Source organism: Dermacentor variabilis, chromosome 7 (assembly GCF_050947875.1).
Source record: "Dermacentor variabilis isolate Ectoservices chromosome 7, ASM5094787v1, whole genome shotgun sequence".
Lineage (NCBI taxonomy): Eukaryota > Metazoa > Arthropoda > Arachnida > Ixodida > Ixodidae > Dermacentor > Dermacentor variabilis.
Genome location: NC_134574.1, coordinates 94,403,791 through 94,475,879, shown reverse-complemented (window position 1 = coordinate 94,475,879; position 72,089 = coordinate 94,403,791).

Sequence of the window (72,089 nt, the reverse complement as noted above, 5' to 3'; positions counted from 1 at the left end):
TACAATTTAAGGACCAATAGGGAAACGCGCTGTTCTGTGGCGGTAACTTTTCAGGTCTTATGCGTGGACAAGGTAGCTGAGGTTATCATCGACATTTCTACCTATTCATCACCAGCGTTCTCGGAATGGCGTTGAATCAAGGTAGAAACCCTGCTTATATTCCTGCCGGGGTTCTAAATCTGTAATAAGAGAGTATCTTAGAATTGTTCAAGATTAGTATGACGAGAAAAGTGGAAGTGTGGATATCATTATAGAATACTGTGCGTGATCACTAGTATTCATATTTCTAACAACCAAACGTAAAAACAAAGAAAGGCGAAAGAACTGGGAAACGAACGACGCCGGCTAAAACAGCAAAAATACCGCAGTACAGCAGAAAATGAAGCACAATATGCACGACTGCTGTCATTGCGGAAGGCATCATATATATATATATATAAATATATATATATATATATATATATATATATATATATATATATATATATATAAACCGAGTGCTTAACGCACTCGGTTTCTGAGCATGGCGTGTAGGTTCGGAACACTACAGCGAGCTATTTTCCTTTAGAGGTTATTCCGTTTTTTGCACGATAATATTTCTAGAGCGATCGCCCCGGGGAAGGTATACGGCAGGAAAAGCTTGCGCAATACAAAAAAAGACAGCGCGGATAACATTGGCTTTCGAGAGCGGAAGCGAGGGTGACATGGCGTCACAGCGATGGACTGTCCCCTCATGCCACCGAGGCAGATTGTTTTACTTTTAGCCCACTCTGATGTGTCGAGGTGCGCAAGGGACGTGAGGTCACAGCCAGTGGGAAATTAGGGGCCGTTGGACTCGAACAGACGGCACCCTTTCTGACGAATGGGCCATTTCATCCTTTGTCATCAATAGGCACCTCAAACCTCTAGATAATATTTCAGGTAGCTTTCGTGATTATTTTGCACTGAGAAACGACAGTACCGTACCTTTCTCACTAAAAACTGCAGAAAAGGGAGCTACAGGAAAGGTGTTTAATGAATAACAAACAAATTCTCCATTCTAAAATCCGCTCCAAAGGGTATGCTACTGGCATTCACATTAGCACTGTATAATGTTCTATTTTAAAGTTATGTGCGTGATTATTTTAGTCTTTCGGCAACAAAACTCCAAAAAATATGAAGGCGCCCTTCCTGGCTGAAGGAAATGTAGATAATTTTGCCTAGATGAAAGTTACAATTATAAAGAAGAACAATAGCACTGGAAGGATCCGTCGCCATCGCCTGTCGAGCGGCCAGTTCGCCCATCTAGGTAAGCTGTTGTTACTGTTGCTATGTTTCTGGCTGCCGCTGGACGAGTCCAATAAATTTTGTCGGATCTAGTGGAAGTTTGGGGTATGCCTTGCCACCAGGACCTTCGAAACAGGCATCTGCCATCAGTCCTGTAATGCCGGAAGACCGGTCACCACGTTGAACGCTCACGATGCCTGCCGTGGCCTACTCTGGTGCATTGGGTCAGCGCCAAATACAGAATTCCATTTTCGCGGGCTCGGAAAATATGACGTAGAAGACTGGCTGACCTCCTATTAAAAGGTGAGAAGCCACAACAAGTGGCACGATGCGACGAAACTGAACAACGCCATATTCATCTGAGCGACATTGCGAACTTGGGGCACCGCAAACATGAACCAGATTTATCGACGTGGGTGCCCTTCAAGAATAATATCACCCAGCTGATTGGGCCGCCAGCTGCCCGGTAGGTTCGTGCCAAGCAACTTTAGCAACAGCAAACGCAACAAAGTGGTGGGAAATTCACCACAGACAGCCCAGGAATTCCTGTATCTCTGCGAGCGCTTCCACGCGACAATGGTGGAAAGCGACATTATAAATATCTTACAGGGAGTAGACTACCGTGCCTTTTAGATGCTATTGGAAAAGAACACGAGCACTGTTTTTGACGTACGGGCACTCAATTAGAGCTAGATTAGTTGCCGAAGCAGCGGCTCGCCACGCGCAATTCCTTTGAAGGCTCTCACTCTGTCTAGACGGTTGCCTCCGATGACTCTTCACTGATGGGGCAAATTAAACTGTTTCTCCGCTAAGAGGTCGTCCAACACATCGGTACGTCTGACATCAGTACGTCTGACACAAGACACGTCCTTCTCTTCTTAGATGCCCAGGATGCAGCACGTTATTGAGGATCATGTGACTGACTGCACTTTCTTGCTTTTTTGAACAATCTGGATGCTGTGCCAATCAGCTATTCGCAGGTCACCGCGACGCCCGCAACGCCGACCCATGCCACGTTTTCTGCACCCATTTGGACATCACCGACTCCCGCCCTGTCAGTGTTACAGGATCCCCTTCTGCAGAATTCACGGCGAACGGCAGACAACTGGCCGATTCTCTACTCCTTCGGGATTGGTGCCACGCGGCACGTTTCCGCCGGCACCGGATGTCGGCTCGCTTCTGGCAACCAAATTTCAAATGCCCGTCAAGCGAATTTTAGTGAGTTGCCCAGGGGATCTGCCTTTCGATACTATGAGCTCGTCAAACGAATCAGGTTTCGCCAGTCGTGGACCGCCTTCCACTCGCCGCCGCTGCCTTTAGGCTTATTTTTAACATATACGCTAGAACCCAGTCCGTCACCAAACAAAGAATTAGAGCTTGCCTCATGACTGTCAAGCAAAAAATTCAGCCTAACCGGCTGACATTATTTTTTCACGTATTAAGCGGAGACTATAAAGTAGACTTAGAAAAACACACCACATTAGAGAGACGTGCTAACTTTAGAACAAAGCATCCAAAACGTATTAAACCACTTAATTTTAGAACTCAACCATACAAAAAATCATTCCTGTTTGGAAGCATAGACGATTGGAACAACTTGCCACATGATATATTAGAATGTACTGATTTGCAATCTTTTGTAAAGGCTGTTACCAATTACTTGTAAACGGTTGAGAATTCGTTTTATTGTTAGCTGTTTGCCGGTTGCAGTTGTTTCGGCGTATTACTTTTTCATTAGACCCATATAGTGCTATATCTTATTCATTGTAAGTGATTGATGTTTGATGTTTAATGTCGCAAGGGCCAGGAATGGCCAAAGAGCGCAGTGCTAGTGTTACAGAGTTCGTAGTGGTCTGATGGGTTCTGTGAATTTTATGTGGCGTGACTGTAAAGGGGTCTAAAGGAGTTGGAGTAAATTGCATGAAATCTACCCTAATTGACGTGTAATATGACCACTAAAATGCATTGGGAAAAGAATGGTACAATATACAAAATATGTGAGATGCTAAAATTTCCTAGAGCACTTCTGCCTCACCAGAGCCCTTGAAAGCCAATGACCTAGAGGCATGTGCTATATAAAGAAAACTATCGTAGAGGTATCCTCTGGAAAGAGGATGCACTACGCCATTAATGGGCTTGTAACGAGTAGCACAACATCTTTCAAGAAAGTGAGGACTGCTTTCGTCTTAAAAAGCGGTTCTACACCAAGAAACATGACCGGATGGAGAGGGACGCGATGGCTATATGTAAAAGGGAAATGTTTCCTCCTGTCTCTTTCGGCTTCCCCGCACTCCACGAAGACGTGGAGGACAGAAAGCCTGCCGCCGCATCTACCACATGTTGGATGCTCGTTACCTGTCAGGAAAAAGTTATGAGTGCCGAATGCATGTCCTATTCTTAGTCTAGTGAACAGGACGTCTGTTCCTCGTGTTTTCGTTGTTGGGTGCCAGTAATCTAACTTAGGCTTAATTAGGTGAAGCTTATTACTCGTTTCTGCTTCCCACAAGCGTTGCCAGTGGCATCGCAGTTTGTTTCTGAGGGAAGGTTTCATGTCTCTGGCAGGGACTGCAACAAAACGATACCATTGATTTGGCCATCTCGTCAGCAAGCACATTTCCCTGGATTCCTGTATGGCCAGGAACCCAGCATATTACCACATGTCTATGTGATAAGTAGATGTTACATAAGTGTAAGTAGAGTTCATTGAAGACAGGATTCGTATACTTTTGCAAAGAAGTGAGTGCTTTTACAACATTTAACGAGGCTATGAATAAGATTTGTTTGTAATATTAATATAATATTTGGGGTTTTACGTGCCAAAACCACTTTCTGATTATGAGGCACGCCGTAATGGAGGACTCCGGAAATTTTGACCACCTGGGGTTCTTTAACGTGCACCTAAATCTAAACACACGGGTGTTTTCGCATTTTGCCCCCATCGAAATGCGGCCGCCGTGACCGGGATTTGATCCCGCGACCTCGTGCTCAGCAACGCAGCACCATAGCCACTGAGCGAACACGGCGGGTGTTTTGTTTGTCAATTTTCAGTTGGTTTATCTGTTTTACTGCAGACAGTACTGCATAGACTTCTGCATTGAACATACTTGTTAGGGGGTTCAACAGGTCACATTGAGTAAAATAGGGACCAACAGCAGCGTAGGATACGCCAGCATGTGATTTTGACGCGTCTGTGTAAAATTCGGAGCAGGAGTACTTATATTGAAGCTCACGGAAATGCATAGCAATTTCAAGCTCAGGAACGTGCTTCGAGACCTCTACAAAGGATACGTCACATTCCATCATCTGCCACTTCCAGGGCGGTAATAGATTAGCTGAGGCCATTAGGCGATGTTCGAGTATGGGGACATCCATTTCTTCACTAAGTTATCTTACACGCAGCGAAAAGGAAGTCTCATAGAGTGTCTGTTACGGAAAAGTGTTTCGCACGTCAACTCGTCTTCTGTCGTGAAACACCGATGTTCCTTATTAGAGCGCACTTTAAGAAAGTAGGTGAAGCTGATCTATGTTCTCTGAAAATGGAGTTACCACTCATGTGACTCTACGTATAGGCTTTCCACAGGGCTTGTTCTAAAGGCGCCAATGGCCAGGCGGATACTCAGCTGGTGGACGGGGTCTAACATCTTTAGCGCACTCGGGGCGGCAGAGTGATAAACCACGGCACCAAAGTCCAGTCGTGATCGAACTAGGCTCCTGTAAAGATTCAATAGGCACTTTATGTCACTACCCCATGTTGTGTGGGATACGATTTTAAGTAGGTTCATTGTTTTAAGACATTTTGCTTTAAGATATTTTATGTGTGGGATGAATGTAAGCCTGGAGTCATGTATAACACCTAGGGATTTGTCTTCCTTGTTTACGGTTATCCGTTGCCCATATATTTCAACAGTGGGATCTGCAGAAAGCCCTTTTTTCTGGTGAAAAGAACGCGAGAAGTTTTGTTGGGGTTCACTTTGAAACCGTTTTCGTCTGCCCACTTGGAAACTCTGTTCAAGCTCTGTTGTACTTGTCTCTCACAGACTGTTAGGTTGCAGGATTTGAAACCTGCTTGTATGTCGTCTACGTAGACGGAATAAAAAATAGGTGGGGGTAATGTTTTACGGATCGTGTTCATTTTAACTACAAAGAGCGTGCAGCTCAGTACGCCTCCCTGGGATACTCCAGTTTCCTATATGAATACACGCGACAGCGGATTATCTATTTTTACTCGGAATGTATGGTTGTGCAGGTAGCTTTCTATAATGTTTAACATAGTGCCGCGGATGCCCAGCGTCGATAGGTCACGCAGGATACCGTAGCGCCAAGTTGTATCGTACGCCTTTTCCATGTCGAGAAACACGGATAAGAAGGACTGTTTATGCACGAAGGCGTCGCGAATGTTTGCTTCCATGCGCACTAGATGGTCGTTTGTAGATCGTCCTACTCTAAAACCACACTGATATGGATCAAGAAATTTATTCAATTCAAGGAAGTGTAAAAGTCGACGGTTTATCATTTTTTCAAAAAGTTTGCATAGGCAACTTGTGAGTGCAATTGGGCGGTAACTTGTTACTAATGTGGGTCCTTTGCCCTGTTTAAGAATCGGAACGACAAGCGCTTCTTTCCATGCGGTAGGGAGGTATCCCGCAGCCCATATAGCGTTAAAAAGTGCTAGCAGAGTAAGTGGAGTATCACTGGGGAGGTGTTTAATCATATCGTACATGATCCTACCCGGTCTAGGTGCGGAGCTCTGACATGCTGTCAGGGAGGCTCTCAACTCGGCGGTGTTAAAAGGCGCGTTGAAGGGTTCGTTAAGTCTGCATTTGCGGTCGATAGCCTTGCGTTCTGCTACTTGTTTGTGTTTTAGGAATGCCTTGGAATAATGGTTAGAACTGGAAACGTGCTGGAAGTGTTCGCCAAGGGCATCTGCTTGATCTTACAAACGGTTTTCTTCAGCGTTTACTAGGGGCAACGGATGAATTTCTTGCCCCTTAAGCCTTTTGAGCCCATCCCATACTTTAGCTTCTTTAGTATACGAATCTATACCAGAGAGAAACCTCTGCGAGCTTGCCCTCTTTGCCAGTCATCGCGTCCTCCTTCCCTACTCTGTTTAAGTTCTATTGGTTTTCTGCTGTAGGACTTTCGCGTAGTTTTCTCCAGCTTTATTTTGTCTCTTCCGCGGCTGTTTACAATCGTCATTCCACCAGGGGACCCGTCTTTTGGATGAAGTGCCTCTTGTTTGAGGAATAGACTTTTCAGCGGCGTCAATGATAAAAGCAGTGAAGTGTGAATCAGCATGCTCTATAGTAAAATTATGTATAAAATCCCCTGATATGTGGGTGGATTCCCTAAAACGTTCCCTGTCAGCTGAGGTCAGTTTCCAGCGAGGGAAGTGTGGATGGAAGTCATGTTTATGAAGTTCAGCGTTACTGGGAAGTGATCACTTCCGAATGGGTTTTTAATTACATACCATTCTAAATCAGGAAAGATGGAAGCAGAGCCGATCGCAGGTCTATTGAGTACGAGTTATGATGTGGATTATGATACGTTGGTTCTTTCTTGTTAAAGAGACACGCACCGGAGGTTAGAAGGAAATTTTCAATGAGTCGACCCCTCGCGTCGCATCGCGAGTCTCCCCACATTTTGTTATGAGAGTTAAAATCTCCCACGAGTATGTAAGGCTCGGGAAGCTCGTCAATGAGGTTATAAAAGTCTGTTTTTTCGAGACGCTGGTTCGGCGGTATATAAGTAGAATACACTGTTACTATTTCATTAAAAAGGATAGGCTGAATTGACACTGCCTCAAGGGGCGTGTTCAGGGCGACGGGTCGGCAAGCTACCACCTTGTCGGCTATTATTGCCACACAGCAGGAGGCTATAGCCTGCTCACGGTCCTTGCGGAAGATGGTGTAATTTAGAAGAAAATTTGTATCGGTAGGTTTGAGGTGTGTCTCCGGAACACACATCAGCTTGGGATTGTGTTTGTGTATGATTTCCCTAATGTCGTCGAGGTTATGGAAAAGTCCTTTAACATTGCATTGTAGAATTTGTGTATTCATTAAGGTATATGTGTAGGGTGCTGTGTGTTTAGGAGACGAGGATTAGCTCATGGGACTTTTTCAGGCGCCGTGACGGGAGTTTTGTCTCTTTTGGAGCGATTGAGGGTGCCTCGCCGCTGCTTAGACGCTGGTGGTGCTGTCTTGATGTTGGTCCATCGCCTCTTGCGAGGTGCTGAACACGCGCTCTTCCGAGCGCTTTGTTTGTCGTGAAGGCCTCGGCACGTTGGAGGAGGCCTTTGTGGGCACCTGCCCGGAGGTAGATGGCCGCTTCTACTGAGATGGCAGACGTGTGTTCAAGGGCACTGCATTTCGCACATGTTTGGCGGTCGTGGCAGCTCTGCGAGCTGCGGCCGAAACGTTGGCATTTGAAATATCTCAGGGGATTTGGCACATATGGCCTAACACGAAGTTTGATGTACCCGGCCTCTACGGACTCGGGCAGAATACTTGAACCGAATGTGAGTATCAGGTGCTTGGTTTTGATTTCTTTGCTGTCACGCCTCATCTTAATTCTTTTAACATTGATAACCTTCTGGTCAGTGAAGCCCTCCAAGAGTTCAGCATCAGTGAGCTCGAGCAAGTCATTGTCGGAGACAACACCGCGGCTTGTGTTCATCGTGCGGTGTGGGGTTATAATTATTTGGGTTTCCCGAAATGAAACTAGTTTTGGCAATTTCTGATATTGTTTTTGATCGCGGAGCTCCATGAGGAGATCACCGCTAGCCATCTTCGACACCTTATAACCTGGACCAAAGACTTGGAAACAAGGAAGGGTGAAATTGTTTGTACTGGCTTATCTGGTTTGCAGAATGAATGACATGGAAACGCGGGAAGGATTCTTTTTGCCGGCCTAAAAACTGAAAAACTTCATCGGTGCGCCCACTTTTCTGAGGGCGATCAGGCAGTGAAGAGAAGGAATTATCCATAGAGGAAACTGTAGTTTTCGGCAATAACGCCAGCCACCCACCGTGGAGCCCTGCAATGGAACGTTACAGGAACTGTAAAAACAGGTCCTGCAAACGCCAGCTGTACGTAATTACTATAACCGAATATGAAATAACCTAGGTTGGCTATTCACACAAGGTTAACCCTTGCTGCCTGGAAAAAGCGGAAGTAACTGGAAGTTAGGAGATGACAGGAAAGATGAAAAGTAAGAGAAAGACGAAGGCTGGAGGGAGGGAAAGACAGGAAAAGGCAAATGGCGATTTACTCCGGGTGGGTCAGTCCAGGGTTGCCGTCTAGGTGAAGCAGAGTCCAAAGAGGTGTGCTGCCTCCGCCAGGGGGCCTTAAAGGTCCAGGCAGCAAGCATCGGCTCAACCTCCAGGATCCCCCTTTTCCCGGACACGGCTAAGCCGTGCACGGCTACACGCGGGAGGGTCCAACCCTCGAGTGCTCGGGTACCTGGTGTCGCAACACACCAAACGCCTGCTGACGCAGACGCCCCTGCGGGGTATTCATTGTAAATCATGTAGTTCATTGCTTCATATTTGTATATATGCTGTGCCTTTCTATCCTGATTGCTTTGTATTGAATCGTTTAAACATCTACTATGTCTACTTTGATGAGAGCAATGTAACCGAAATTCTTGTCTTGGCTTGTGCTGACAGTATGAATAAATTTTTTAAAAAATTTCGCCCATGAGGCATCTGCCTAACACACGTCCCTAACAAAACTAGTTACCGCAGTTCGGAAAACTAGTCACCGTAAACTGCGTCTCCAGCGAAATCGTCCAGCGAAATTTCTCGTCGGAACGTGATTGGTGTGGTCGCGGGAGTGGTGGAGACACTTGCACTTGTAGACAGAGGGGCGGTCACTTCGGTAACGCATACCCGCCTCTGCCGCAGACTTTCAAAATTGATGACATATCTTTCGCTGTGCACAGTTATCAGGAAATCCACTCACTTATTAGGATCCTGCAGAGCCCGAGTCGCCATTGACGAGGAATGCATTTTATGGAATTTTTTATTGTCGCCTCTTGTTCGCATGGCGTCACTTTGTAATGAGTTTTATTAAACCATCATGCCGCAATTGAGTGCATCCGCAACGAGGTTGTGCTCCTTCCCTTTTGTGACACGCCAGTAGAAGAGCAGCCTCTTGGCAAACTTGTCATGAAAGAGGTCGGCATACCTCCATAGTTGTCTGTCATCGTCCCCTTATCCCTTGTATGAAGGAAATGCCTCCTTTACTAGATTTCTGCCGCGTTGTCTGGTAAACTCGGTTCCATGCCGTCGCCCTTTTCTAGTCTTTGCGAAAAGGCAACGTGCGCCTCTCATGGCAAACGCCTGCAACTTAGATCACGTGCTACAGCCTCTGAGATTACCATGGCGTCTGTCACCGTCTCGGAGGCCCACGAGATCGCCCGCTAACAGACGCCCGCGCATATCGGCTCTACGAACGCGCCGGCGGAAACACTCGGCTGCCACTGCCGCTTCCGCCGGAAGTTGAAAAGGGAATGAGCGCGGCGTCACGGAACTTATACTGAACTAAGAAAACTGCCGCTACAATGGAAAAGCGACCAACGCGGCGGGCATCTAGTAAAGGAGGCATTCATGAAGGTATCATGCTTTTAATGCTGCCTCACTTCGCCCGAAACCGAACGGCTACTCTTTCATTCACTGTGCTTGATTTCTGTGCTGATGCCACTTCCATTTGTGTTCGTAACCCAACGTCCTTCTCGCTTCTTTTTACGCCCTGGGTGCCTCGGTCAGTGCTGAACTGGTGCACTAACTTTATAACACGCACGATGACCCACCTGCGGCTTACACCGTTGCTGTACACACAGTGCTTGCGAGTTCTTCATCGTACCAATTTACCAAATAATCGACCGTAACCTTACCCCGACACAGCTCGACGTAATTGATGTTCTCCTGTATCGATTCCCTCTTCATTTGATTGCCACGCAATTTCTTTAGGTCGATCTACAGCTGTCTTCCACGCAATCGACACTGGCTGACATACTCCTCTACGGCATCGACCTTACCACGTTAAAGCTACAGTGAGGCGGGTTATTGATGAGCAGGTGACCGACATGCTCACCCATGTCATTATTCAGCCCTCAAGCAGGCAATGGGCATTCCCAGTCATTATTATTAAAACAAAATAAACTTCCACTCGATTCTGCATAGATCATCGTCGTTTGAATTCGATCACGTGAAAGGATCTCTATCCTTTACCGCGCATAGACGACGCACTTAACTGCCTAAAAGGAGCCAAATTTGATTCTTCCTTACATCTTCGCTCTTGATACTGGCGGCTGTCCATGGCCGAGATTGATCGTTACAAGAGTGCATTCGTGGCACCCGGCGGCAATCTGGTCAGAAAAGTGTGTCGTCACATTTGCCACTTTACGTCGTCTACATACCGCGCCACCACTTCTACGTCCCTACAATGTGAATGCTCCTACGGAAATTCACACTGGCGCGAACGTTGGCTCAGGAGAAATGCTAGCGCTACGGTAACGTGGATTGGCGAGTGTCTCATTGCCTACCCCTGCCGAACTCTCAGCAAAGCTGAAGCGAAGTACAATGTGACTGAAAAATAATACTAACCCATTGTGTGGGTTCTTGCTAAATTTCCGCCTTACCTTTACGGCCAACTTTTCGACTTCGCCACAGACCCCCATACATTTTGCTGGTTGCCGTCCCTCGAAGACCCATGTGGTGGTACCGACTGATGGGCAGTACATCTACAGAAATACGACACCAGATTTACCTACCGTTACGGGTGCAAACACTCCGACGCCGACGATTTATCACGTTAGTCAGTTGCACCCGACGTCGACAGCATTTTAACCCTGATGCTTGCTCTTTTACCTATGTACACTACTGACTTGGCCTGAGAGCAGCAAAACGAGCCATTGGTAGCAGCGATTATGAACCTTCTGAGGAATCCTGTCGAACTACCGGTGCCTCGGGCACTCCACCGCCAAGCACGACCTATCGCAGCTTGATATGCACTTCTGTATTGTCGAAATTATCATTGCAATGGCCGCAAGTGACCTAGAATGGACCTGCACCGCCCCCCCCCCCCTGTAGCCACATCTGCGCTTCATTTCACGCCGACTGGCAGTGGGGCCATGGCGGCTAGTCAAAGACTTACAGTTGACTTCAACTTTGATTTTAACGCTTAAGGATTAAGGGCGATGTGCCGCATAAAATCCAGTGCCAGTGTATTGTGCATGGCAACGTGTGGCGAAAAATCATTCTGAACCTCATCCACTACGCACCTGCGCGTGGCGCGGAGGCGTTACGGAACTAATTGCATTTCTCAAAATAAAATGCTTTGCAGTATCGTAATGTGCAACCTAAACACAATATACAGACACGATAGGGACGGGTTGTAATTTGAATTTACCAGAGAGCATAATTCTGTTAGCGGAAAACCAAACATAATCTCCTTTTCCAGCGTTTCTACCATACATGGAGAAGCGCGCTGCGCTCGATTCCTTGCAACACCATCCAGATTGCGATCACCTTCCCACATTCCCGGCAAACGCTGGAGGCCGCGCTCCTACCAGAAAGCTCGCCCGCTCGGCCTTCGTGCATATGGTTCGGCGCCAGAGTTTCCTCGATAAACATTACAATTACATGTGCTGAAGCTTCTGGGAAGCGTGAGAAGTAGTCAGCGATCTTTGAATGCTATCGCGTTCCACTCTTAAAGACGAAGCTTAAGTGCCCTCGAAATTGCAATGCGAAAGCATTACATGCCCCATAAATGGAAAATTCGGCATCGTCATCGGCGGTGCGAAGGAGAGATGGTACCAAAATTAGCGACGGCGTAAAAAGTAAAAACACATAAAAAATGCTGAGACTGACGTCAGATTTGTCTGGGAGGTTCCTGGGAACAAAGTAAATAATGGCAGTGAAAATAAAATTTGGTACATTTTGACCTGGACGGGAATCGAAAGCGGGCTTCATGGGTGAGAGGCAAGCGCACATCCCCGACGCCGCGGTGGGTCCACGGTTCTGGCTGACTAAACGTGTACCGAGTGCGTGCGTCAATGCGCACATCAGGTGGCCGCCATCTGGATGGCTAGAGATGTGGCCGAGTGCGTGCTTCATTGGGAAACTGATGGAGCAGTCAACTGGGAGCAGGTTGGGCCACATCAGAAGTGTATGAAATGAGCGCGCCGCCTCCCGCCCTCCACTTGCTCGTCGGGTTTCATTCGTGCTGTGTCTACCGTGTAGTACTCCCGAAGCCACTTCATTGTCGAAACAGAAGATGACACAATCGCGAAATATCTACCGTTAAAGAAAGATTATGACATAGCTTCAAATAAATTATTCGTCCTGCAGGAAAATGGTCGGTATGTTTCCGTTCTGGGCCCAACGTATGAACACACAAGTTTCAAATCATGGTGACAGACTTTTAATGCATGTGAGAAAGATCCATCGAAAATAGGTCATTAATCTATTTTAACGATTTCGTATTCCCACACGTAAGAAGTCATAAGAGTCTCTGCCGTTTTTTTTTTACTGGCAGGGTATGTATAATTACGTCAGCAAATACGTCCCCTGGGGCGCCGATTCGTAACGTCGCAAACTGGCTCCTCATCCAGCACCTCCGGTGCAGCCACTTCCATGGCCCGTTAACCATGTCTGTATTTATTTACGTCTTTACCCGCGCTCGGCTGCATGCAACTGTTAGGTCATAGTCGTAGTCTATCACCTGACGCGACATGCAGAAACTGCTGCACTCCCAGCGGCCACCGCGCACGACGTCGCTTCCTTTACTCCCGTTCGCCTTTCATACATCGTCTCCTTCTATGCCACGGCAATCTTCGTGAATACTTGACTGACTGAAGGCGTGTGTTTTTGCTGAAGTATTGAAGCACTGCCGCCTATCGCCTCCAGACCAATGGTCTGACAGTAGATATCAATCATAGTCTCGCCGACCTGCTCTTCATGTATGTTACCTCGGATTATTACAACCAAGAGCACGTTCTGCCGTCCGTAACACACGCCTACAGCACCGCCAACCAAGCCACAACCGTATACACTCAGTTTTTTTTCGTCTGTACAGCGTTGAAAGTTCCTGAACCACGGACAATTTTTTTACAGATCTTGCAGATGCTTCAGAATGCACTCATGTTTCCACAACCACTACTCATATCGGGGAATGTCAGCCAGCTCGCCCGTTCGTTCACTGCCACATAAAAATGCCGCCAAAAACTTCGACGGGACGACGGCCGACCTGTTCCTACCGGCCCGACTGAATCTCTTTTATGGCGCTGGATACCAAGTGCGAGTCCTAGCCTCTCTTCCAAACTACTACTGAATTTTGGGGGACCTTATGACGTCATTGCGAAAACTTCGTTCGTCAGTTAAATCGTTGTGACACTGGCACCCCCAAATAAATACCCTTGTCGGGGACGTGAAATTGTTCATGTAGGCAGGTTCCAGCCTCATTATGAGGCCCCTGTTTCCTCTTCACCATAGGTCACTATGATCGCTCCTTTTGTCGCCGAGGTGGTGATTGTGAGGAAGACAAATGTCACTGGAAAGTCCCGTCGCCAGCGAGTGTCTCGTAGTCAGAGGATCGGCACGTCGCACGTGAATTCGCTGATCTTGCAGATCTAGTGCGGTCACCGCTGTGTTACTGGCTGCGGCTTACGAGTTAAATAAACCTCGCACACAAACTTTGGTATATTTTTCCAAAATATCTGAACAAGCTGACCCAGATTAACACAGACGTAGGATATGGGTCTCAGTTGTAAATGTTGCGCGAACAATTGGCATTGTTCTCCGAGAAATATTTACAACGCTCAGATTAGAAAACGAACAGAAGGTCGCGCAAATCGGCCCCATGGTAATGTACAAGTCGTTGACAGCGACCGACTATGGGTGCTAATACCTTGCGTTAGAATAATACGCAGCCATTTTTATGTTCTTTTGCAGGGTGCTTATGCCCTCCACGGCTCGGATTAGGAAGGCAGCTGGGAACAATGTTTTACTACGATCAACACACGCACCGGTGTCTTACCCGCGGAGAAGAATTCAACTGCAATGGATTTTCAACAGAATTTTTGTGCACACAACTCTGCGTTAATCGAGCACGCGGCACTTAGTGGCCTATTACCAATATGTCCACGATATGTTCTCATAAAGCGTTGATAGCAAAAGTATGAAGTCTGTTTCTGATTTTAACAATTTTTTGTATCAGTTATCGGATGAATAAAAGAATTTCGGGTTTGCAGTACAATGTAAGGCATTTGCAAGGACACATATCATAAAATTACCTGTTTATTTACAACCTTCTTGAATGCTTCCGGACGAGCTCTCGTTATAAATTTTAAATACAATGTCCGACGACGACTTCCAGTCCACACTTGACACCTCCATTGCGGCGGCCAGATAGCTAATCTTTGTTTTTATTCGGTGCATCTTCAATGTTTCAAATGTGCAGCAATCTCAGATGACATTAAAAACAGGTTAAAGTTATCCTTAAAAGCAAGATGACTGCCCAGTTTCCTTATAAAATACGCAAGTTCACCTGGTCACAAAAGCTCATGGCCTCCTCAATGTACCCGGTGCCAATCTCAAGAAACTTAAGGCCTAGGAAAAATGGAAGCTCGGCGTGGTTCTTCATCTTTTTTTTTTGCTACTTTTGAGTACTGCCAACACTCCAGCTTCTGAGTTCTTTAACCAAAGACTTCTATGTTGCGGAGATGTCCTTGTGGTTTCGTACCAGGCGAGTACGGCATTAGTAAACAATAACGCGAAGTTGTTAATCTGGGAGTCACTATTCCATTTGTAGCAATTACTGGCAGGTCGAAATGGGTAAGCCATTCTTTGCCTACTCCTGCTTATCTTCGGAGGAATGTGGCTCCCTGTGGGCTTGCTAAGCACCAGGAGGCTTCGCCATTGTAGCGTCTACGTAAGTTGGCCTGACGAGTGGCTTTGCATTGTGTGCCATTGTAACCAGTGTAGAGGTTTGAATGGAACAGATTTTTAACTCTAGAAATAGCGCACAATCCTTCCTTTTACATTAACAGAGGAAGTTCATTTGTCCCATATTAGCTTTCGCTGATACGTACACCCACATTGACACGTACGCCCCCAGTTACCCAGCGATGAAGTCGGCGTCTGGTTTTGTTCCGTTTGCCAGAGGACTACTATACTGTTATGAGAATTCCTTTTCAGAAATCTATAGCAATTTTGCCGTGAAAATTATATCAAGATCACTCAGAAACTCGTCCAGGAGTTGTCCAACACATGCGTAAGCATTTCTCCTAATCACCTACTTTTTGTTCTCGTATGCTGGCTGTGTTCGGTATAATGGCGTGAAAGTGCATGAAAGTGCGATAGAGGAATGCAGAAACGTGGTTGCAACGACTTGGCTAAAACACGTTGGCGGGCTAGTTGGTTAGAATCCATGGTAGAGTGTATAAGCGCGACTTGACGAGGACGAAGAAAGAAACAGATACACAGACACAGCGCTTCACTTTCAACGTTAGATTTTATTTTCGCACGCTTCGATACGGTATCGATCGCTCGCACGGTATATATTTATCGAAGCGTGCGAAAATAAAATCTATAGTTGAAAGTGAAGCGCTGTGTCTGTGTATCTGTTTCTTTCTTCGTCCTCGTCCAGTCGCGCAACGACGTGATTTTAATTAAACTAGGATACGACGAAGGCGTCATGCTGCGCCTAGCGTCGCTATCAGGCCGCATAAGGTTCTTCCTTCTGCTGTTGTTGCTGGTGCTCTTGCTCGCTATCACCTTCCATTAACTCTTGTTGCTGTTGTTCCGCGCTTGTCCCAGGCGCCTCAATAAATAGTTTCTAGCGTATGCTATACTGCTGCTGACGCTATGCATTTCTGATACAGTTGCAAAACACGGCATAAATGTAGTTACGCCCGTTTGCGGGAAGGGATGCGTAGCGCAGGTAGGTAATAATATTCCAAATATGGCATGCAGTAATGGTGAAGAGAAAACAATGTGTCTATGAGTGCAGCAGACATTTGTTTGCGGGAGGCAGTGAAAATATAATCAATGCTAAGGCGAACCTTTAGAAAGTCAGTACCTAAAAAAAGAATAGCCGTGACACAAGTTTCCTTACCAAAATGTGAACTAGGCAAAGGCCCCCATTCTGAAATCGAAAGAAAAAAAGGTTATCAGGTCACGTGCGCTCAAGGCATGATTTCCAAACATAGGAACCAAAGAGACGATGCAAAGCTTACAGCCTAAGCCGTGAAAAGTGTAATAATTGCAGGAGATACATAAGTCGAGCTGCTAGGAACACATTTCAAGCTTCAGCTCAGCTAAATAGAGACAACTGCTTCCCCTGCCAGTTACGTAGGCGTAATTATGCGTGTCGCTCTACTGACCGTTTCTCTAGGGATCAAAACCTTTTTCTTTAAACAAAAAACAGCAACTCTTCCAGTCAAAGCCTGGTCAGAAGAAAAGGGCTGTTTCGGCCGTGATCGACAAACTGCCGGTTGAATCTACATGCTGAAACAATTGACCACTGTATTGTAGATTGTAAGGATACCGTGTTCTTCTGGAACATTCTCCAAACAACACATAACGATTTAGAAATCACATTATACAGAATTCGTTTCCTACCTTTTAAAGATTCCTGTAACCCACCATAAGACATGTTCATTCTACTTGGCCTACGTACATTCTGGCGCATTAGAAAATGCGATGGGCGTGCTGAACCACAGCGAAGTACTCGGCAGATTTTTCAAGAATCCTGTTGCTTCGTTTGTAGTACGTACGCTTCGCAAGAAACAACGCCGTACTGGACGCCTCCATTGGACGCTTGCACGTGCTTGCCTGACTATTGAATGCGTGTTCAGTCACCCTTAATTTCTGCAGCGCTTCGTTTTTGTCGTTTTTTTTCTTTTGCTGAAAATTCTGCTTTGATGTAATAGAGAAAACGAAAAAAAAAGATAAGTAGCGCAGTGGCTAAGATAACTGACTTCGAATCAAGAGGTCACAGGTTCAAATTGATTGACCGTTTGTTTTTTACTAATTTGATGTATTCATTTAATTTATTTTATAAAAACATTCTTTATGCGGTGAAAGCGTCACTCGTCGGCGATGGTGTTCCTCAGTAAGTCGATATAGAAATGCTTATGCATTTATGGACCGCGTTGTAACTACTATATATTTGGAAAGGTAGTGGAGATAGAGAGAGAGGAATCATGCGCGACCTCTCGACGCGTATCGTATACTAGACCGGCTTCCCTGTAGGATCTGGTAAAACCTGGCCTCGAAGCCTGCGGTGTGTCAATGTAGACTAATTCCTCAGAGTTTTGCTGTCAAAGTATAGCTTGAGCCGGGCCACGTAGGGCGCGGATGAAGCGTAGATAGCGAAGCGTTCTCCAAAAATGATCGCTCAATTGAAAAGGTTGCTCTGCGGAACACTTCCACGCTGGCATGTGAGGCAATGATCAGTTTTCTGGAAGTCAAACACAACAAAACTGAGTCAAGGTAAGCGCAAGACAAACACTTTAGAAGAGGACCTGCCACTGGCGGTGGACATAGATGCTCTTCTGGGCTTACTGCGAGTCACAGAGAGGCGCATAGGGGATGTGAAAAGCTACGACACTACGAGCTGTAGCATCGCGATAATTGATTTCGCTATGGTACACGACAGCGAGTATTTGTGCACCGAAAGGCAAATCGAGATGGAGCTCGAACAATTTTAGGAAATGGCACGAAAGCAGCGGTGTCTTGACATGATGGATTGCTACAGCAAATAAAGTATGGCGACATGTTGTTCTTGTTACACTGACAGTCAGGGTCGTATAACACTAGCGAATGGGGATGTGGCTCAGTGTTTTTCGGTTCACAAATCCATCCCAAGAACTAACCTAGAGGTCTTTTTTTATCGATACTTTGTGTAATTCAAGAATAGTCACAGAAGGTAGCTTTATCAGCGAGTTCAAACGGTTATTGTAGATCATCCATGAGGCTACGTGTCCTGAAATGGAGGGAGCCTGGAGACGAGAAAATAGCACGTTATCCTGCAGCAAAAGCAATTTCTAAAGCGAAATGTTTTAAGGTAATGCTCCCAGTCTTTGGTGAACATGGCTGCTGCTGTCTTGCCACATGCTTGACACAATGAAACGGATAGTTAACGAATCGTGTTATATGCAGCTCCAGCTGCATTACATATGCTGCTGCCTGCATTTTCTTAGTGCAACATATATACGTCTCCTTTTACTATATTTCTATACTAATGGCACATCTCATGCTGTGCCTATACTTTGCTGAGGTGCCGTAGATGGCGTGATAAAAAGTGGGCCAATCGCGCAGGTAGTGTAAAAATTTTAAGTATGGCGTTTTACGTGCCAAAACCGTGATCTATGGGGGACTCCGCAAATTTGGACTACCTGGGGTTCGTTACCATGTACCTAAATCTAAGTACACAGGTGTTCTCGCATTTCGACACCATTCTTAAAGCAAACTTAAAAGAAAAGATAGCGTCTCATCACCGGGGGAAGAGCCCCCTCGTGGTACTGCAAACACCTTGGCGTAGGAGGATCGTAAGACCAGGTTCTTCGCAATCGCGACACACTACCAGTTACAAAGACGCGTATACTTATTCCTTCATGCTACGTTAAACAAGACGCAAGCAGTACACTTCATACATTTACAAACAGATTCTTGCGGAAACCCCAGGCTCATGCACGCCATGTATCCAGACATATACACTACAAGTAGATGCACATCGTTTGGCGAGGTTTCCACACTTAATTACACGTTATGGGAGTGTCAGCACTTAAGAAACAAGTCGGTCAGTACCGACCCTTCCGCCTCTTTCACCGCCAGCCTCCGCTTGTACTGGAAGACTGCACTGCTGAGCTCGAACCTGACAGCACAACTCTGGGTCGTCCAGGGAGCCGAGGAAGCCGCTTCGGGACAAGGTCTCGGAACCGCGTCCGCGGCGGGTGCCCACACCCACTAAAATGACGCCGGGCTCGAATCTTATTGATTTCAAAATAAAGTTTACGCTCTCTCATTCCATCTCTCGAAGAATATAAAACGTTCAACGGTAGCATAGTAGCATCGCTGATTAACGTTGTGTCCGTTCGATAGACTGCTTTTCGAAAACGTAGGTTGGCATTAGAATGGCGCTGAGGTTGGCTAAACTGCAGAGCGCCTTGAAACCGAAACAGCGTTTCTTTTGAACATACAACTGATCAGCAAAGAATGCAATTGCCGAATTCAGGTAAAAATACAGCAGGTCTACACAGCTATCTGAAGACGCACTAAATAGTTCTGGAAACTGAAGGAACCTGCATAGTAGCTGACTTCCCTAACATCACCAAAATCTTCATCATGCAGCACCGAATAGAACAGGGACCCTATAAAGTAAAACTATTCCAAAATGTTTTTATTCCGACCTCCTGGCGGTAAAATAAGTGTAGCCGCCGATGCAAGCATCGGGCGATCACCCGCTGGGTTGCCTGAACAGACCAATCAAATGCTCTCGTCGTTCGTGGGAGGTCATGTTTGCTTGCTTCAAAAACGAATAACATTGCCTACGCTGAGCGGCTTGTCTTATCTTACTGACTCACAAGAGGTGAGGAGCACCATCAAGTGGAGAAGAATTTGATGGGACCGAGCCACTGCACTTAAAATCGATAACCGGACGAAGAGGGTGGTGCCGGCATCTGCGATTGGTCCGCTTTTCCTTATTTAACTCGCGTTGGCTGGTTGAAAATTGTGGCAGCATGCAACGGAAGCTTAAGAATGACGCTAAAATGCATCCTCGGCAAAAAAGAGTTGGCATACCGAGGTTGTAATTGTGCCGAAAGTGCTAGAAAACGTTACGCGGCCACGCAAGAAGTTTTGTTGTACGCAAATAAACCTATGCTTTCTGGTAGGTACGAGTAGCAAGTGCCTGGGCAATCGGCAGCAACTATATGGTATTCCTTTCGGAACGGGGCAGCCTTCAGATATTCATAAGAAAACTAAGTTTTGTTCGGCATATTAAACCATCTTTAACGCGACACGGCACTTTGGCGTGGTGAGTTTTTGTGGTTTTGTGATATCGCGTGACAGGAAGGTGAAGTGAGTGCCGTCCGAAAGCCTTTCACCAATAGCCGAGGGCTAATGGTGAAAGGCGTCAAATCAAAAATAACTATTTTGCTTTTGTTCGGTCAATTCATGCATAATCAGTGTGCAAACGTCATATCAAATGGGGAGCTATCGCGGTTTTCATGACGTTCCGTGACAGCCAGGCAAAGTGGGGGTTGTCCAAAAAGTTTTTAACCAATTGCGTAGGGCTGATTGCAGAATTAGAATAGAAAAGTTTGGAAAAGTTGTACGTTGTAGCGCCCCAGGCCGTCCACATCAATGGAAAAGCGCTGTTGCCTCCGGGAATGCCAGCCTTTAGCTCTTCAGCCAGACCGTCTGAGCAACTAATCTTCTAAGGATCAACTGGTATCATTGTCCTCAGATGTGTCTGAAGAAACTTGCTGATATGGTCTCTTCAATGTTTCCGTTTCTGTTACAATAGCTCAGAGTGGACAGGACTCCTTGTGGGTCTTGGCCGTAAAAAAGTATGTTAACTGTATTAAACTTATTGCTCCACACCAGTTTTGCTATTGTGGCCTCGTTACATTCCTTCAGCAGAGCAATGACCCTGCTTTTGACCTGGAAAGGAACCTCGGTTGAAACTTTGAAGTTCCCACAGCAGCCTTTGCTCTTTCTCTGAACGCAGTCACAGAAAGCACCGTAAACCCATCCTCTTTATCAGTCAGCACAAGAGCAAAGCCATGCTCTCAGAAATGCCCGGCAACTTGCCATAAACATTACTAGAGTTGGCCTTCTGAGCGAAATTCCTCCGGAGATTACCAACGCCTTCAAAAATGCTCAACTCTTTATGTTCGAGTGGGGCCTTGTCAGATATTCGGTGCACTGCCAGGAACAAATCAATCTTATCCACAGAAGGGACCAGGCTGCTTTTATGACCATGCTGCGGTACTTCTTCCACTTCACCAGGAACTGTTGCGTTGTACAATTAGGTCAGCGAAACAACACCGACTTCACCGTTTGCCTTCTTGGGAAGCTGTCCACGCAATGGGTTCCAGACTAAATATATCGATAGCTGAGCTGTCCGTTTCAAGTGTCGCCCTCCAGCCAGACGAACCGTCCCCGACATGTTGAAATCATCCGGTGCGAAGCCATTCCTTGAGGATTGTGACTTGTCTCTAACCCTCCGCTTTCAGGATTTTCGAAACCCTTTTCCAATGGCCGACAGGTGGTCTAGAACGCCAAACACGAAAGAAACAGCGTGAGGAAGGGTGCACGTATTCTTTCACAAGCAATAGGCATGAGCCCTAGCTCCGTATATCGAGGAAGCTATGATGCCGGAAAACATACTTAGAGGCACATATAGAGTCAGAGAAACCGATAGATGAGAGGCAGAACAACAGACAACTTTAATTGCTTAAGTACCCTAAGAATGCTAATTGTTTTAAAGTCACCTGGAGCACCGTTCAGAATGTAGGGTTGCTTAGTGTTCCTGTATATGCTCCCGCAGGGAGCGGAGTTACGCATAGGTTCGGTTTATTATCCAGCTCTGCAGTGGAGCCCCTCCTCGCGCACCCAGGGAGCAAATGCCGCGCGGTGTTTCATTTTTTTTTGTCTGCTGGTCGCGAGCTACATGCGGCAACTGTACGGAAGCATTTCTTTGGTGGCACTAGACACCAAAGTAAATTTGGCGTACTGCCTGCCTTGAAGCACTAGACCAACACCGCAGATAGCAAAGAGGTAGCGCAAGCTGCTCGCCGGCCGGACTGGCGGGGACCTCAGCGACGTGACTAAAGAAAGGGGGCAGCGACATCGACAACACGGAGGCTCTTTTTCCAGCCAGGTTCGATTTCAAGTTCCCTGCCCCGGGAAAATAATAGTTCTGGTAGCTCTCACATGAAATTCGCTAGTCAAAATTTAAACGTCGTTATAGGTAGTGTCAAGGACGGGCCCCAAAGTACTGATTTGCTGTGACCACCTATTGTTTATAATTAGAAGAATAATTAGCGTAGCCTCGCTAATTACCCACGCAATTGCGGCAATTTCTCTGTATGTAGAGGGTGCCAATCTGTGCACTCGAATGTAAACATAGCATTGCCGTGGTTTACATTCTTGTAATTTTGAAAATTTGGGACTGTTAGAAAAACACCCTGTATTACCCAGAAAACAAACATGAAAAGTGCCCACGTGCTGGCATCTTTTTATTTCACAAAAGACTTGATTTTAAGCTTTAGTAGAAGATGGACAGCTCGTGGGCGTCGAAAACTATTTCTTTATTGTTTGTTCCTCTACAGCTGCATTTTCCGTGTTTACAATAACTTTTTGTGTCCGCAGCGGGTTTCTATTCACAGAGTATGCTCTAAAAACTAGAGACGGTATTGCAGGAGCGAAGCGGCCGATTTCTTCTTCAAAGTGTTGTTTTACTCTCGCAAAGTGTCGAGTGGAGTGATCTGCATTGTTCACTCCGTCACCAAGGAGTGCGAAATGTACTTGCCACTCTGCCCTTCTGAGAGAGAGTGGAATGCCCGTTCTACTGTTGTGGCAATAGCGAACAAAACGTAGCGTAATCTTCTGCTTCAACTATAGGAGGCTGGTCCCGAACATGACAATGTATCACTCACGCACGCTCAGCAAAGAACACGCCGTTTTGCTTCTAAGCGAACATCTAGCCACAGTTCAAAGGAACGCGGAGTGAGCGCTCTACTTTTTCACTCGGAGATGCTCCGCCGCGCGCGCACTCAACATCACGGAACAGCACAGCACCGGAGAAAGGTTATCCGTCCAGCGAGCTGCAACGAAGGCTATTCAAGGGAGGTCGGGTGTCAGCTATCTCGCATCGCCCCAAAAACACGACAGTCGTTCGTCATTCGCTGGATGTAACAACACATCCGTCAGTGTAAGTGAATTATAACTTTGGTGCAGATTTTGCGTATATAATATGCTATCGCCAGGAAGTGGTCGGGCGCTTAGCCGACGCGATTGAAAACGGACTAGGCAATGCCGCTGCGTCTCCCGATGTCAATCGAAAAAGCCAGTCGTCGTGATAACTGAATGCGATCTTATCGCTTGCCGCTATTTGTAAGAACATTGAAAATCCCAGAACTATGGTATGTGCAATAAGGCGTGAGCCAAGAGGGCATTTAAAAACGTTTGTTCAGCAGCCCATCATTCCGAGCCTATGCGGTACGTGCTTAGCGTGCTTTTTGAGTATTTGAATTTATTCACTTTGGCAGTCTACTGTGTACGCAACGCTGTTCAAATAAGGAGGCACATAAAGTCGTCATTTTGCTGGCGGTAAGCTTTCGTTATAAATAAGCCGCGCGCTTAACGGTGCCTCGCCCGTGGGTAATATGCGACCACTGAAGTTACGTGCAGCGCCAGTGCTGATTAGAAGCATTGCCGCAGGCATTCAGATGCATGCTGCAAGATGTCAATCGGGTGCGTTATCTTGAACTTACTGAAAACGCATGAAGAATTCATGTTTTATGGTGAATAAAGTATATAACCCCATATAAGCGATCGTGCGCATGATCGCTACAAGCGATGCGATGGAAATGGCTGTCGCGTTTGCTCGTTGCGTACATGTCGTACTCCGTGCGAGTGACGATTTTGAGCGACGTCTCCCCGTTGTTGCCGGTATGAGGGCTGCAAATACGCGTCAAAACTAGCGTGACGCGTGCTTTAGTAATTTAGGTTGATGTATTTTACTGTAGAAAGTAGCATACAATATTTCCGAAGGTCCTGGGTCTCAAGAACAGCGAGAGAGACAAATTGAACACCCTTATACGAAAGACATACAAGCTGGCAAAGGTGCTTCCACCGACGACGTCGACGGAGACTCTACTCAGCCTGGGCATACACAATACTTGGGAGGAACTAGTAGAGGCCCAGGAGACGAGCCAGAGTGAGCGACTCAAGCTCACCAACACGGGTAGGGACACGCTAGTAAGACTGGGCTACCCAGTCGAATATGGGTCCACAAAACAGCGGGTTCCTCTACCCCTGAGCGAGACGATCACGGTTGCCAGCATCTAAAAAAACATGCAACCTGAATACCACAGAGAAAGGAGGCGAGCGAGAGTGAAAGCTTTACGTAAGGCCTACGAAGGACCAAAACAATGAGAAGTCCGATACACCGACGCGGCAAAGTACAAGAACAGAGCGGCCCACGCTATCAGCGAGATCAACGGCCAAGGACAAGAGGTAGCAGCGGCCTCGGCAAGCACTCCAGACACCGACTGCGCGGAAGAAACGGCGATAGCCCTGGCGGCCACTACGGGCCAACGAGAGGAAGATCTTATCACAATCATCAACGACTCACAAACAGCATGTAGAAATTACCAAAAGGCCGCATTTCCAAACAAGCCCTGAGCATCCTTGAAAAACGAGAGAATTTTCCAGAAGTGTACATTGTCTGGGCCCCGGGACACGAGTCCCTGGCGGGTAATGTAGCGGCTCGAGCCCTGAAGACCAGCATCGCCTGGTGAGCAGGGCCAAGCTATCAGCTCAGGCCCACGGAATCCTGGACTAGGGACGCCGCCCACCTCGGACGATTTTACCGTCGGCTCAATTCAATTATTAACGTTTATTCCTCCTCATTGCAGTAGGTTCGTATCCTTGCACATCTAAAAATTCAATGTGTGCTGGTTCGGCGTGACAATCGGTATTATATGAGTGGTGTACATCCAGCTGCGGCTTCGTGCTGTTGGCTAGTTGCTCATGGCACTCCCGGGCGAAGAGCGATGAATTCTAGATTTCCAGAACCGAGCGATCTATTTATGCGATGGCCCGTTTTGTCCCTCGAAGCCTTTGCTCGTCGCCGTCGCGCAGCAAATCGCTCTCATGGGGTTTGGCCTTAATGAACTGTTTTTGTTCATGCATTGAAATGGTGTGATATATGTCTGATTTTATGTCTCTTGTAGCGGTTTTCGAGTACGGTGCGAATCTCAAAGCGTGCTTATGTCTACGAACTCGGTGAATTGTTAAGCGGCGAGTTATGCATCGGTATCGAACATTACGGCTGCTGTATGGAATTACAATTGCAAGGCGCTTTCCATACGTTTATTGTTTTGGACATGCCGGTGCATTTCCGAATATGATTTGGCGTGTCAGAGTTATGTCATATGAACAGCTAAATCACCCTTCCTCTGGGCGTTACGTGCGTAATGTGTGAATCTTGCTACTGCATGGCAGATCAAAATGTGTTTATCGCTTTATTATTCTTAGTGAAGAAATAAAGTATCAACATAAAACGTTGCTTTATTCCCGTGTTACCAGTCGTCTGTCGTACACGAAACAAATAGTTGGTATAATGAACTAATAACTGCGGTCTTACTGCAACTTTGGCATGCCTCAAAGAATGTTAAACGTTAGATTTCAAAGTGCACCACTGGTCGAGTCTGTCAGAAATGAACTCCATTGCGTACCTCATAAATGAGAATAAGTTCTTGCCTTTTAGTAAGCTTAGATGCCTGCCGCAGTGAACTTGTTATTATTGAAATGTGGGTAAGCTTGCCAGAACAAGCCTTGTTGCACTTTCTTATAGGCACATCCAGTCATATCCATTGAACTAGAGGACCATATTTCCATCCCTACTGAGCATTATGTTTCCGGACATGATCCTCAAGTTATGGCTTGAGTAGTGGCACAACCAAAGCTGGTGCGGCGGCACACTGGGCACTTGCTTAGGATGTGTCACAAGTGCTGTTTGCGACACACCAGACTAATGAGATACGTATGACATCTGACAGTGACCAATATTCTATTTATTAGCAGGAGTATTTTAATATTGGTGCTGAACGAGGATCAACTTTCGGTTATTTGTTTTTTTATATCTAAAAATTTATGTTAGTTCAGCAGTTGACTGCTGCAGTCATTTAGGTGTTAGACATAAATTTGACTAAGAGCTAAGACTTTCTTTTAGTGCCATGACCTTGACTTTCTTGATGTCGTTTTACACCATGTTCTCGTGTTGACTTTTGCACACGATATTTTTCAGACATTCGCTCTATATACCGCAAGAAGGCGGCTGCAAGGACAGAAGAATATCAAAGAGCCAGACCAGCGCGAGTCCACGTGGTGCAGAGGAGCGCACGCCAAGCGTCAAAATATATTGTCACGCAATTTGGATGAGAAAACTAGTATGTGGGTATATTGGGTGCACCATTTGACTAAATGCCAACAAAACTTTACCAAGATGAAAATTCTCACGTGCACTAGGCAGCCATCTTAACATGGTATATTTATGTAATGTCTCTGATGGGAAAGTCAAAATGAAGTATGCTCTCTCGAGACAAACACATCGGAGCAAGTGTCGTTGAAAAGTTAGAAATGTGTTTTAAAAAAAGCTGATTAGTTTCGTGAGAAGTATCTGCTTTTTGTCTTGCCTTTCAACAGATATACCCATGTGGTGAAAAAAAACTGTGGCACAATGAAAATGCATATTTGCTTAGTAACATGATACATACCTGCAATTAGCCCGGTGCCTGTGTTCACTATAAAAAGCAACAGCTCAGGCTTGGTTAAGTGCTTACATACAGTTAACAGCTTTATTAGCTTACATTTACCAGCACGTGAATGCTAGAGCGCAAATACGAACCACTGTCCTTCCGCATTTTGAATGCTGACATGAAGCAAACAGAGTTTTATGCCTTCCCATTTATCTATTTTTTTCATCTAGTTTTAGTAGTATGGCTTCCTTTTAGGTTCCAGAAAGGGGAAGCATTGGGGGAAGAGATCCCATGGTTAAGAAGTCATTATTTTTTACGTGAATGCTCACGAAACAGGTTCATGATAACTTCTCGTACCTCCCGATGCGAAAGCAAGGAACAATTACGGCCTTTAACTTTGTACACCATGACGCACACCTTACGTCTTGGAAGCCGGAGAGTCACTTGGAATTGAAAATTATTTTAAAAATGTAAAATTGTGGTTTCCCCTAACCGTGAAATAGTCATATGAAAGCTTCTGGCAGGTATATGGTATTTTTAATAATGTGACTCAATCTACTTGCCAACCAAATATCGCATTGGAGGTAGAGATGCGTTGACTGCAAACAGCTGAGAGCATCTGAGTACAACACGTGTTCATCAATTGCCCGATGTGAACACATAGTTTTAAGCAAATGCCCCTTAGTTTCATGCCTTCTCCAGACATAATTTTCATAAGGCAAAATGAAATTAAAGGGTTTTTTCACTTGGTAAATTTCTGGACTTAAGATGGAGTGCGCACTGAAGCGATGTATTAATCTTTACAGAAACATATGTGCTTGTTTTGAGACGATGCTTCTGTGTAGTGCAATATTTTTTCTTACCTTATCGCATCTTAACGACTTATGTAGGTAAAAAGCTTTGGTTTCAGCTAGTAGCTTCATTGTGCAAGTATATGCACCGTCGCATGCCAAATCCACGTGCATGGAAGGGATATGTGAAAAAGGATGGGGCCGTTCGCAATTTATCTTTTGCTGCTTTGTTTGTCTTTTTCGGGCACTTCCCTGCCTGTGCTTATGCTTAGGTCGCCTTTGATGAATCATATTCATCACATGTGATGTTTCGTTCACATCTGAAGCCATGCTATACTTTAGTTAGATTGCATATTCAACGAGTCACAATAATTGATCATGTAATATGCAAGCTGCTCCTTAGAAGTATAGCATTATTACCGTAATGGGAATGAAAAGCTACCATATATCACAAGAAATTTGATGCCAATGCTCCTTTCAATATTCTACTCATTTGATACACACGAAATAATATTGTAAATTTAATTTATTTATTTTTGAGAAAGTGTAGCGGATCAATACCAAAACCACCAGGAAACTACTTTCATGAGGATGTCAACCGAATAAGAAATACGATAAGCCTATGTACCACTTTGAGAGCGGGCATGGCATTGCTTCAGAAATGGCAAGCCACACTTAGAAACAATCGGGGGGAGCCCACACATGAATAACTTGATATGAAATATTAGCAAAGACAGCTAGACCTTCGGCCTCACATGACAATATACAACACATTTTTTTAAACGCACTTCTCTCAGTCAAGAACATCCATACGCTGTACAGGACGTTATCAAATGAGCTGCTGTCTTAGAATATGGCACACAAAAAAGTTTCTTGCACAATTTACCTATATTACCAGCCTCATGCTTAGCAGCTCATTTGGTAACATCTGCCATATAAGGGGACGCATTTTGTGCCACAAATGCAATTGCTGGCCACTAGTTTGGTGCCTATTTCCCTTAGATCATCGTGCGAATACATTGTGAGTTTTCACACGTTTGTTATACGTTTAACTTTCCACTGTATACCTTATTTTATAAAAGAAGGAGCCAATTGAATTAAAGGATATTTATACATTGTATAACTGATGAAACTTTGGAGAACATACTTATGTTTTATTACAAAATGTATTCTAAATTTCATGGGCACTTTTGTAATCTGATTTTATGCGTTTGTCAATATGTTTCCCAAATTTTTTTACAGTTTGTCTTGTGACTGATGAAAAACATTTTGACCTTTCAGGAGATAAAATGTTTCATTTGGGGAACTCGGCGACTACAGATTACATCGCATTCACCAAGCATAAGTGCGGAAGCTGCTTATGAATGAATGAAATATTTCCCACACGTAAGTATTGCGAATCCTTTCTAACGTGACCTTTGATCTACATCGCGCTTTCACACAATTGGGAAGCGTACTAGCACTCTGTTCTGGAGCACAAGCACTCTGTTTGGGGAAGTAGAAACACTCGGCTTGGAGGAGTAGAAGTACTTGGTTTGGAGAAGTGGAAGCGCTCGGTTGGTTGGAGTACTATTACCCCTGTGGGGAGAGTATTAATACTCCCCTGACGAGTACTAGCACTCCCTTGCGGTGGAGTAACAAAATTCTGTCAGGAGGAGCTCTCCTCTTTTTCAAAGAGGGCCGTTCTACTCTCGAAAAGCGAGGGAGATATGGGACAAACTGTTAGTCTCTCAAAGAGAGTGCCCTGAACTCTCTTTGTTTTCAGAGTTTAGGCATGTCTAGTCAAACGTGTGAAATACACCTTATATTTTGGCTGCTTGTCCTAATTCTCCTTTTAATTTTTGAACTCTGCTAGACAGAACAGTTCAAATAAATATTTTAAGGTTCCTTTTCTGCATAAATTAAAAATTTAAGCCTTCCGTCCGTTCCTATTGCAGTATCGCAAAAATCACGACAAGGATAAGCCCGCACACATGTGTCCCAATTTCTTTGAACAGCGATTAAAATATACAGCCTATACAAATTTCCAGCAAGATTTTATGTACTTTAAGCCATGACATATATTCCTTACTGCATAATTACTATAGTAAGCTATTCATGCTGCCGATGCGAGATCCATGCTGCCGACAAACCGATGTGCTGAACATGTTATCCGATCACTAAAAGGCTGCCACAACATTATGCATTTCACTACCACATCATCATAACCAGCCTGGTTACGCCCACTGCAGCGCAAAGGCCTCTCCCATACTTCTCCAACTACCCCGGTCATGTACTAATTGTGGCCATGTTGTGCCTGCAAATTTCTTAATCTCATCCACCCCCCTAACTTTTTGCCACCCCTTGCTGTGCTTGCTTTCCCTTGGAATCCAGTCCGTAACACTTAATGACCATCAGTTATCTTCCCTCCTCATTACATGTCCTGCCCATGCCTATTTCTTTTTCTTGATTTCAACTAAGAAGTCATTAACTCGCGTTTGCATCCCCACCCAATCTGCTCTTGTCTTATCCCTTAACGTTACACAAATCATTCTTCTCTCTATAGCTCGCTGCACCATCCTCAATTTAAGTAGAACCCTTTTGGTAAGCCTCCAGGTTCCTGCCCATACGTGAGTACTGGTAAGACGCAGTTGTTATGCACTTTTCTCTTGAGGGATAAAGGAAACCTGCTGTTCATGATCTGAGAATGCCTGTCAAATGCACCCCAGCCCATTCTTGTTCTTCTGATTATTTCAGTCTCATGATGCGGATCCACGGTCTGCAGCTGCCCTAAGTAGATGTATTCCCTTACCGCTTCCAGTGTCTTGCTACCTATCGTAAACTGCTGTTCTCTTCCGAAGCTGTTAAACATTGCTTTAGTTTTCTGCAGAATAATTTTTAGACCCACCCTTCTGCTTTGCCTCTTCCGGTCAGTGAGCACGCATTGCAATTGGTCCCCTGAGTTACTAAGCAAGCCTATATCATGAGCGAATCGCGTCACTAAAGTATTCTCCATTAAATCTTATCCCCAATTCTTCCAAATCCAAGTCTCTAAATACCTCCTGTAAACACGCTGGGAGTAGCATTGGAGAGATCATATCTCCCTGCCTGACGCCTTTTTTTTTATTGGGATTTTTTCGCTCTCATTATGGAGGGCTACGGTGGCTGTGGAGCCGCAATAGATATATTTCAGTATTTTTACATACGCCTCCATGACTGCTCAGGTTTCGACTGAATCAAACGCTTTCTCGTAATCAGTGAAAGCTATATATAAAGGTTGGTTATATTACGCACATTTCTCTATTACCTGATTGATAGCGTGAGTATGGTCTATTGTTGAGTATCCTTTATGGAATCCTGCCTGGTCCTTTGGTTGACAAAAGTCTAAGGCGTTCCTGATTCTATTTTCGTTTACCTTAGTAAATACTTTGTAGGCAATGGACAGTAAGCTGATCGGTGTATAATTTTTTCTAATCTTTGGTGTCCCCTTTGCTATGGATTATGATTATGTTAGCGTTCTTCCAAGATTCCGCTACGTTCGAGGTCATGAGGCTTTGTGCATACAGGGTGGCCAGTTTTTCTATATAGCAGGGGTGGGGGGAGGGGTGTTCCTGTTTATTATGCGAGGGTGCTGATCGGGCATATCCAGTTAGAAAAAGTCGTTTAAGAGCCTACAACTTTTACAAGAATTTGTCAAATGGGCCATTTCTTTTTTTGCATGCTAATTTTACATTTGCGGTAATCACTTCCTCTATTGTCAAGCCATGCATCTTTGGCGTGCCCATTGCTAGCACACCATCCTTTAATATACTGCCACTGCTTGACCATTATTTAAACAATAGAAATATCCCAGGTTCTCTTAGTTGGCCCACCTGTTCGTCTACCTGTCTTTAGATATTCACTTTAAATATAGTGCGAATTGTTCTCGCTACTGTATTCTTACGGTATTGGTAGAGCATCAATAATATTTTGCCTAATTAATTGATGATTTGCTCATTAAAAAGAGAGTAATTACTTCTGTAGATGCATTTCATCCTGATGAGACACGAGCGCCTATTGCACGATTATGCGGAATATGACAAAGGTGTTCTTTATCGTTTTTTTCCGGATGAGCTGTATCGTGTCAGCATGTGTGGGACCGTATTTGTTCACATGCGCTTCCTTCTAATCGAATAGTGCATGGACAAGGACTATCGTGCATATTTAGTAGCATCTCATCATTTTGCAATAGCCAGTGATGATTTCGTCATATTACTTGTTCGCGTCGTGATGCGTTTGCTGCTTTAGCTTCCACATTCATCATGACTTCCTCCATTGAAGGCATTCTATGCTACCCTAATGTCCATCTCTCGGCAAGTAACGCTGGCAACAAACTTTGGGATCAGAATTTCCGCTTTTGCCATTCCATTGCAGCGACCTCAATGCCGTCTCAGCACGAATATTTTACTGATATCATGCTTCTTGCTTTATGGAGTGGCAAGAATATTTGCATATATATAAAAACGTCGCAAAATATATATAAGCGCATAGCGCTGGTGATGTATGCAAGCTCAAAGGAACACCGCGTTACTCAGCAGAGCGAGCTTCCCTTTTGAAGCACATTCCCGAATGATAGTGATGGTGTTTTCATTTTGCCGCGCACTAGATCTAAGAATTTCCTGCCTCATATAAATGCCATCTCTGTCCCAAATCATAAGTTCTAATGACCGTTTTTCTGTTCACGAGAACTGGAAAGCCGCAGCTGAACAGCATGGCCAATGTCATGTTCGGGTCATTGTCTGTTGTACGTCAAACTACATTTCGCAGCCGTGTGGTAGTGGACCTCATAGGCGGGAAGTTGTCATTCTTTCCGTGGGGGGGGGGGGGGAACCAAGCTTACAGAATCCCACCTGTAAATATATGTACATATATACAATACGAAGTTTCTGTATTCACAACATCAACTTGTGTGACCAATGAAGTTTTATCCATGTTTGTGTAGACACAAGACCTCATAAGAACAGACAGTTCCATTTCACAGCCCCATTGCCGTCGCACCACCAAGAGTCTGGGGTCTATGGTATGTGCCATGCGACAATTAAATTCAGTCAGGCACGTTAGGATTACATATGTATTACTCATCTTTGAAGAAATCATGCGACGCCATCTCTTTGTTTCAATACAGATACATACTATCAAGAAATATTTTCTTGACGAAAGGTCACTCGAAAAGATAAGACGCTACACTAGAACTTTGCTGTAACAATTGCTGAAAAGAACGTACGACCATTATTATTACCATAAGATAATGTGACTCCTTAAGTCAATATTTTATTTGTCATGAAAGTGCGCCTTATGCCATTGGCTTCGTTTGTTTCGCTTCAGCAGAATAAATGAGTATAGGGTAATACGTTATCAAGCGCGAAATTGTACGAACATATTAAAAATAAGTATAGAATTAGTAGGACTCGGTGCATATGACTTGAGAGCAAGTAGGAACTGCGTGGATTGCGTTACTGACCAGCTGTTGAAACATATGAGGAAAATATTTTACAAGGGGAATGCATAGCATAAAGATAGGTAGTTTTACAAATATAACAACCGAGCGTATTTGCATACCGAAAATACCTCACCTTGTTTGCGCTGTTATGTACCCCAATTTTGTTCCTTTGTACAACTTATTGGGCGGTTTTCTAGAGAAGGTGGTTTGCTTGAAGCTTGCGCTACTTCTATTAAACTTCGCTCTCTGTCTCCTGGACTAGTATTACCGCCTGATAACCTTTTCGAACTGAATATCTAATGCATTCCTTCTACAGGATCGGATCGGACCCGATCCAGATCGAATTTCTTGGTCCTGATTGGCTCTTTTGCACAAAATTTGGCAGAGAGCCATTCCCAGTCGGGGATTCCGATCCGGATCGGTCCCGATCGCGATCAGAATTGTACGTGTAACAACGGTATTATTGTTGAAGAAATACTGTCTGTGTAAATTGTACATAATGGTAGAACGGGCAATATTTATGCGATATTTCCGCACTACTTTATTTTATGAAGACTTATCGCGACGCAACGCAATATTTGTCGGGATTCATGACCACGTACATACCAAATTCGTATCCTATTTTTATCTACGACATGAAGACCGCTAATAACACCATAATATATTGAAATTCACTTTAAAAACGACATCGGCATGTATTTTTCATGTTGCTACATTATATTTGCAGTAATGGTTAATAAATAATATGAGGGTTCAATCTTTGCAGCAACACAGGTACATTATCGGACCTGCAGCAATGTTCCTAAATGTTAAGCACAAAATGAACCGAATTCGCGAAGTATGATCAAATTAATCACTAAGTATTATCGAGCCGGAGCACTTAATATTTCATTAGCAAGATAGCAGCTGAAACGTACTTTAGGAGCATGCATGCCACCATCAATGTAACTCGCGTTTGATTTGACTTAAGTCATAGAAGCGAAGAAACCAACCGTTCAGTCAATGTTTGATATTATCGGATATAAAGATCTTGCGAGCCCGTTTATAACGCTCCTTTAATGTTTATTTTTTTATATTAGGACTATTATACTATGTTTCATCAATCGCCATTCTGAGCGAAGAACATCCATTTTACAAGAACATGCATAAATTGATTCTGCGACACACTAAGTATATTGCTTATTTCATCACGTCCGCATTTTACAGGTCTACCACCACTCTCAGTAGCCTTTGCAGGAATAAAATGGGAAAGTGTACGTACATAGGAAAGTACGCAGGTTTGATATTTTGCTCCCTCGTAGCTTTCGACTCCATGCTTCTTCGGAAAATTCTTGTATATGCAACTTTGTCGCTGACAGCTGGAGTTTGAAAGGCCTCCAATGTTTTCAAAGTTAAGTGCGTTAAAAATCTTAACGTAGAGGCCTCTTTAAATGTTTTCATATTTCATGACGAGAAAGAATCACTACAACAAAAGAGCAGTCACTTTTCTCGTGATTCCTTAAGAGAGTTAATATAAAGAACATGTGTAAGTAAATTTGTAAGTAAAAGATGTTTTGTGCTGAACGATACATGCGTTTAATGTTGACCATGGCATTTATTCCATTAAGGATAGTTACCATGATGTCGCTTGTTCATGACCAAGATTCATAGGCAACTTCATGACATTGCCCCCCCCCCCCCCATAGTCAGCAGAAATCTCATAAAAATGGTCTTGTGTTCACAATGTGGTGCCTGGTGCTTTCACATCAACTTCCTGTATATTGTGGCCACACGGTCACTATCACTACTTTGCTAACAGAGGCACTATACCCTAAACGTATTCCAACATGTTTTATTCCAATATCCTAGCGATAAATTTACGTACCCATTCATGAAAGCCCGCAGCGTTGCCTGAAAACTTCAATAAAATGTGCTCCTCGTTTACAGGAGGTTTCGATTGGTCCGAGCCTGCACAGTGAAGTAGACAACCAGATGAAAAGGGTGGTGATGGCGTCTGCGATTGATCCGTATCCCTTTACTTAGCTTGCTGCGGCTGGTCGAAGATCGCTGCGGCGTGCAACGGAACGTTGAAAATGCCACCAGAACTCATCACCGGCAACGATGAGTTGGCAAATTGATGTCGCATACTTGCCGAAAGGGCTCGCTAACGTTATGCTGCCAGGGGAAATTTTTCTTACACGCAAATAAACCACGTTACCCGGCCTCTCCGAATACATAAAGCCTGAGCAATCGGCATCTTCTGTTGCTGTCGAAGCAGGGCCGAATCGGAGTAGTTTCGGCTCAGAAGCTAGTATTTACGCCGCTGGCTGGCTCACGACGCATCGGTGAAGCCCGCTGTAGAATGCTGAGCAAATGAAACGGGACACTCAGAGCACCTCGCCGCTAGAGCTTGTTGCACCACAGGTGAACGTTCGCTGGTGCATTGTGGCATATGCTGCGGCCGAGAGGCTTCGTGACGCATGAAGGCTGCAGCCGCTTGACAGTCACCGGGTCAGCGTCACTGCGAAACATGGAGCGAGAACTGATGCCTGTCTCAGGACTGAGCATTTTATTTGCACATGATATTTGGGTTTAGCTTTGGTATTATTTATTTTGGACCCTGCAAAATTATTGAACAAGAATATTATTGTTCATGGTGTTTTCGAGGCGCGTGTTTACTTGTACTGTCGCGGTTTCACTGTTCCAGCACATTTTTAATTCTATCCTTGCAACCCTATGCTTCCCACAATATATGTCTGATATTGGAGAGTGATAGAATTTTCAGTGTTTCTAGCATAGGGACGACATTTTTTCTTGAGGTGGGGTCTATTGACACGCACGTTTATTTGTCTTTATCACGTGACCGCGTTTCACCGTCTAACAAATGTTATTGCTCTGCGCAGGACACGCCTGCATGCATTGGAAGTTTGTCGAATGTTATCGAAGCTTCTATCCACTGTTTGTTGTCACCAAATCTTATGTAATGTGACGGCACATCTTTAAGTCAATACTGGCTTAAAACAACGCATATAACGCGGAAAGTAGATCAAAGTTTCGACGTTTCTAAATGGCTCACTTCAAGCGGCCTACTGCGTATATGGCCGATTTTATGCGGCTATTGAATATGCGGTCCGTCTCTGAACGGCCCCAATCGCAGCACAGAAGGGCCACTGGAAAAACATCAAGCATAACGCCAAATCTTTATGCGGTATTTCAGATGAAATCTCTCCGGCTTGCTATGCTGCTCAAACATTATGCGGACCAGCCGCCATTTTTTTCTGAAAACAGTATTTTTTATAAACAAGTGCTTTCCAGAGTCGTTTTGCACGAGGTTTCATACATATAGCTTACAACAACATTATGGAAAATTGGTAACACTCATCACAAAAACAAGGAAACAAACAATACACAAACATTGACACACTGGGAACCGAACCCTGGTACACCACGGCACCTCGAAACACGCTAACCATTATAGCATATAACAACGCTGCCATTTGGACTCCAACAGCTATTTGTACTTGCATTTGTACTCCTGAGGCTGTCGTCTTACATCGATTTTTCGCCGTCGGCAATCGCGTGTGGTATACACGATTTTGTGTAACTTTTGGCGATGCTTGTGCGGTTGGTGATAGTAAAGATGCATTAAAATGGAGTAGCAGTATACGACTACCCGTCTGAACACCTGTCATGTGCAGCAGAAACGTAAAATGTGCTAAGACGACTTGGCATCGCAGCTGCACGAAAAGGAAAATTGATTCGCCAGAGGCGCATGTTGTTCTTCAATGTTTCGTCTTTATTTGCTATGCTGTGGATACTTCGCTGCAGTCGCAGTTTAACCGAGAACTTGGCTTTATCTCAGAACCTTTCAACCTCGTTCACAAGGTTCAATCAAATAGGATACACCATAGAGTTTCTCACTATAACACCTAGAGGGTAATCTGGCGCCACCGTCTATGGGAGTTTCTTAAGGGGGCACCGTGCCGTCATGGGAATGACGGTATATGTGTCTGCGAGGCTCGTGTTGGCTGGTGTTGTAAGAGGCTTCGTCTAAAACGTGGATATGGCTACGTAAATAACGCATTCTCAAAGTAAAATCTTCATAAAATGTTTCCATTCACGCATATTACATCTTTACTCACCCACGATGCATGACCAAGCGAAGAAAAGCAAGAACAGACGACCAACTGTTTCAAAGCGAGCGAGAACTTTGTCGTCTGTCCTCCAACTTTAGCGGGCCGCTGATACTTTTTACGTAACATGTAGTCGTACACCCAATAACAAGTTCTCATAGTTAAGCAAAACATGTTTTCGCGTAATAATAAAGCTAAAACAGCTTTTCACGTGCTGTTCTAGTAGAAAATGAATCATTGTGACAGACGGGACGGTTCTTGCCAAGCGCGTTTTCAAGGTGTCCTGTCTCTACGAGAACGATGCCAATCCGAATCCACAATATACCGGCATTCCCATGCATACCACAGCGCAGCAGCGCCAGATTTCCCTCTAGGTGATGTAGTGAGAAACTCTATGGGATACACCACCAACACGCACTATAGGTAACTGCACTTGCTTCAATGTTGCGCTGCCTTGAAGGTATAACGCCAATATTGACACGTATACTTATATTTATCGGGCGACCATGTTTCGCCGCCTAACAAATGTAATCGCACAGCGCGGGACGCGCCTGCATGTACCCGCAGTTTCTGGAAAGTCATCGGTGCTTCTATCCGGCTGTCTGTTGTCGCCGAACGTTGTGTTATCTGATTTCATCGCGTGACGCGAATGGTGTGGAACTTTGTGGAAGGCACGCGTGTCCGAACGATTAGACTGGAACATTCGACGAATGCTGCATAAAAGCGGACGCGCTTGACTCGCTGGTCAGATTTTTCGACGATCGCCGACTGTGTTTGCCGCTCTCATTGTGCTTTGAGTGTAGCGTGTTTTTGTGGGCACAGGTTCGCTCAATAAAAGCTAGTTTTGCTTTTCACAGTATTGCTACTGTGTTCTTTGACGTCACGACCACGTGACATCTGGTGGAGGTGCTTTTCTAAGACGTCGAATAATCAGGGGGGATTTTGCTGTTACGTCTATGTTTGTTGAACCGGCATATATTTCAATTCAGTTCCACGCGCCGCAACAGCGATTCTGCGTCCGTAAAATTGACAGTTATGGCTTTTGTGAGTCCGAGAAAAATGCTCTTGAACAGTGCCTTTTATGTTGCTCTGTTGTAACTATTGATTCAGTGTTTATTTTTAGGCAGCAAGGCGCGTCAGTATCTCTGTTCGTGAGCCTACCGTAATTATAATGGAAATATTGGAAACTTCACTGCTTTGCACACGCTAGGTTGATTTGACATCGTTACCGGCCGGGCGCATGTGACGTTACGACTAGTCTTGTCAACGTTAAAAGAAGGAAGGAAGGAAAGCAATCGAGGCGTGATTAACGAATTTATATCGTGGGCCTTAGCAAACTGAGGCTACTGTGGATTCAGTGCTCGCAGTAATGAAGTAGTGTATATACATTATATATATATATATATATATATATATATATATATATATATATATATATATATATATATATATATATATATATATATATATATATATATAGTCATATCATAAGAAGCCAACAAACACTGACACCAACGACAACACAGGGGAAATTACTTGTGCCTAATAAATGAAACAAAGAAACTATAAATCAACGGAAATTAAAGTGGATGGAAAAACAACTTACCTCAGGTGGGAACCGAACCCACAACTTTCGCATTTCGCGTGCAATGCTCTACCAATTGAGCTACCGCGGCGCTGTTTCCCAATCCACTTTCTTGGGTATTTATGTGTACTAGTTAACGCTGAGAGTATTACCTACAACCTTCGCAACCAATGCGAAGGTTGTGGGTTCGGTTCCCACCTGCGGCAAGTTGTTTTTTCATCCACTTTAATTCCCATTAATTTATAGTTAATTTCATTTATTAAGCACAAGTAATTTCCCCTATGTTGTCCTTGGCGTCAGCGTGTGTTGACTTCTTATGATATGACTAATAAATAACAATCGGGCCCCTCGGTTAACTCCCTTTCTTCTCGTTTATGTATGTATATATATATATATATATATATATATATATATATATATATATATATATATATATATATATATATATATATATATATATATATATATATAAATATATATATATATATATATGATGAAGTTATTAGAGTCATTTGTGTAGGAATACGGCTTGTCTTCCGCATGCAGAATTGCTTCCATTCCGGATAGCAGAAGGAAAGTTCTTATTGCGGTGCGGCTGATAATAAAAATGTATCACACGACAAAATGGGTGGATTGCGCTTATTTCAAGTTCATTTTAAGTCGGGCCATCGACTAGCAAGGCTTGCAACAATATATATATATATATATATATATATATATATATATATATATATATATATATATATATATATATATATATATATATATATATATTGTAGTTGGTAACATGCATGTGGCGCTGTGCGAACTGCCACCGCTGCGGCGCGAGACCCGAGCTCGGGCTGCTGATGCGAACGGCTAGGACTCGCGATCAAGAGCGACTTGCGATCCCTCGTACGAGCTGCAATAAACCCCCTTTCATTTGGTGGAGGTGCGGGGTAGACCTCGGAAACTGGAACTCCGAAGCCGGACGCTACCGACTGCTACGACCATGCCTGACGAAACCACCCGGGAAGATGCACCACAGCCTCCGGCGGTCATCGTTTCCGGTGTGTTGCGCCAGCGTGATCCTGCCATCTTTAGCGGCACCGATGATCATGACGTGGAGGATTGGTTGTCATCTTACGAACGGGTGAGCCAGCATAACAAGTGGGACGACGTCACCAAGTTGCACAACGTGTTGTTTTACTTAACCGGCGTCGCGAACCTCTGGTTCCGAAACCACGAACACGTTTTCGGAACATGGAGCACATTCAAAACAAGTTTCACTGAAGTGTTCGGGCGCCCCGCTGTGCGCAAGCTTCGCGCAGAGCAACGCTTACGGGGGCGTGCGCAACATCACGGTGAAACTTTCACAAGTTACATCGAAGATGTCATTGACCTGTGTAAGCGCGTGAATCCGTCAATGTCAGAACAGGACAAGATCAAACACATTATGAAAGGCATTGATGAGGACGCCTTTCAGATGTTGTTAGCGAAGGATCCGCGTACCGTGGCCGAAGTTATCAATTTGTGCCAAAGTTTTGACGAGCTACGGAAACAACGCATCTTAGCTCGGCGCCCACCGCCTACGGAAGATTCATTAGCAGCATTAATTATTGGCGACAACCACACAACTTTGCTGACGCAAATAAAAGAATTTGTGCGCGAGGAGGTCGCACGACAGCTCTCGATTTTGCCGACCACGGAGAAGCCTTCTCAATGTTTGGCTCCAGCGCTCCGACAGATAATTCAAGAGCAAGTGACCGAAGCTCTTCCACCTCCGTGTCAGCCGGCTCCCGTGGCCGCGCCTCGACGTATGCTGAAGCCGTTGCGCGGGCGCCTCGTCTACAGGGGTTCTCTCCTCCGCCTTCAGCGCCTCGCCCGCCGGTGTTCTCTCCTCCGCCTTCGCCTCGCCAGCCGGCGGATCCATTTTTCAGTGCACAGCAGCAGGGTCCAAATCCTTGGCGCACTGCTGACAACCGCCCAATATGCTATGCCTGCGGTACCCCGGGTCATGTAGTGCGCTTCTGCCGCCGGCGCTTGCCGGCCTTCCTGGGCACCCCGCGACGACCCAGCTCCGACTTCCGACCTTTCCGTATGCCTTCACGACCACCACCGGAAGTCTACGCTGCTGATGACATACCGGCACCGCAGTCACAGCTCTACGGCACTCGTCGCTCGCCTTCCCCTCGTCGGCGCTCACTCTCACCCATGCGTCGTAGACCCAGTGCCAGTACTACTGAGGCGGAAAACTGATTTCCGCAGTTCCTGAGGCACGAACTGCGTCATCGTCGGAACATCAAAGTCCTCGTTTTTCCCCCGCTAACGTCATTGAAGTGTGCGTTGATGGCATCAAATCCCTTGCGCTCGTCGATACAGGTGCTGCTGTGTCCGTGATTAGTGAGAAGCTTTGTCGTGCATTGCGGAAAGTGACCATGAAGCCTTCGGTTCCATTGCTTAGAACAGCCAGTGCGCAACAAGTACAGCCAGTCGCTATGTGCACTGCCAGAGTGCTGATTCGAGACATTTTGTATTCCATTGATTTCTTTGTGTTAACTTGTTGCTCCCACGATGTCATTCTCGGTTGGGATTTTCTGTCGCGCCATCATGCCGTCATCGACTGTGCACGTGCTGAGGTTCAGTTCTCCGTTCTGTGCGATTTGCCATCGCGCGACTTTCAAGTTCACGATCTTAGCAGGATCTGTGTAGCTTCAGATACTGACCTTCCTCCTCACAGTGCTGTATTTGTCCCTCTTTCATGCGCATCGCTTGCCGAAGCGACGGTCATGTTTACACCCGCTGCCGTCTTCATTCGCCGCCAGCCTATATTGTTGCCTTTCGCCCTCCTCACGGTTCACCATGGTGCTGCAGAAATACTGATTTCTAACCCAAATTCGTGCACATTGGCTTTGCACTGTGGCGAGACTATTGGCACCATCGAGTCTGTGGACGCTGACGCTATTGTGCACTTCCCCATGGCCGACGACGTCGATACTGCCAACGTAACAGCACTGACGCCCCATGTGCCATCTAACCGAGTCCCACCGGATGTTTTTTGTCGCTCCATTGCCGATGACCTCGAGCCGACACAACGTGAGCGGCTAATTACTCTTTTAAATGAGTTTCACGCGTTTTTTGACTGGAACCAAGCATCGTTAGGCCGCACAAGTACCGTCTCTCACCACATTGATACGGGCCACCACGCACCATTACGCCAGCGTCCGCACCGCGTGTCATCCACCGAGCGTCGTGTCATCACCGAGCAAGATGAAGACATGCTTGACCGTGGTGTTATCAAGCCATCCTGCAGCCCTTGGTCATCGCCCGTAGTACTCGTTAAGAAAAAAGATGGCTCGATTCGTTTCTGTGTGGACTATCGTCGCCTCAACAAGATTACACGAAAGGATGTCTATCCTCTACCGCGCATAGATGACGCCCTGGATTGTCTACATGGTGCTGAATTCTTTTCTTCTTTGGACTTGCGATCGGTCTATTGGCAAGTGCCAGTGGATGAATCCGACCGCTCGACAACAGCTTTCATTACGCCTGATGGCCTGTATGAGTTTACGGTAATGCCATTCGGCCTCTGCAATGCGCCAGCGACATTCGAAAGAATGATGGACAATATTCTGCGAGGCCTCAAATGGACGACGTGCCTGTGTTATTTAGACGACGTGGTAGTTTTCTCCCCTGATTTCACCTCTCACCTCTCTCGTCTACGCGACGTCCTTACTTGTCTTGCCACCGCCGGCCTTCAACTTAACTTGCAAAAGTGCCGCTTCGGCGCCCGCCAGCTGACCATACTTGGCCATGTCGTTTCCAAAGACGGCGTCCTTCCCGACCCTGACAAACTTCGTGCTGTCGCAGAATTTCCGCGGCCGACTACACTGAAAGAGCTCCGAAGTTTTATCGGCCTTTGCTCGTATTTTCGACGCTTTGTACGCAATTTTGCCTGCATCATCGCTCCTCTGACGAAGCTCCTGGCTGGCCCAGGTGACCTTCGCGATTGGACTCCGGCATGTGACCAAGCCTTCACCACTTTGCGTCGTCTGCTTACCTCACCACCTGTCCTACGCCACTATGACCCGACTGCACCGACCGAAGTTCATACGGACGCCAGTGGCGTTGGTCTTGGAGCCGTCCTTGCGCAACGCCAGCCTAGCTTTCCGCAATATGTGGTTGCATATGCGAGTCGGGCCCTCACGAAGGCAGAAACCAATTATTCTGTCACAGGAAAAGAATGTTTGGCTATAGTTTGGGCGTTACACAAATTTCGCCCTTACTTGTATGGCCATCCGTTCGATGTTGTGACAGACCACCACGTGCTCTGCTGGCTTGCGTCACTGAAGGACCCGTCAGGCCGTCTTGGACGTTGGGCTCTTCGGCTCCAAGAATTTGACATTCGCGTCATCTATCGATCCGGGCGCCAACATTCTGATGCAGATGCGCTCTCCCGTGCGCCCATGCGATCCGACGAAAGGCCACCTTCACCCATAGAGTGCCCGGTTGCTACACTTGCTGTTACTGACATGCCGTCTGAACAGAGGAAAGATCCGTGGATTGTGTCTCTCATTGACATTCTTCACAGTTCTTCGACGGCTACATGCCCTCGAGCCCTTCGTCGCCAAGCCACCCATTTCGTGCTACGGGACGCCATCTTGTATCGCCGAAACTATCAGCCGGATGGTCGCAAATGGCTGCTAGTCATCCCTCGCCATTTGCGCTCCGACATATGCACGTATTTCCACGCCGACCCCCAACAAGCTCATGCTGGCGTCCTGAAAACCTACGAGCGGCTCCGTCAGCGCTACTACTGGCGCGGCATGTATTCTTATGTCCGCAAATACATTCGGTGATGTGTAGCCTGTCAGCGACGCAAGACATCTCCTCATACGACTGGCCCTCTGCAACCTTCGCCGTGTCCTGCACGTCCTTTTGATCGGATTGGCATTGACCTCTATGGGCCTCTTCCATCCCCTGCTAAAGGAAATCGTTGGATAATTGTTGCAGTAGACCACCTCACAAGATATGCCGAAACTGCTGCACTTGATTCGGCTGCTGCTCGCGACGTCGCCGCATTCATGTTACGGCATTTCATCTTACGGCATGGCACACCGCGAGAACTGCTCAGCGACCGAGGCCGTGTCTTCTTATCCGAAGTTATTAATGAGCTACTCGCCGCTTGCCGCACTATTCACCGCACCTCTACGGCGTATCACCCACAGACTAACGGTCTCACGGAACGGTTCAACCGCACTCTGGGTGACATGCTCACCATGTATGTTGCGTCTGATCATTCCAATTGGGACGATGTCCTCCCTTTTGTGACGTACGCGTATAACACCGCCGTTCAGGCTACCACAGGCTTCTCCCCATTATTCCTTCTTTATGGACGTGAACCATCCACTACCCTCGACACCGTGCTACCATATCATCCGGATGCCTCTGAATTCACCCCTCTTTCCGAATTTGCTCGCCATGCTGAAGAGTGCCGCCAACTGGCTCGCTCGTTTACGTCGGATACCCAAGGTATCCACAAAGATCGACGCGACAACGGGCAGCCCACACAGTCCTTCGCCGTGGACTCTCACGTCTGGCTTCAGCTGCCCTTCCAATCCCCTGGCCTTAGCCCAAAGCTTGCTCCGAAATATCAGGGTCCGTGCCGGGTCGTCGCGTGTACATCGCCGGTGAATTATGTGGTCGAACCGGTGACGCCATCTTCGGACAAACGCCGCCGTGGCCGCGAGACGGTTCACGTCAGTCGCCTGAAGCCGTACCACGACCCCCGTATCCTATCATCACCTTAGGTCGCCAGGATGGCTCCTCTTCGCCGTGGGGGCAATTGTAGTGGGTAACATGCATGTGGCGCTGTGCGAACTGCCACCGCTGCGGCGCGAGACCCGAGCTCGGGCTGCTGATGCGAACGGCTAGGACTCGCGATCCCTCGTACGAGCTGCAATAAACCCCCTTTCAATATATATATATATATATATATATATATATATATATATATATATATTCGATGCTATTCTGCCAGTTTCAGGCAAAGTAGGAGGCCCCAGGAAGTGGTTGCAAGCATTTCAGGACTGCACTCTTGCCTACTTATTTATCTTTAAGGGGAATTACATTCAGATTTAGGTATTGTGTACAACAGTTGGGTGTCTCTGCGTTCGTTACATCAACTGCACCCGTATACAGCTATTAAAAGCATAAGTTACCACATGAAGTTTGGTTTAGTGTAATGTCCACTTCTTCTGTTTACACAATCTGAGAGCATGCTGTACGTTATCATGCATACTTAGACGCAGAACGTCATGTTAAAAGGAGAATTATATATTTACGATCCAACAATGTGAGCAGCATAATTTCGCTGTACTATCCTAATGCCGCATGAGTTGTATGCCAAGCTCTGACTGTAAAAAAAGTAACAGCTAAATTGCAACAGGAAATACAAAAGCAGAGAGGCACTGTTTGCATATACAGCTTTTAAAATGTAAAAAAAAGCATAACGCATGAATTTGCATTAACGATGCATGGTTCTGACCAACCAATGTTGGGCCTCTCAGTTCGTTGCTTTCTTGTTCGCTAAAAAGTAGTTTTATTTATAACCAAATATATGTAAAATAGCAGATGTGTAAAATATCTGGAACAGATTGAACATACATCCCAATTTTAGTATAAGAACACATTTTTCACAGATAAGTTATCTAATTAGGACCATGGTTAAGTGCTCGCAGCTAATGAAAAGACAGCTATCCATGACTAGCATGAAAAAAGCAAGAGCGAAAGTGATGCAAGAAAATGTACATATTTGAATTGAAGAACTCTGCTCACAACATACAGTTTTTTTTGATTTCACAACATAATTTTTTTGTCCTGCGGGGCACACTCCGTACACAGTCGCAGTGTTTGGGTGAACGCAGAGAGATGCAAGGTAAGTTTTTTTTTTATGTATACACTCTCAATAAGAAAAAAAAGCAATTTCAAATATGTATTTCTTTCAACGTAATTGCTTTGTCATCGCAAAGAAATCAAATATCCTTCGTATATGTTCCGAGGCATTTGCCCTAAAGGCTCCTCGACCTCTACGCAATTCCCGTATCTGGAAAAGAAACGAAATTCTAGTGAATGTTAGGCATTCTGCATAATTAGCCCTCTTCGGGCCAAGTTTCGTTCAACAGTTGTTCAAGGCCAACATAATAGCGATCTTGCACTAAACAGGTCTAAATGCTAGCCGTAAACTTCTGAGGCTGCGAGATAACGATCCGAGATCAACTATGTGATTGCCCACAGTGTGGCGTGGTCAGAAACCTAAACTCTACTGCACTTATTTGCACCTTGTTCGGCGAGATAACCAGTGCCGAGAAAGGGCTCAACACATTGCGGTGCCCTGCTACTTGATATGTGGGCAGTTGTAGTGCGCTGCATCGAATTGGTGTTCACACATTGTTTTCCTTTAAAATTTTAAATCTTCACTCTCATGTCTCCTTTCATTCGCTTTAGACACTTTCCCTAGCATAGAGTATATCACTTGTATTTGCACCGGATAACCTGGCTGTTTTCCTATGTTTATTCCTCCTACCTCCAAGAGCACGTGTCAGCATTATAAATCTGATCTGATTCTATACGCGCCAAGACGACGCCGGACAATCAAGTCAAGCTAGACTAGACAATCTAATCAAGCTTGTCAAACGTAAGATTGCTAACATGTGCCTGCAGAAATTTTCATGAAGTCATGTCCGTATCATGCTGCGGGGAGTTTTCTTAGCAGATCGAATAACTAGAAGAAGCAGGTTACCCACAACTTGTGCTAGTTTCCGTATCAGAAAAAATCCTGAAGTCGTGAACCCACCGACTGATACAGGAGTCACATCACGAAAAAAGAAAAGGTAGCCGTCATACGTAACATACACGACATGTCGCAAAATTTGAAGATTTCGAAGCGAGCTAACGCAAAGTAGCCCTTTTGGCTCCGGGCAAGCTTTCAAGCCTCTGCAGAATGACTAATCCTTTTTCGCAAAGCACCAGCCTGTGTAACAAGTCATGCAAATAAATACGTCGACTGTCAGGCAGAAGTCTTTCATGAAATCAGTCTTTCATGAAAAGTCAAAGGTACGAGTGCCAAAGAGAGCAATGCCTGAATCACAGGCTGAGGAAACATCAAAACAATGTTAAAAAAGGAGATTGAGGGGCACCTGGCAATAACTTGCAAAAATTCCCTATGTTAAAGACCTTTTCACACCGTCACTGCGGTGGCCAGAAGCTGCGAAAAACAGATTATATTAGCAATTGAGACAAAGAGGATCCTAGAGACAGGTGATACTTGCGTGGGTGTTGCATCAGTCTCATCAAACTGCATTACCTGAACGCATAACGGTACAGGTGAACCGTGATAGTGCTCTTTCTATAAAATAATGGTGCTTTATCCTGATCAAACATTGCTAGAAAGAAAAAAAGCATCCTGCGTGTGTGTGTTTCGCTGTTTGCCCGCCGTGGACGTTGCACCTTTCACGTCAGATCATGCTCAACCCCTGTTATCGACATCCTCACGTTGTAAAACTAGATATCGATGATGTACCAAAGAAAGCAGATGATTCTGTATCACCCTTTACATATGCCTAGCTCGTAAAACTTGTGACCAACATGAGAATGTGTCCACCCTTTCAAGTTACAGCATTTTATTTGATATTTCACTAACAATATTAGCACCAAAGTCCATTCCTACTTAATTTGAATACAATGAACGCATACCTAGCGCAAACAGCATGCAAGCCATGATAATATATGTACATACGTAATGTTCTCAGGAAGCAAATAAAGCGAGCAAAATACGCTCAGTTGCATTCTCCGTGTTCTGCGCAGACATTTCACATATACTTGTCCTCTTCAAAATTTACTCAATGGCTTATAGTTTGTTTCAGTCATATTTGTTCACACTTGCAGGTGATAACTAATTCGCCCACATTGTAAGCTCGCACTGAGGGGCAATCTTCGTGCCCCTTGCACTTCCTGGCATTCAGCTGTACTGGCGCTCATTTACGCTCGCCTAAACTAACTCAATAATTCCCATCCTTGGGAAAGCCGCAGAAATGAGCGAGAAGGCTCTTAAATGTGTTTCTACTTGTACTGATAGCACAGCGCGTGCTTCACTGTAATCCGCCTGCGAGAAGTATTGTTACAGAAGAATAAAATAAGAGAAAGGAAGAAGAAAATCACGAGACGCTGGCTGCTGCGTGTTGTTGCTGATCAGCCTTCTTAATCAGATTGCCTCTGCTTGTATATACATTTTAAACACAGTCTACCTATACCATATATTCATGGGAGGTGCTGGGTTCCCCGGCTGGAAACGGAACTACGCAGTTAACGTCGGGTCACCGTGCGTCCCCGTCGCGTCACGTCGCGTCACCGAGCATGCGGGATCAATGTCGTTGTCACCTCCAACATCAGCGCCACCAGATACGTCGCTGTCCTCATCGATTGTGGTTGTGCAACCCAAGTTTACCGGAATATTCTGCGGGTCCTATGGTGCCTACATTAAAGAGTGGGTGGCTATTTACTAATGCCTGAGTGCAACCAACAGATGGGACTCTAGGCTTATGCTAGCTAACCTGTTGTTCTACCTAAGAGGCAAGGCAAAGGTGTGGTACAAAAACTACGAAGAGGAGCTAGCCAGCTGAGATCAATGCAAAGAGAAGTTAACGGAGTTGTTTGGCGAATGAGCCGGCCGTAAAATCGCCGCAAACCAGTAATTGCCCTCCCATGTCCAATCCCGCACGGAGTACTATGTCTCGTACATCCAGGACGTGCTGGCGATTTACCGTAACGCGGATCGCAACATAACGGAAATTGAGAAGGTCGGCCACGTGCTGAAGGGAATTGCTGACGGTGCCTTTAATCTGCTCATGGACAAAGGTTGATGTACAGTTGATGCTATCATCAAAGAGGGCCCACAATTCGAGAAGGTCAAAAGCAAACTTTTCCTGCAACCTTTCCCTACACTTACCAATACTGCCGCAACGTAGACGTTTGAAGATCAGTCCACAGAGCACTACGCATCGCCATCAGAGGACGTAGTTTGAATCATTCCACGGGAACGGGACGCGATGGCTCCTGCTGCTTTCTGTTCGTGTAGCCCTAACCCTACTTCATTTTCAGTTCCCCTCGTACACGTCATTGTTTGCCAGGAACTTGAAAACATTGATCTACCTTCTGTCTGTGCTGTCGCTAACCTTATAGCCAACTAACACCCTTATTCTATTTTCGCTTCACCCCGACGCTTCTTTCCGTGTTACCGCAACCTGAGTGAGGGGAGAACTGTGGAAGACCATGCGGTATGTTTCACCTGCCGCCGCATTGCTCATGTCGCCCAATCCTGTCGCAACTCGTAGCTCTCAACACCTCGCACGCCGACCAACCCGGGCCGTTTTGATGGAAATGCCGGCAATGTTTCGTCCACAGCCGAGTCTAACAGCGCCTACAAATCTTCTAGGAACACATGATACAATCGCTCATCGTAACCGCACGCACACCAGTTTAGTTCATCCAAAACACGTCGTCCATATTCCCGTTCGCCGCAACCACGTCGCCCTTCGTACCCTGTGGCTTTCGGCCGCACCCTTTCTGGAAAACTAGGAAATGCAGCCCTTGGAAGTGGTGTTGCATTGCCGAATACTGCAGCAAATCTGGCCCACAAATAAAAGTATATTTGATGTTAAATAGATGCTGTTTCTGTCCAAGCAACCATCGACACTGCAGCCCACGTATCTGTGATGAGTGCTAGGCTATGTAGACGTTCAAAAAAAGTCTCTAGCCCAGCAGCTGCCGGAGTTCGTGTGGCTGACGGCGGCGGGTTGGTTCTTCATTGAATGTGTACTGTGCTTCTAAGTGTAGCCAGCCGCACTACTTCTCTTCTCTTTGCTGTGATCGACAACTGCCCTCACGGCGTTATCCTTGGTTTGGATTTTTAATCCATTGATTCTGATGTCATCGACTGGGCGACCGGCATTAGAACTGCACCAACTCGCCGATGATCCGAGCACCACACCGCCGCACTTGTGCTCGCTTCACGATGTGCGCCTGTCACACGAGGCAGTTACTTAGGTCACATTGACCGCGCAGCCATAGGTTCCTGACAGTTAACATGTCCTTCGCCCCATCATAGACGTGCTTTTGAACCGGAACGTTGCTGTTCCACATACACTTGTCACGGTTACTAAAATGATGTCGTTCTACCGCTTCTGAATTTCAGCCTCTGCCCTCAACTGATTCCGGTCGGTATTTTCTTGGCCAGTGTTTCAAGTAGTTCCTAATTTGATATTGAGAGCCTTAATGCCGAGAGAGGTTTATTAGCACGAAATGCAACTCACAGCTTTGCTTCCATAGCGGATGACTTCGCAAAAATGATTGCCCCTCAATTCACCTCAGCACAGGCCACAGACATACGCCTCCTCCGTGAATCGTAAAGTTACATCTTTGATTTCGCCAATAGGCCATTACGCCACAACTATGTTGTTCACCGCTGTATAAACACTGGATACACGAATCATATTCATCAGCGCTCCTATCGTATATCGCATGCTGAACGTAGAATCTTCTAATCAGAAATGGACGAAATACGCAAAGGGGTCATGGGGCCAACAGCCAGTCATTGGGCTTCGCCTGTCGTCCTGGTGAAAAAGAAAGATGGCACCTGGCGTTCTTGCGTCGATTATCGCCACTTAAACAAGATCACGCGAAAATACGTATAGCCACTAACACGCATCAATCACGCCCTGGACTGCTTGCAGGGAGCTAAATACTTCTCGTCAATCGAACTTAGATCCAGCTACTGGCAGATTACAGTTGATGAAATGGACCACTTGAAGACTGCCTTCATCACGCTGGATGGTTTGTATTAGTTCAAAATCATGCCCTTTAGCCTAAGCAATGTTCCTGCGACATTTGAACGTATGATGTACTCTCTTCTGCGAGGCTACAAATGGACCACCTCTCTGTGTCACCTTTACGGCGGTATTGTTTTATCTCCCACAATCAGCAGCCACCTTACCCGACTCGCTGCCATTCTTGCGGTCTTCCGAAAGCCAGCCTCCAACTGCACTCCTCGAAGACTCACTTCGCTGTCAGATTACCGTGTTCGAACACCTCGTTGACGAATCCGGAGTCCCACGAGATCCGGAAAAAGATCGCACCGTACGCAGTTTCCCTGTGCCATGTTCTGCTTCTGACGTGCGCTGCTTCGTTGGCCTGTGTTCTTACTTTCGCCGTTTCGTAAAAAACTTCGCCGACGTTGCTCGAGCCATGACAGATCTTCAAAAGAATAACACGCCATTCTCAAGGGGCCCACAGCAGGCCCACGCGTTCGCCGCTTTCATTGGATTTCCGACCACTCCTCCAATACTTGCACGCTTTGATCCATCTGCACCGACCGAAGTCAACACTGACTCAAGCGGTCATGGCATCGGCACTGTTCTAGTCCAACAACAAAATGGTTCCGTGTATGTGATAGCTTACGCCAGCCACATGTTGTCACCTGCCGAGAGAAATTACTTCATCGCCTAGCGGGAGTGCTTGCGCTGTCGCCATGTTCCGGCCATATTTGTACGACCGCAACTTTTCGGTCGTTACAGACCACCACGCAGTCTGCTGGCTGTATTTCGACCGGGTCCCAACAGGATGGCTTGGTCGCAGGCATTTGCTACTACAGGTATTTTTGTTTGTTGTCAACTATAAGCCTGGACGTCTGCACAAAGACGCTGACTGTCTCTCTCGTCACCCCGTGGAACACCCTGAGCCAGCGGCGCATGATCCGCTGACATGCGTGATGAAGTGTCTTATTCAATTTACATTCCAAATGCTTCACGCGCAGACCGGTTTCTTCCACTGCTACTGCGAATTGCTTTATAGAGACCATGGCCATAAATAATCAACAGGTATAATGCGACACAAAACTCGGGTTTTGTCAAGCTAACCAGAAATGTACCAAATTTACGTCCTTCCGGCGATTACGTGCCTTGCAGACACGACGAACTAACAAAATCTGTGGAATCTATTCGATCATTACCACAAAACAATTTCAGAAGATTTGCCTTACTCGATACAGTGTTGAAAGATTCTGATTAATTCATATTAAACATCACTAATGTGAAATTGCTGCCAAATCTAGAATTGAAAAGTGCGTCAATGAATAGCCGCAATCAAATAAAACACTTTTTACGATCAACAAATTCACTTTGAAAAATTTTTGGATGCAAAATTGGTGCTGTACTTTGAAATAACCAACACAGTACGCTCGACCGCCTTGGCGTTGTTCCCATCCTGGGCACTTATGATCACCCTAACAGATGTCTACCCACTGCTACGAATCGATGGTGCCTTGGCTGCTTGCATGGAGCTAAATACTTCTCATCCATCGATCTTCGATCCGGGTACTGGCAGATTTCATTTGATGAACTGGACCACTAGGCACTAGATCCCGCTGGATGGCTTGTATCAGTTCAAAGACATGCCATTTTGCCTATGCAATGCCCCTGCGATATTTGAACGTATGATGGACTCTCTTCTGCGAAGCTGCAATTGGACCACCTGCATCTGTTATAATGACGATGTTATTGTTGTTTCGCTCACGTTAGGCAGCCACCTTGCCCGACTCGCTGTCATTCTTGCGATCTTACAAACATGACGATGATGATGTGTGTGGTTTAGTGGCGCAAGGGCCAGATATGGCCAAAGAGCGCCATGTCCGTGGTAATTTGTTTGCAGTGAAATCATGAGTACTATGAAGTTGGTGTGCCGTGGCTGTAGAGGGGCCTTAAAAATGGTAGCGCTAAAGTGCGTAAAATCTGTATAATAAGATTATGGCGATGACTTATGTAGTGTACTATGAACAATAAGACAATTAAAAAGAATGATATGATGTCTAAAGATATATCAGGTTATATAAGATATGCTAGAACACTAATGCCTCCTTAGACCCCTTGAAACACAAGGGCCTGGAGGCATGTGCTATTTAAAACAATTATCGCAGCGGCATCCTCTGGAGCCAGGATGCTCTACGAATTTAATGGGCTTATGACGTGTAGAACTACATCTTTTAAGAAGTCGAGGACTGCCTTGGTGTTAAAAAGCGGTTCATGACCAAGAAACATAGCCGTGTGCAGAGGGATGTAAAAACGGTATGCGAGCGGAGAATGTTTCTTTCTTTCAGGTTCGGCTTTCCGACACTCCAAGAGGACATGGAGGACGGTCAGCCTCTCACCGCATCTACCACCGGTTGGAGGATCGTTTCCCTTGAGTAAAAAGTTGTGGGTTCCAAATGTGTGTCCTATTGTGAGGCGACAGAATAGGACTTCTGTTCGCCGAGATTTTGTTGGGGAGGGCCAAAAACCTAACCGGGGCTTTATAACGTGCAGTTTGTTATTTGTTTGCGCGTCCCACGTGCACTGCCAGTGACTTCGCAGTTTATTTCGTACGAAAGGCCTCAGGTCTGTGACAGGCACATCAGTCGTAGGGTTAACAGCTTGCGATGTGATTGACGTGGCCATCTCGTCCGCAAGAACGTTACCTTCGATTCCCCTATGGCCAGGGACCCAGCATATTATGATATTCTGGTTAGATGAGCACGCTTTACATAATGCCGAATACAGTTCATTGAATACGGGATTTTTATGTTTGTAGAGTGACTTTAAGGCTTTCACGACGCTTAGAGAGTCTGTATAGATCGCTGCTTTTGAAAGTTTTGATCTTCTTATATGCTTCACGGCAAAGAGTAATGCGTAAGCCTCGGCCGTAAAGATGCTTGTTTCGGGATGCAGTACATGGGATTCCGAGAAGGATGGGCCGACTGCTGCATAGGATACCCCGGCATTTGACTTCGAAGCGTTTGTGTAGAAATCTGCGCAGGAGTGCTTGTACTGTAGTTCTAGGAAATGCATTCTGATTTCGGCCTCAGGAGCGTGCTTTGTAACTTTTATAAAGGATATGTCACATTGTATCACCTGCCACTCCCAGGGAGGTAAGAGCTTGATTGTGTGCATTAAGCGATGCTCGAGGAGTGGGACATGCATTTCATTGCTAAGCTCCTTCACACACAGCGAAAAAGGCTGTCTTATGGAGGGACGGTTGCTGAAAAGTCTAGCGCACGTCATATCGGTAACGGTATCAAAACATGGATGTTCAGGATTGGAGCGTACTTTAAGGAAATATGTAACGCTGATGTATGATCTCTGTAGGTGGAGACACCATTGATTGGATTCGGCATATAAGCTTTCAATTGGGCTTGTTCTGAAAGCGCCCGTGGCTAAGCGGATACCTAGATGGTAAACAGCGTCTAGCATCTTTAGCGCGCTCGGGGAGGCAGAGTTATATACCACGGCACCATAATCTAATCGGGACCGGATGAGGCTCTTATACAGATTCATTAGGCACTTCCTGTCACTACCCCACGTAGTCTGGGATAGAAGTTTCATTAGGTTCATTGTTTTCAGACACTTTTCTTTGAGTTGTTTAATGTGTGGGACGAAAGTGAGTCTATTGTCAAGTATAAAACCTAGAAATTTGTGCTCTTTGTTTACAGGTATCTGTTGTCCACATATTTGTAAGCAAGGATCCGGAACAAGGCTTCTCTTCCTTGTAAACAGCACACAAGAACTCTCTTAAGGATTGATTTTAAAACCATTTTTCTCTGCCCACCGTGACACCTTGTTCAAACCATGCTGTACATGTCTCTCGCATACTGTGAGGTTACAGGATTTGAAGCCTATTTGAATGTCTTCCACATAGACGGAATACAAAATGGCTGGTGGTAAGGAAGCACGAAGCGTTGTAATTTTAACAATAAAAAGTGTGCAACTGAGCACGCCTCCCTGGGGTACACCAGTTTCTTGTGTAGAAGGACGTGACAGCCCATTGCCGACTTTCACCCGGAAGGTACGATTGGACAAGTAGTTTTTTATTATGTTTAGCATATTACCATGAATGCCCATTTCCGATAAGTCTCGCAAGATCCCGTATCGCCACGTTGAGTCATACGCCTTTTCCATATCGAGAAATATCGAGAGGAAGAATTGTTTATGTATAAATGCGTCCCGGATATTTCCTTCAATACGTACAAGATGGTCGGTTGTGGAGCGCCCTTCTCGGAAGCCACACTGATAGAGATGAAGCATTTAGTTCTGTTCAAGGAAATGGATCAGTCGCTGATTTATCATTTTTTTCAAATACCTTACACATGCAGCTTGTGAGGGTTATCGGGCGGTAGCTTGCCACTGAGGAAGGATCTTTCCCTTGTTTTAAAACAGGGACCACAATGGCTTCTTTCCATGCGGTCGGAAGGTACCCTGCGCACCAGATAGTGTTGAAAAGTTTAAGTAGTGTAACTTGCGTGTCATTGTGTAAGTTTTTCAGCATTTCATACATGATTCTGTCAGATCCCGGTGCAGAGCTCTTGCATGCGCTCAAGGCAGCTCTCAACTCTGCAATACTAAAGGGGCGGTTGTACGGTTCATTCTGCCGACACTTTCTTATGAGTGGCTTGCGTTCTTCTATTTGTTTATATTTGAGAAAGGGTTTTGAATAATTGTTGGAACTTGACACGCTCTGAAAGTGCTCCCCAAGTGAGTCTGCTTGTTCAAGCAGGGTATCGCCTTGAGTGTTTACCAGGGGGAGTGAATAAGTTTGTCGTCCTTTTATCCTGTTAACCCTGTTCCAGACTTTCCCCTCCTCTGTATAAGAGTTGATACCCGATAAAAACTTCTGCCAACTCTCTATTCTGGCCTGTCGGCGCGTTCTCCTTCCTTCGGATATTGCTTTTTTAAAACTAATAAGATTCTCCGCAGTGGGAGAGGCGCGTAGCAACCCCCACGCTTTGTTTTGTTTCTTACGGGCGGTCCTACATTCGTCGTTCCACCACGGGACGCGCCGTTTGCATGCGAAACCGCTCACTTCAGATATGCATTTAGATGCGGCATCTATAATGAAGGCTGTAAGATACTGAACGTTAGCATCAATTTCTAAAGAGGACATGTCATTCCATGAGATCCTGGTGAGAGTTCCGAATTTATCCCAGTCGGCTGTATCAATTTTCCACCTGGGAGCCTGCCGTAGACATTCGTTTTCTTTATATGTTCTTAGTAGTATATGGAAGTGGTCGCTCCCGTAAGGATTGTCGTTAACTGCCCATTCAACTTCAGACAGTAGTGACGGGGAGATTAGGCTAAGATGTATTGGAGAAAATGTTCTGTTTGCAAGAGAATAGTATGTCGCTTCCTTCTTATTCAGAAGACAAGCACCAGAAGAAAAAGAAACTGTTCAATAAGACGACCTCGCGCATCTATACGAGGGTCACCCCACAGGTCGTTGTGTGCATTGAAGTCGCCAAGAACAACATAGGGTTCTGGCAATTCATCTATAAAGGACTGAAATTCATGTTTAGTTAATTTGTATTGTGGGGGTATATAAAGCGAGCAAATAGTGATGAGTTTGTTTAGCAGAACAACTCTCACCGCCACTGCTTCAAGGGGCGTTCGAAGCTGTAAAGGTTGACATGCTCTACTTTTATGCTATACTACACTACACTACACTACACTACACTATACTACATGCTATACACGACCCGATGATGCGACGGCATCATCACGATCTTTACGAAACGTAACATAAGTACAGAGAAAGTTTGTGGGTTTGTGTTTTAAATGTGTTTCCTGTAAACACAGCACTTTTGGATTGCGTTGGTGGATGATTTCCTGCACATCATCACGGTTTCTAAGGAGACCTCTGACGTTCCGTTGTATGATTTGTGTATCCATATTTAATGTAAATTGGTGCTGTGTATACGGAAACAGAAATGTTGAATTAGATTACAGAGCTCTTGCGAGGCCCTGTAACCGGGGTTTTGCCTTTTTTGGAGCGCTCGAGGGGGCCTCGCCGCTCCTTAGGCGCTTGGTGCGCCGTGGGGATAGGTGTTGTGTCCATTGCCTCTTGTGAGGCGCCGGACACGTGCTCTTGCGAGCGGGAAATTACCAGCGAGGGTCCCGCCTTGGAGGGCAAGACCTCTGCGCCCACCAGCCTGGAGGTCGATGGGGCGCCCTGTGGAATTTGGCTGCGCCGGCTGTTGCCAGCGCTGGGAGGGGCCGGGGAGGTCGAGGCAGCCTCGGCTGCGCCTACCTTCGTGGCCGCTATCGGCCCTGCGGGATCGCTGCGCGTAGCGCAGGTTGTCGCAGCTGACTTTTGTGGGGCCGGCAACCCAAGGGTAGCCTGGCCTGGTTGCTGGTTGGATGGAGTAGGCTTACCTACTTCCACCCTGGGGGCAGGAGCCAAAGGTACCTGCTCGCTGCACGCGGGCTGGGTACTTGGCATTGGCCACTGCGACGCTGCCCCCCGACGCGCCGCATCAGCATAAGGTGTGCTGTGAAAAGGTGAGCACCGTTTACGAGCTTCCTTAAACGAAATGTTTTCCTTGACTTTAAGGGAGATTATATCTTTTTCTTTCTTCCAGTTCGGACAGGAGCGTGAGTAAGCTGCATGGTCACCACTGCAGTTCACACAGTGAGGTGTGCCACTGCAGTTGTCGGAAGGGTGGCCCTGGACTCCACACTTTGCACAAGTTATTTGACCACGGCAGCTCTGCGAGCCATGGCCGAACCTCTGACATTTGAAACACCGTCTAGGGTTGGGGATATATGGTCGCACAGTTAACCTGATGTATCCTGTTTCGATTGTTTCTGGTAGTACGCTGGATGCAAATGTTAAGATAAGATGCTTGTTTGGAATTTGCTTATTGTCCCGTCTAATCATAATACGCTTTACATCGGTCACATTTTGATTTTTCCACCCTTCCAAGAGTTCAGCTTCTGTCAAATCCTCAAGGTCTGCTTCTGACACGACTCCGCGTGAGCTGTTCATTCATCGGTGCGGTGTAACAGAAACTGGTATGTCACCAAAGGTTACCAGACTGCCTAGCTTTTCATATTGATTTTTCTGGGGGATCTCAAGGAGAAGATCTCCGCTTGCCATTTTCGTCACCTTATAACCTGAGCCAAAGGCTTCGGTCAAGGATCTTGAAACTATGAACGGTGAAATGAGTCTCGCCTGTTTTGCAGCGTTCTCACTATGTACAACATGGTATTTCGGGTAATTCTCTTTTGTGCGGGTCATATATGTAGTTAAGTCATCGGTGCGTCCCCTCTTCTGAGGGTGACGATCAAGTAGACGGGGAAATGCGGGTGTTGCCATAGTATTTCAGTTTCTTTTCGGCGGCAATGGCTGCCACCCACCACGGAGCCCAACATGGGGACGCTGCAGAACTTAACGCGTAAGGCTGCAGGCGCCAACCGTGCATTGCCACTATAACCTAATATATTATACCCTAGGGAGGGCACATACACAAGGTTAACCCTTGCCGCCGTGGAGAAAGGAAGTAATAAGAAGTGAAGAGAAGACAGGAAAGATGTAAAAGTGGGAGAGAAAGACGAAGATTGGAGAGGAGGACAGGAAAAGGCGACTGCCGATTTCCTCCAGGTGGGTCAGTCTGAAGGTGCCGTCTATGTGAAGCCGAGGCCGAAAAGGTGTGTTGCCTCCGCCGGGGGGCCTTAAAGGCCCAAACACCCAGCATCGGCTCAACCGCCAGGATCCCCTTTTCCCCAGACACGGCTAAGCTGCGCACGGCTACGCGCGGGAGGGTCCAACCCTCGTGTGCTCGGGTACGTGGTGTCGCAACACACCAAACGCCTGCTTACGCAGACGCCCCTGCGGGGTCTTACAAACAGCCGGTTTCCAATTGAACTTCACGAATGTCAATTTGGGCGCCGTCAGATTACCGCGTCCGGACTCCTCGTTGACGCATCCGTTTGCGCCGTACGTAATTTCACTGTGCCACGTTCTGCTTTTGACGTGCGGTGCTTCGTCGGCCTGTCGTCAGAAATTTCGACGACGTAGCTCGGCCTTTGACAGATATTCTTAAGAAGAAGACGCCATTCCTATGAAGCTCGGGCAGGCTCAAGCGTTCACCGCTCTCATCGGGTTTCTGACCACCCCTCTCCTACTTGCCCACTTCGATCCATCTGCACCGACCGACGTCCACACTGACGCAAGCGATCATGACTTCGACGCTGTTCTCGCCCGGCAACGGAATGGTACCGAGTGAGTGATAGCTTACGCCAGCCGCCTGTTCTCACAGCTGCCTAGAGAAATTGCGCCATCGCCGAGCGGGAGTCCTTGGCTTTAATTTGGGCTCTCGCCAAGTTGCTGCCATATTCTTACGGCCGCAAATTTTCGGTAGTTACAGACCACCAGGCATTCTGCTGGCTGTCTTCCCTCTGGGACCCGACAGGACGGCTTGCTCGCTGGGCTTTGCGGCTCCAGGAATTTTCATTTATTTTCACTTACAAGAGTGAACGCCTCCAGAAGGATGCTGACTGCCTCTCTGGTCACCCGTTGGGTCCTACTGATCCTGCAGCGCATGATCTGCTGACATGCGTGATGGCTTTTACTGACACGACCGACATGCGCGCTGAACAACAACGCGACGAATCCTCACAACCCATCATCGCCGGAATGCAATCTGGCGGCATGGACGCCACGAGCCGCATGTTTGTTCTGCATGGCGGCATCCTCTACCGCCGCAATATCAACCCTGACGGCCCTGAGTCGCTCCTTCTTCCTCGTCATGTGTGATCCATCGATCTCGAACAACTTCATGATTCACCAACGGTGGGACTCCTTGGCGCTTTGCGTACATACGACCGCGTACGACGCCGTTTCTTCTGGCCGCGTCTCTACCACTCCGTGCGTCGTTATGTCGCAAATTGTGAATTGTGTCAGAGCCGAAAGAAACTTCCCTTGCCACCTGTCGGACGATTCCGTCCAATTGAGGTTCCCTCTGAACCGTTCTTTAAAGTAGGCTTTGATCTATTTGGTCATTTTCAGATGACGACTAGAGGGAATAAGCGGATCGCCGTCGCTACTGATTACGCGACACGCTACGCTATAACAAAAGCGTTGCCTACTAGTAGCACTACAGACGTCGCCGATTTTCTCCTCTACGACGTCATTCTCGACCACGCTGCACCTCGACAGTTACTTAAGAACCGCGGCTGCTCGTTCTTGTGTCGAGTTGTCGATGACCTCCTGCACTATTGTGCCACTGAGCACAAGCTGTCCACCGCCTACCACTCAAAAACAAAGGGTCGTACGGAACGTCTCAACTGAATAATGACAGAGATGCTGTCGATGTACGTCTCCGATGATCACCGCGACTGGGACGCCACGCTGGCGTACGTAAAGTTCGCGTAAAACTCGTCCCAACATGACACCACAGGTTAGTCACCCTGTTATCTTTTGTATTGTCTTTTGTATGCAACCCCATATTGCGGTTTGACAACATCCCCCTGTGCCACGTGTTACAACTGAGTACGCTCGTGAAGTCCTCGATCGCGCTCAGGTGGCACGTCAAGTCGCCCGATCTGCTTTGTTAGTATCGCAGCCTATACAAAAAGAGTATTATGACCGGTGCCATCGCTATGGTAAGTTCGCTTCTGGTGCTAGGGTGCTCTTTTAGTCATCATGTCATCGGGTTCGCCTCTCCCAGAAGCTTCTCTCTCGCTACACAGGGCCTTATGGAGTCCTACGTCAAGTTAACGCCGTAAATTACGAGACTGCGCCACTACAGTTTGACGCACACTCAAGTCCGACGCCTGTTGACGTCGTGCTTGTTTCGTGGCGGAAGCAATGCTTCGCTCCCAATTCTTCGCCTACCATGCTCCGAGACTGCGCTTCACCACCCGGGGTCCTGTTATGAAAGGATGAAGAAGAAAGGAAGATCGTGGTACGCTAGATGCTGCGTGTTGTTGGTGGTCAGCCATCTTAAGCACTCCGACTTATTCTGTATATGTATATTGTATATACAATCTTCTATACTCCCAACGTCCCCGTTACAATGAATTCTGAGAAATTCTGCTTTTATTCCCGGCCGTCTGTTCTATACTACTACGCCGTCGGAGTTATATGATTATTTTTGCGTCAGGCAAGCTTCGAGCTGAATTGTACTTTGAATTCTAGTTGACTCGAAGCATTGAACAGAAAAGCCGGGAACCCCGGCAAATATACACATTACAGAGACTAAAGTGCTTACCACAGCAGAAAATTGTTGGTTCACTGGTTCTCATAAAATCCGCTGCCGCCATGTGCTTTTCAAATTTACGGTCTGCGAAGTTTTGCTACTGCACCGTTACCCTTCCAAAGCTACTTAAAACTAACAGTAAGGCATTCTGGAGCTCTATGAAAGGAGATAGCGCTAGAAAGGTTACTCTAACTTGACTCACTGGGAAAGCAATCGCCGACCACGCATGCGTTGGTGTGCTAAATGACACGTTCGTACAGTCCTTTTTGCTGCCTTCACATGCTACTCCTCCCGAAATATGACCAAAAAATGCCCCCCTAGCAACTATTTCTAACGGTATTAAATCGATTATCAATAAATTAGAATTCATATCGTCAGGTGGTGTTGATGGAATTAACATTAAATTTGTACACAGTACTAGTGAGATTTGCTCAATAATTTTAGAATTACTTTATTCTCAGTCGCTTCACAACGACACATTGCCTTTAGATTGGAAAACGGCTAAGATCATTCCAATTCATAAATCTGGTGATACACATAACCCTTCTATTATAGGCCCATTAGTTTGACTTCAGTGCCCTGTAAGATAATGTAGCACGTAATTTTTTCTCAGGTAATCAATCATGCTCAATCTAACAACTTCTTTACATGGTTTTCGTAAAACATTCTCCTGTGATACCCAGCTACTTTGCTTTACTAACAACCTGCATTCCAACTTGGACGCATGCCTTCTTACGGACTGTGTATTTCTTCATTTTGCTAAAGCTTTTGACAAAGTACACCACACATTACTGCTATGTAAACTCAGAGCACTAAACATTGATACTAATGTAATTATTTGGATACAAGAACTTTTAACACACCGCATGCAATTTGTAAGCGCCAATGAAGTTAATTCAACTCTAACACCCGTCAAATCTGGCGTTCCACAAAGGTCTGTGCTTGGACCGGTGTTTTTGATCTATGTTAATGATTTACTTGGCAACATTTCGTCTAAAATTTGCCTTTTTGCAGATGACTGCTTAATATATCGTAAAATTACTGATGACGCTAATATTTCATCTCTTCAGGACGATATAAACACACTGCATAACTGGACTATAATATGGCGCATGCAGCTTAACGTCAAGAAACGTAAATCCATGCGAATATTCCGTACTAATGAAGCTTGTCCTACCTATTTACTTGAGAACATTCCTTTAGAGAGTGCAAGAAAATACAAATATATGGGCGCTCATATAACCTGTAACTTATCCTGGAAGTATCATATCGACTTTATAACAAGCAAACCTAATCGCACACTTGCATATCTTCGCAGAAACTTCTCGCTCGCATCATTATCGTTCAAACATTTGTTATATCCACAGTTGGAATATGCATCACCAGTATGGGACTCACATCATGCCTTCTCAATTAAACTGCCTTAAAAGTGTCCAGAATCGCTCTGCTCGGTTTATACTAGCTAATTACCGTCGTACGGCAAGCGTAACACAAATCAAGACTACAGTTAACCTACCTTCGCTGTTAACCCGCAGGAAACAATCACGCCTATGCTTATTTCATAAGATTTACTACCAGAACGCAGCGCTTCGGTCAGCATGGATCGATCCAGCAGCATTCATCTCCTCACGTAGAGATCACACGCATAAGGTACATGTGCCTCGCACTAACACATTCGCAATCATTTTTACCCAAAACATGCAACGAATGTAACGGTCTGCCAGCATGCATTGTTAGTATAAGTAATCCTGTTCAATTTAGAAACGCTTTAGTTAACTACATTTAAATCATCAACCTTGCGTTCCATATATCATTTGTCTTTTCATTGTATAAATACTATGTTTGCAACTTAGCTATGTTTGTATTGGCCTATCATTCCCAATTTCTTTTATTAAAAAGTGTACCAAGAGATTTCTATGGTGAACAACCGCTATTATTTTTTGTCTATGATGTGTAAATCAGTGAGCAAGCATAATTTATCATTGCTACCTATACTGTGCCTTTTCTGTACATCATTTTTACCTTCTTTACGTTGCCTCTCCCCTCCATAATTTATACTTACTGTGAGGGTACTGGAAATAAATAACTTAATTAAAGAGCAACCGTCGTTTGGTAAACTAATGCTATGAAATGCAATAATTTCAATTTCCAGAACCCACGTAGGGGATAAACAAACGGAATTATTAATGGTTCTAACGCTACACGCGATTGCTAGAGGCGCAATAAAACGCAATGCCTAATGAAATTTCAATGAAAGAACACTGAAGAAAAAATATTGCCAGCAGCAATGCATATTGTGAAAACCGCAACGGGACAACGTCTGCAGTTACAGCTAGTTCATACGCCAAAACTTCAATGCGCGTGTTCGCATTAATACTATACGTTCAGATGCTTAAATCGGCGAGGCTCGGTATGTGCTGACTCACACTATTGCAATGTTAGAAATTTAGCATTTAATACTATCATGAATAGTAAATCAACCTGCCGAATTGACACTGGATCACAGCTATACAGCACCCACTCACGGGGCCAGGCAATCCGTCGGGCATGGCCGTCGATCCTCCGTGGCCATCGCATTGGCACGAATTGTCGAAGTTGTGCTGGCTTCTTGCAATATACGATAACAGCCGTAGACCTGAAGATCGCGGAGATCACCGACAGCGTTTATCGACGTGGGCAGATGACTTCCCAGCGTCGCCGGTAGAAGGATATGACAGTAATTGCTGTCGACAATGATGAGCTCTCTCGAAAGAACGCTTACATCCGGTGTTTTGGGCTGAGCCGTGGACTTAGCGCCTATACGGACAAAGCTATCCGAGAGATGGCCAAGGGTGTATTTATGAGCGACGAGAATTGTGTAGTACTTTCTGCCAGACAACCGGGCACGCGCAATTACTCGGGAACATTTTAGGACTTGTATAAAAGCCGACGCGCTTCATCAGCTGATCAGATTTTCGATGGCGGCCGAGTGTGTTCGTCGCTATCCTCGTTTATTGACGGCAGCCTGTTTTTGAGGGTAGAAGTTCACCGTATAAAACACAAATTTCTTCATTGGCAGTTTTGTTGCTTTCTTCAACGTCGACACTAGGTGAAAATATGGACGGACGTCCACTTAACGATGAGGAAGTCGTCAGCTAAACGCCAGGTACGATAAAGGAGAAATGCGTTGTTCACCAGGTCACCATTTTTGCAGCGTTGAATCGGCATAGATGCTTACCAAGCAGCAGAAAGCGCTCCTTCGTACGCCCCTCACCCGATGCGTTCACGACACATGACGCGCGGATAACATTACGTTACGATCTTTTAAGCCGTATCTACATCTACGGTTCTGACATCGACGGTTCCCCGTCGTATCTAACAGTTTGGACAGGAAGGCCGCCCACCGTAATCAAACACGTGACTGTGAATTGTTATAAAATGGCAGAACAATTTATGCACAATTTCATACTGGATCAGCCATGCCAAGTATATTTTTGGCAGAGCGTTATGTAATATTTACCATGCATGACAGACGCATGCCACACATTATGACAGTTGCGGAGCACGCGTATTAGTCGATTGGCAGGATTTTTAAGGCGCACCGCTATGAAGGGAGCCTTGAAGAAGCGCCCCGAGGATACCGACCAAACACAACGACGTCTAACAGAGACGAAGGCGTTCTAAATGCTGCAAAGTACGGCCCACGTGTGACAGCGAATGGTATCGTAAATGACCTCGGCCTTAGCGATAGCACACGCTCGGTGAGACGGCGTCTTCATACAGGTGTGGTCCTCCGCAGCCGCGTGTCGGATAAGAGGCCACGGTTGTCTGACATAAAGAAAGCTAACTGGTCGCTAGCTGCCCCCGAACACCAGACATGGACTGCAAAGGACGATAGTAATGTGTTCTCGGACGAGTGTACATTCGCGACGCAATGTGAGCAGTACCAACGTATCCGGAGGACTAGGAACACCTAACATGATTACTGGTCTCAAATTTTGCTAGCTTCTAAACTCAAAAATGAGACGCCGAAACAATATGTAATCAGTGTGTTATCATAAACTCACTACGAATGTTTAACTACGTATTGCCATATTACGTATGCATTGCTTTCATTCGAGAATTTACCTTGTCACCTACACTGAGGGGGCGATATGAGTACACGCAGTAAACAGCGTAGCGGTTAGCATTTTCTGCTTCTCCCTTGCAACAAATACTGCTTCGCAAAGTTTCACTGTGCGGCTGCTCGAGCAGCTTCTTGATTCAGCGATAGCCACCACGGAAATAAAGTGGCGCTCACTGAGTGCTCCGTCATTTGAAGGCTCTATCGTAGGCTGTCAACGCTTTCATTGTGCGCCACACAGTATTCGGCATTTGCCTATCACGCCCAAATAAGAGCGTAATAATGGCAAACATTGCTTTGTTTTGACCGATTTGAAGGAAGAAATATTAAGCGAGTAGTCAGGTAGTGGAGGCTGCTCCGTCAGCGTCTCGTGAGAAACATCAAAAGACGGATTCGGGCTCTTGGTGCATCTCAAAGCCCGGTTCGATGCTGCCACATAAAGCGATCTCCTAGACAGTACCCTGCTCTCCCATATCCTTGGTGGACCATTTCCTGACGGATGCTTTCACCACCAGCGAGACAGGGGCCCTGTCCTTATGGAAGGGTCGGTGAATTAGTTTCTAGAGCAAAGAGCCATTATGGTGCTAGTGTGGCCGCCGTAGGTGGCCGACATGAATATAATAAAAAGTTCTTTGTTGCCATAAAACTGTGCATATCTCGTCAATCACTTGGCACAGCCTCAGTCGATGTCTCGTGGGCGGCCATGGAGGCCGAGTGCAATCGTCTGGTTCATACAGACCTCGCCGTTTGTCTGTTGAACAGCTTGCCCCACTGGATGGCGGCCGTTGTGGCTGCTTGAAGTGACATCACGAATTACTTGTATTTTAAAAGGCGCAAGCCAAGTGGGCAGATCTAGCCTACAGAAAGCCATGCGAGTGAAGATATTTTTCCTGTGCGAATGATGAAAAATAAAAGTTAATATTTATGCCTTCTACGCTCATTCATCTCTTTGTTTTGGTGAGTGTACAGTATGCCTCAAGCACCCTGACCCTACTCTGAAAACATGAGTCATGCTAGCACATCGCGAAACTGTGGGCCGGATGCAGCCTCGATGCGTCACCGAGGCTCTCGCCGTCAGCGTATACCACAATGCAGCAGCTCTATTCGCGAGAGCGCACCGTTGGCCCAAGAAGCGCTGGTGGCCACGCGGTCCGAATGTCGTGTTTTCTCTGCTGAGTGCTGTACACCTACCTTCGTCATTGTAACACATGCACAGTACTTTTCTGGCTGGGTAACATACCACTGTATATTACAATTTATTTAAGATTTGGCCGAAATTTGAAGAAACTTGAGCGTTTCCTAGCATTCTTTACAATCGGTAGTTCAAGTAATGCGTAACCATTTACCAGATGTTGGCCGAGAAATTGAATCAGCGCTCCTATGGCTTGGCAGCCATGGACACTGTGGACGTTGGCGCCAGGAAAACACGAACTACGGTTTTCAATATTTCACGGTTCCTATGGGGAGCGCTTTTTGCTTGTCCCAGCAGCAGTCAGGCGCTGCGCTTTATCTAGAACCCAGAAACGAGCATCACTGCATTGAATCAGGGGCACGCAGATGTTTGTCTCGAGCGCGCGCATTGAGCGAGTTTTCAGTGTCCCAGCGGATGTACATGAAAATTGAGCAAATTAAAGATAAAAATTTTGAATCGCAACATTTGTAGCGTTAAGTCGCCTTCGAAGGTCTGCAGTAGTAGCATTAAAAGAGCATGGCAAACCCTTTCCATTTAGTTTATTTGCGTTATTTCAATAAAAGTAGGGAGGGAAGAAACCTTCCAATACTCGATTTCATTTTAGCAGTTATTGAGGGACCTTTATGGGGCCTAAATTGGTAATGGTATTCAAATACATAATTCGTAACGGTATTCAAATGCTCAAATATGGCCAGAATCTATGAAAATTTTCATGCGATATGAAGCCTGTAGTGCCTTTGGTCTCCCCCCCCCCTTAATACAGATTTGGTACACTCCTTTCTTTCCCTCTGTCAACTTTTAACAACAAAGACAAGTTTTCTAGAATTTGATAGGTGTTAAAATTAAGTCGGAGGACAAGTGAACTTATACAATGACACACTTCTTTGCTTACCTATGCACCCGGTTGGTTTCAATAAATTGATGCACGCAGAAAAATTAGGTATAAAGTGGGGGGGGACTGGTTGAGTTGTTTCAATGTAGGATCCCCATTACTTAACGTCAGAAACCAACACGGGGGCGGTGAGATCGCATGTCTCTCCCGATATATTAATTTAATTTCTTGACATTATCGTTCGAATGCATTGTTACTTCTTAACACATGTTTCCTTCCACCAAAATTCGTGGGTATGAGTGCCAAAATAACTTTGGTGTTCTTTAAGGTGCGGGTTAACTCCCACCAATAGGCATAGGCTTAACCATCAATGGTTACTTTCTAAATTTTGGTGTCACTCAATTGTGGTCCCCCCATATGTCCAGGTTTCGTCTCCATCCAATTGTGGGTTTTAGTACCTTAATAAGCACTATCATAAATATTTCCGCTACAATTACCTTGCAATTGATTAGCACCAAAGTCGTGGGTTCCACTACCACCGTAGTCATTCGTTCGAGTGACCTACTTAACTTTATCTTAATTACCTATGCCCTAAATAAATTCTCCTAAATCACAGCAAAGGTCGTGGCTGCACTCCGACCAATGGTTGTGGTTCGACTGCTTATGGTGGTCGTATTCATTTTGGTGCCATTAAATTTCAGTCCAACCAAAGGTCGAGGATTCGACTGCCACCAAAGGTCGTGGGGTTGGATGCCCTAATTATATGTATCTTAATTATCCATGTCCTAATTAACTTTTCATAAGTACCAGTAATGGTTGTGAGTTCGATTCCTACCAATGGTCACTTTCAGTGTGTTTATTGTTTTTAAGCATTTGACCTTGAGGTACTTTATGTGTGGAATAAAGGTTAATTTAGAATCAAGTATGATGCCTAAGAACTTGTGTTCTTTGTTCACAGGAATTCGCTGACCATACATTTCGATAGTGGGTTCTGCAATGAGCCCTCTCTTTCTTATGTAAAGCACACAAGAACTTTTGTTGGGGTTTACTTTAAATGCGTTTTCTTCTGCCCATTTCGACACTTTGTTCAAGCCGTGTTGTATTTGCCACTCACATACTGTAAGTTTGCAGGATTTGAAACCCATCTGTATGTCGTTTACGTAAAAGAATAAAAAAATGGCTAGCGGTAATGAAGCACGAAGGGTGTTCCTTTTCACGATCAAGAGCGTGCAGCTAAGTACACCTCCTTGAGGTACACTAGTTTCCTATACAAAAGGTCGCGACAATACATTGCGGACTTTCACGCAGACACAGATGCCCCTAGACATAGGGGCATCGAGGGTAACGTTCTAGCAGACCAGATGGCCACATCAATTTCAATGCATGCAGTTAACCCTACAGCTTCGGTCTCTGTCACAGACCTGAAGCCTTTCTTAAGAAGAAAACTGCGAAACTACTGGCAACGCTTCTGGGACCTGGAAACAAATAATAAGCTGCATGTAATAAAGTCACAATTAGGTTTCTGGCCTCCTGTAACAAAATTCCGTCGGACAGATGTCCTATTCTGTCGTCTAAGAATAGGACACACATCTGGCACACATAACTTTTTACTCAAGCGAAACGAGCCTCCAACCTGTGCTAGATGTGGGGAGAAGCTGACCGTACTCCACGTCCTCCTGGGGTGTCGGGAAGCCGAATCTGAGAGAAAGAGACATTTTTCCTTAGCATACCTACCGCACATTCCTCTCCATCCTGAAATGTTTCTTGATCGAGAACTGCTTTTTAATACAGACACAGTCCTAGGATTCCTCAGAGATGTGGTCTTACATGTTATTAGCCCCATGCATTCGTAGCGTCTCCTCTCTCCAGAGGATGCCACTTGCGATAATTGTTCTGCATAGCACGTGCCTTTAGGTCCTTGTGTTTCAAGGGGTCCAAGGAGGCAGTAGTGCTCTAGCATTTCTTATAATCTGATATATTTGACCTATCGTGTCATTCTTTCTAAATGCTTTCAAATGTTCATATACAAGTCATACGTCATCGCCATAATTTCATTATACAGATTTTACGCAATCTAGAGCGTATATTTTAAGGCCCCTTTACAGCCACGTCGCACCAACTTCATAGTAATAATTACACAGCAAGCTCATTACCACAGACATGGCGCTCTTTGGCCATACCTGGCCCTTGCGCCATAAAACCCCATACATGATCATTATCTCCATTAGGCAAGCTTGATTCGTTGGGTATAACAGCGCGGAAGAGATTGTTATCTTGATCGTCTAAAGTTTTTAGTTTTTATTCTTATGAAAGGACAATACTGTCCCCACGCGTTATTTCAGATGTAAATTGAAATAGATTGTTTTCCGAGAAATTTTACAGCGGCAGCAGGTATGCGCTCGGAATTGCGTTTGCCCTGTCCGTTCTTTCATTGCCTCCGTGTATTCTGTTAAGCTGACGGTGGCATTTGTGTGATGAAAGATGAACAATGATTACAACCAACTTTCATCATTAAAACAATTTATCGCCAGTAACACCATTGCCGCCGCGAAAAAAGAAAGAAAAATGCCCTCGCGAACGGCCTCCGCTGGGTTCTCAACTAAGCCTCTGTTTGAAGTCGAGCTGAACTACCACGCAGCAGTACTTGTCAGTTAGTGACAGGCATTATAGATCCCACAGACTCCGTGAGCAGTAGCAGCTGTGTACCCCTTTCGGAGGCCATAACGGGCATCGTAGTGGCGGAGGAGCATTTGCTTGCTTTATTTGCGGTCACATATAAATTGCTCTTGACATGTGTGTATCAGTGTCAGCGTGTAATTTGCGGTGGTAATGCTTGTGAGGAGAGTTTCGCGGGCACAAATGAGGGCTACATGGTAGTGATGATGGTAACCTGCACCCCCCCCCCCCCAAAGTATGAAATAATATCTGAATTAAACATATTTTGTGGGCACAGCGCTGTGACTTCAGAGCCATTGGCCCGCAGAGGCTCACGGAGATCACACAGGATGCAAAAGCAATAAAACAGATAAGCTTTGCTGCTCGACGCTACCGATCAAGTGGACGGCTTCCTGGTCGCTGCCCTTGGCGCTCCAGCCCCAGGCTGGCTGCGCCGGGCACGGGCGCATGTGCTAGGCCTAGATAGGGACGATGGCAGTAAAGTGGTGCAGCCATGCGGCATATACTACCATCATTTAAAAAGTAATATCTAGAACTTTAAATATATGAGTTAATAAGCCCTTTGCGAAACACCAGCGAACATATGTCTTACAAAGCTATGTACTTTGTCGGAATAAAACTCACTCCCTTAGACTGAGAGCGTAGCCTGAGACTAAGAGAGTTGTAAGCTATGTCCATGTGCGTAATTTGAATTACACAACGTGCATTACTATATAATGCAAAAAATGAAGATGCTTACGTCACAAAGGACAAGTCAGCTATTTATTAGTTTTTTCATAATATCATGTAAGTACTATCGCAGAAACTGTATTGCTTCATGAAAAAGTACAATTTGTTTTTCGTTGTTTCGAACTTTTAATTTGTAATTAGTGGTTTTTACCGCCTCATCCTCACTCTCTTCCAAGCACATTATGACTACTGTTTACGTGTACCGTTCACCGTAGTGGTTGAACGCAATTATTGCAGGGAGAAGCTTGGAATATAAAATACGATGTTGGTCTTAATGGTGGCCGAACGCTGCCATTGCTGTAAATCTATTCGGAGGTGAAGAAATCGCAGCTCTGATCCCTTCTTTATGTTTTTTTTTGTTTTAGTATTTTTACCCGCTCTTGGTGTTTCGAATTCCAACTGCTATTATTTCTATTCTTGACGCGAGTGCAATGACTAAGTTTGCATGTATTGAAAGGCTGTCTGATCAACGTCGCATTCCCTACCCAGCTCCTTACACTTCTTTGAAGTTCAACGGGCAAACTTAAAATACTGACGCATCGTCGTGATCAGAAGCTCTCAATAACAGCCTTCGGTGTTGACATAGTAATGTGGGCCAGAAATTATGAATGAGAGCCTTCTCTGAAGCAGCCGCAATTTACAATAAAAATGAGCATAAGGTAAGCAAAAGTGTGAATACCTCTGTCGTGATTGCTTACTCGAGCTAGTAGCCTGAAGAGTCGGTACAGAGTAATTCAAATACAAAGTTTGAGTTCTTGCAGGTGTTCTTGCTCTCAAGGAATGAGCACGTAAGTTTCTCGAGACCTTTAACCTTAAGTTTAATGTTATCATCCGTTCGCTGCTCTATGGCCGCGGACTCATCGACAAAAAGCATAGCTAGTGCCACATGAAGAGCGCATCTTATAAAAAATAGCTTGTGTTACAAATAAATATGTTTCGAACTCTGATTATGTATAACGTTGTGTCGTATTGTGCTTTCTTGATTTCTGTTAGTGTGATGTTATAATGAAGTATCTTCCCAAACTATTATTTTATAACTTAAACATGCATAGCTGCTGAATTAGCTGCTATTTTCAGATATTGCGTGATTCTGAAATATGGATCTAATTCGTTATATTCTCCGAATGGGAGCCAAACTGTAATCTTTAAGTGAATTCACCGCTTACAATTTTTGGAGAAGTGTAGAAAACGCGCGTATTATCACTCGAGGAAAAAATTTTCAGAAATGTTCACTCAAGTTCATTTGTGTATAAGGCTTCAATGGAGAGAAGTAGGTGGTCGTTCACTGTTTGAGTCCTGAAGCAATGGCTCCCAACCAGACAAGCTCGTAGACATCTTGAAATGTCGAAAATGGACGCCAAATAATTTTACATGCTCGAATGAAAGCGAAGTGATATTACCTTGATCGCTCGGAGCCATAGTGCTCCGAGAATATTCGTGTATAGCAATTCAGCGTTGGCTTATACCGGATATTCTGCCCGTCTGTTGGCATTCTTGTAATAATATACAGCTCTACCTACCGGGTCGAAGAAGACATTCAGCTCGATGACTCGTTGATAACTAAAAATGGAAGCACTTTGGCATTTTCGTTCCTGTATGAAATATAGAAAGCATGTCTTCACCATTACTAAATGCACCAAGCAATAATTGTGAAAGAAAATAAAATGGCAAGGCTTCGAACACGGAAACTTTTCCGGTCGCTTCCATGCAGAAGACCATCTGCGCAGTCCGTTTGAAGTATAGTGGAACTACCGTG